The sequence below is a fragment of the Pseudophryne corroboree genome, chromosome 1, assembly GCF_028390025.1.
Source record: "Pseudophryne corroboree isolate aPseCor3 chromosome 1, aPseCor3.hap2, whole genome shotgun sequence".
In the NCBI taxonomy this organism is placed as follows: domain Eukaryota; kingdom Metazoa; phylum Chordata; class Amphibia; order Anura; family Myobatrachidae; genus Pseudophryne; species Pseudophryne corroboree.
The window spans coordinates 641,383,127-641,455,215 of record NC_086444.1 but is presented as its reverse complement, the minus strand read 5'-3'; the positions used below and the strand labels follow the sequence as shown (position 1 = coordinate 641,455,215).

The 72,089-nt window shown below is 48.3% G+C and overlaps 1 protein-coding gene across 2 annotated transcripts; it reads right to left on the bottom strand.

Annotated features, from left to right (window-relative positions):
* Window positions 1-22,536: 22,536 nt before the first annotated feature.
* On the bottom strand, window positions 22,537-66,720 carry THAP1 (THAP domain containing 1). 2 transcript variants are annotated; one of them, XM_063914612.1, is made up of 3 exons: window positions 66,396-66,720; window positions 37,683-37,878; window positions 22,537-24,049 (listed from the first exon to the last, which is right to left on the bottom strand). In XM_063914612.1, exons 1-3 carry the CDS (start codon window positions 66,464-66,466, stop codon window positions 23,669-23,671), a joined length of 648 nt encoding a protein of 215 aa, XP_063770682.1. In that variant the 5' UTR covers window positions 66,467-66,720; the 3' UTR covers window positions 22,537-23,668. The 2 variants fall into 2 exon arrangements, with proteins under 2 accessions (XP_063770682.1, XP_063770683.1); XM_063914613.1 differs by lacking the exon at window positions 66,396-66,720 and adding an exon at window positions 66,102-66,186.
* Between the last annotated feature and the right edge of the window lie 5,369 nt (window positions 66,721-72,089).

Genomic DNA, 72,089 nt, shown 5'->3' with positions numbered 1-72,089 from the left:
GGTGCGGAGGGTAAATGGGGACATGCAGGTACGCATCCTTGATGTCCAGGGATACCATGTAATCCCCCTCCTCCAGGCTCGCAATAACCGCCCTGAGCGATTCCATCTTGAACTTGAACCTTTTGATATAAGTGTTCAAGGTTTTTAAATTTAAGATGGGTCTCACCGAACCGTCCGGTTTCGGTACCACAAACATTGTGGAGTAGTAACCCTTTCCTTGCTGAAGGAGGGGTACCTTGACGATCACTTTCTGTGAATACAGTTTTTGAATATCCACCAACACTGCCTCCCTGGCAGAGGGAGTTGCCGGCAAGGCAGATTTTAGGAAACGGCGGGGGGGAGACGTCTCGAATTCCAGCCTGTACCCCTGAGATACTACTTGAAGGACCCAGGGATCCACTTGTGAGAGAGCCCACTGTGTGCTGAAAAACCTGAGACGTGCCCCCACCGTTCCCGATTCCGCCTGAGCAGCCCCAGCGTCATGCTGTGGACTTACCGGACGCAGGGGAGGACTTCTGCTCCTGGGAACTAGCTGTGTGCTGCAGCTTTTTCCCCCTTCCTCTGCCCCTCGGCAGAAAGGATGAGCCTCTAGCCCGCTTATTTTTCTGGGGCAGAAAGGACTGTACCTGATAATACGGTGCTTTCTTTTGCTGTGGGGTAGCCTGTGGCAAAAAAGTCGATTTCCCAGCAGTAGCTGTGGAAACGAGGTCTGAAAGACCTTCCCCAAAAAGTTCCGCCCCTTTATAGGGTAAAACTTCCATGTGCCGCTTGGAGTCGGCATCACCTGACCATTGCCTAGTCCATAACCCCCGTCTGGCAGCAATGGACATAGCGCTTATTTTTGATGCCAGCCGGCAAATATCCCTCTGTGCATCACGCATGTATAAGACCGCGTCTTTTATATGGTCAATCGTTAGCAAAATATTGTCCCTATCCATGGTATCAATGTTTTCCGACAGGGAGTCTGACCACGCAGCAGCAGCACTGCACATCCAAGCTGATGCAATAGCGGGTCTCAATATAATGCCAGTGTGTGTGTATATAGCTTTTAGGGTACTTTCCAGCTTTCTATCAGCCGGTTCTTTTAGGGCGGCCGTATCCGGAGACGGTAGTGCCACCTTCTTTGATAAGCGTGTCAATGCTTTATCTACCCTAGGGGGTGTTTCCCAGCGTGACCTATCCTCTGGCGGGAAAGGGTACGCAGCCATTAACCGTTTAGAAATGATCAATTTCTTATCTGGGGAAGTCCACGCTTCCTCACACACCTCATTTAATTCGTCAGATGCAGGAAGAACTACTGGTAGTTTTTTCTCACCAAACATAATACCCTTTTTTGTGGTACCTGGGGTATCATCAGAAATGTGTAAAACATTTTTCGTAGCCTCAATCATATAACGGGTGGATCTATTGGAGGGTACACTCGTCTTATCATCGTCGACACTGGAGTCGGTATCCGTGTCGACATCTGTATCTGTCATCTGAGTTAGCGGGCGTTTTATAGCCCCTGATGACATTTGAGACGCTTGGACAGGCACAAGCTGAGTAGCCGGCTGTCCTATGTCGTCAAACCTTTTATGTAAGGAGCTGACACTGTCACGTAATTCCTTCCATAAGTCCATCCACACTGGTGTCGACCCCACAGGGGGTGACATCACATTCACAGGCATTTGCTCCGCCTCCACATCATTATCCTCATCATACATGTCGACACAGCAGTACCGACACACAGCAGACACACAGGGAATGCTCTTACAGAGGACAGGACCCCACAAAGCCCTTTGGAGAGACAGAGGGAGAGTATGCCAGCACACACCAGGGCGCTATATAACACAGGGATATCACTATACAGAGTGCTTTCCCCTATAGCTGCCTATAATATATATATATATACTGCGCCTAAATTGTGCCCCCCCTCTCTTTTTTACCCTTTCTGTAGTGCAGGACTGCAGGGGAGAGCCAGGGAGCTTCCTTCCAGCGAAGCTGTGAGGAAATAATGGCGCCAGTGTGCTGAGGGAGTTGGCTCCGCCCCTTTTTCGGCGGGCTTTCTCCCGCTATTTTATCGTTTCTGGCAGGGGTTAATATACACCTATATAGCCTCTGGGGCTATATATGGTGTTAGTTTTGCCAGCCAAGGTGTTATTATTGCTGCTCAGGGCGCCCCCCCCCAGCGCCCTGCACCCATCAGTGACCGCAGTGTGTGGTGTGCATGAGGAGCAATGGCGCACAGCTGCAGTGCTGTGCGCTACCTTGGAGAAGACAGAAGTCTTCAGCCGCCGATTTTCTGGACCACCTTCTTGTTTCTGGCTCTGTAAGGGGGACGGCGGCGCGGCTCCGGGAACGGACGACGAGGTCGGGTCCTGTGTTCGATCCCTCTGGAGCTAATGGTGTCCAGTAGCCTAAGAAGCCCAAGCTACCACCACTTAGGTAGGTTCGCTTCTTCTCCCCTTAGTCCCTCGTTGCAGTGAGCCTGTTGCCAGCAGGTCTCACTGAAAATAAAAAACCTAAACTATACTTTCTTCTAGGAGCTCAGGAGAGCCCCTAGTGTGCATCCAGCTCAGCCGGGCACAGAAATCTAACTGAGGCTTGGAGGAGGGTCATAGGGGGAGGAGCGAGTGCACACCAGATAGTCCTAAATCTTTCTTAGATGTGCCCAGTCTCCTGCGGAGCCGTCTATTCCCCATGGTCCTTACGGAGTCCCCAGCATCCACTAGGACGTCAGAGAAAACAACTTAAAGTCAAATGATAAACGGAATAAATGTGGGAAATGTCCAGACCCACTGAGGGGTTTTATGAACAGGATTAGAGATGCTGGTAACTGAGGAAACTGTGGGTGATGTTTAAAAGTCACTGAAAACTTATAAAGGCACAAATGGATATAGAACTTGTGAGCGGTGACAGAGACGCTGATGATGTGAAGAACTGGAGTGCAGGGGTTTTAGACGCTGTTATTTTGGTAGAACTTGAGAACGGTGACTGAGACGCTGATGATATGAGGAACTGAAGGGCAGGGGTTTTAGACGCTGTTATTTTGTAGAACTTGAGAACAGTGACTGAGACGCTGATGATATGAGGAATTGAAGTGCAGGGGTTTTAGACACTGTTGATTTGTAGAACTTGAGAACGGTGATTGAGACGCTGATGATGTGAGGAACTGAAGTGCAGGGGTTTTTGACGCTGTTATTCTGTGGAACTTGTGAATGGTGGTTAAGGCCCGCAGCCACGCTGATTCCTAGGAGCACTGGTGACTGGACCGCGGAGAGATATACCGGCCGCTGAGTACACTGGAACCGGTGCAACGAACTGGCAGACTGAAAATGCCAGAGACACTGGAGTACAATTGCAGAGATCCTTGCCGGGAACGAGAGCACTGGCATCTACGTCTGGGAAAGACGACACTCAGGCTCCGTCTGGCGTCAGACTTTGAATTCCCCACCACCACTGGATTGGCAGAGCAGTCAGATGACGTCACCCGCCCCCCCATCCACGTGAAGCCGGGTGTCATGGCAGCGCCCATGCCCCGGAGAACCGCCGGGAGCCGCGCCAGCCAGACGCCAGAGCCCGTGGCCCACCGAAGGCAGAGGCCGCAACACTGACCAGTAGACACGCAGGGGTAAGCGCGGCGAACGCTGCCTCTGGTGTGTGACACTGTGTGCTTTCTACAATTACCAGAGTACTGTTTGCTTCAGTTATATTTATCAATACCGTTTGCATCCAGTTATCAAGTTTACCTTCATTCCTCATGATCATCATCAATTGCATTCCACTTCACCTGTTATTGAATTGCTTTGTGACTCCTGTGACATAATAAATATCAGCGCCTATGCGCAGGACTTTTCTTCGGTCTCCTCATGTACTACATCATCACCTACACTGACCCACTAGTGCCCCCCCTCTGGGGACAGACAAAACCAGAGACCTGTCAGTGGATATCCATCTTTCTTTATCACAAAAAAAAATCCTGCTCCTGCAGGGGAGGAAGATGGTCTGATAAAGCCCTTAGCTTATTTTCTTGGACATAACTTGTGTCTCTGGCAGTGACAGAGGGTAGTTTCGTCCTCTAGGAAGTGATTTACCTGGAATCAAGTCAATAGGACAGCCCCATTTACGATGAGGTGGCTAGATGTCAGCTCCATGCTTACTGAAAACATCCAAAAAGGATCGGTAAGCCAGAGGCAAATCAGATGCTAAACAAGTGTCAAAGCAAGATTTCCCCAGGACAGTATTTCCATGGTCTGCCAATCAACTTGAGGGTTGCGTTTCTGCAACCAAGGGAGTACCAGGATAACTTTATGGGAGGCTTTAGGAATCACTAGGAAGGAAATATCTTCATAATGCAATACTCCTACATTTTTGAGAGGAATAGTATGTAAAGTAATTATTCCATCGGTAATACAACTTCCATCTACAGCGGTGACAGATATCGGCTGAAACCAACAGAGCAGTCTGAATTCAGACATGTAGAACTAGAGCTGAAGAAATAATAGGATTTTAATTACCTACCGGTAAATCCTTTTCTCATAGTCCGTAGAGGATGCTGGGGTCCACATTAGTACCATGGGGTATAGACGGGTCCACCAGGAGCCATGGGCACGTAAAGAGTTTAATAGTATGGGCTGGCTCCTCCCTCTATGCCCCTCCTACCAGACCCAGTCTAGAAACTGTGCCCGAGGAGACGGACAACTTCGAGAGAAGGAATTTACACAGATAGTGGTGAGATTCACACCAGCTCACACATACAAGGCAAACCAAGCTAACCAGCTTGAAAACTAAGCAACAGCTGAACATCAGTACTTAACCAAGTAACAACAGTACTAACCCAAGAAAAAAGCAGTACTGAATTAACCATGGCAGGATAACGAAGCGCTGGGCGGGCGCCCAGCATCTTCTATGGACTACGAGAAAAGGATTTAACGGTAGGTAATTAAAATTCTATTTTATCTTACTTTTAGAGGATGCTGGGGTCCACATTAGTACCATGGGGATGTACCAAAGCTCGCAGTACAGGATTGAGAGCGCAGAGGCTCCTGCATAACTGACTGACCAAACTTTAGGTCCTCAGAGGCCAAAGTATCGAACTTGTAGAACTTAGCGAACGTGTTCGACCCTGACCAAGTAGCCGCTCGGCAAAGCGGTGATGCCGAAACACCCCGGGCAGCCGCCCAGGAAGAACCTACTTTACGAGTAGAGTGGGCCTTAACAGATTTTGGATATGGCAAGCCTGCCGTAGAATCGGCATGATGGATAGTGAACCTGATCCAGTGAGAAATCGTCTGGTTAGAAGCAGGACACCCAATCTTGTTGGGATCATAAAGGACAAACAGAGTCCGACTTTCTGTAACGTGAAGTCCTCTTCACATAAATCCTCAAAGCCCTCACAACATCCAAGGACTTTGAGGTAATTGAGGAGTCAGTAGCCACTGGCACCACAATAGGTTGGCTGATATGAAATGCCGACCCAAACTTTGGAAGAAACTGCTGACGCAGCCTAAGCTCAGCTCTATCTTCATGGAAAATCAAGTAGGGGCTCTTGCAGAACAATGCCCCCAATTCAGACACACGCCTAGCAGAAGCTAATGCCAACAGTGTGACCGCCTTCCAAGTGTGAAACTTGACCTCAACCTCCTGTAAAGGCTCGAACCAATCTGATTGCAGGAACTGCAACACCACGTTAAGATCCCAAGGTGCTGTAGGGGGCACAAAGGGAGGCTGGATGTGCAGCACCCCTTTCAAGAAAGTCTGAACCTCAGGGAGGGAAGCCAACTGTTTCTGGAAGAAAATGGACAAGGCCGAAATCTGGACTTTTATGGAGCCCAAACGTAGGCCCACATCCACACCTGCTTGCAGGAAGAGGAGAAATCGCCCAAGTTGAAACTCCACCGTAGGAAACTTCTTGGATTCACACCAAGACACATACTTTTTTCAAATGCGATGGTAATGTTTAGACATTACTCCTTTACTAGCCTGGATCAGGGTAGGAATAACCTTTTTCGGAATGCCTTTCCTAGCTAAGATCTGGTGTTCAACCTCTATGTCGAAAAACGTACCCATGGTAAGTCTTGATAAGCGAACGGCCCCTGTTGCAGAAGGTCCTCTCGAAGAAGAGGCCTCTGATCTTCTTGCAGTAACTCCAGAAGATCCGCGTACCAAGCCCTTCTTGGCCAGTCCAGAGCAATGAGGATCGCCTGAACTCTTGTTCTTTTGATTATTTTGAGAATCCTGGGGAGGAGTGGAAGTGGAGGGAACACGTACACTGACTTGAACACCCACGGAGTTACCAGGGCATCCGCCGCCACTGCCTGTGGGTCCCTCGACCTGGAACAATACCTCAGAAGCATCTTGTTGAAGCGTGAGGCCATCATGTCTATTTGAGGTATGCCCCCAAAGACTTGCTACCTCTGCGAACACCTCTGGGTGGAAGCGCCACTCTCCCGGATGGAGATTGTGTCTGCTGAAGAAGTCCGCTTCCTAGTTGTCTACCCCCGGAATGAAGATTGCTGACAGAGCCAACACATGTTTTTCTACCCAGAGGATGATTCTTGTTATCTCTGACATGGCAGCTCTGCTCTTCGTTCCGCCTTGTCGGTTTATGTAGGCCACTGTCGTTACATTGTCCGACTGACTTGAATGGCCCGATCCTTTAGAAGATGAGCCGCCTGTAGAAGACCGTTGTACATGGCTTAGTTTTATTGGAAGGCTGGATTACAGAGTTGACCACCTTCCTTGGAAGTTTTCCCCCTGAGTGACTGCTCCCCAACCTCTGAGACTTGCATCCGTAGTTAGAAGGAACCAATTCCGAATCCCGAACCTGCGGCTCTCCAGTAGGTGAGAAGTTTGCAGCCACTAGAGGAGCGAGATTCTGGCTTTCGGTGACAGACGTATCCTCTGGTGCATGTGAAGATGAGACCCGACCATTTGTCCAGGAGATCCAGCTGAAAAGACCGTGCATGAAATCTTCCGTACTGTAGAGCCTCGTAGGAGGCAACCTTCTTCCCCAGAAGGCGAATGCACTGATGAACCGATACTCGGGCTGGCTTCAGGACATCCCACACCATTGATTGGATCACCAATGCTTTCTCCACCGGCAGAAACACCCTCTGCACTGCCGTGTCGAGAATCATTCCCAGGAAGGACAGTATTCTCGTCGAATCCAAATGTGACTTTGAGAGATTCCGTATCCAACCATGATCCCGGAGCAGTCGAGTTGATAGAGCAATGGCCTGCAACAACTTCTCCCTGGACGATGCTTTTATCAGCAGATCATCCTGATATGGGATTATTTTCACAACCTGTTTTCGGAGTAGAAGCATCATCTCCACCATTACCTTGGTGAACACCCTCGGAGCCGTGGATAGGCCGAATGACAGCACCTGGAACTGATAGTGACAGTCCAACAGTGCAAACCTGAGGTAAGGCTGGTGTGGCGGCCAAATAGGAATGTGAAGGTAAGCATCCTTGATGTCCAAGGACACCAGGAATTCCCACTCCTCCAGGCCTGAGATCACCGCTCTCAGAGATACCATCTTGAACTTGAATTCCCTCAAATATGGATTTAACGATTTGAGGTTCAGTATTGGTCTGACCGAAGTGTTCGGCTTCGGTACCACAAAAAGGTTTGAATAGTAACGCTTGTTTTCCAGGTGAGATGGAACTGGAACAAGGACATTTGCTCTTTCATATTTTTGAATGGCTTCTTGTAAGATAGATTTTTCAAGTCAGGCTTACCAGTTTTGCTGACAGAAAGGACTGTGAGGTGGGAGCTCTTAAAACTCCAGTCTGTTCCCCTGAGATACAATATCTAGTACCCAGGGGTCCAGGCCTGAGGACGCCCAGTCCTGACTGAAATTTCGTAGACCTGCTCCCACCTGCCCGACCTCCAGGCTGGGAGGTCCAGTCATGCTGAGGATTTTGAGGAAACAGCCTAGCTTCTGTTCCTGAAATCTGTCTGTGCAGGTTTTCTGGATTTTCCCCGACCATCTCTGAAAAAGGTGGTCGGGGATTTGGATTTCTTAACCTTTGCGGTCCGAAAGGACTGCATTGTAGATGCAGAAAAGGATTTCTTTGGCGTCGGAGTGGCTGAGGGAAGAAAGGTTGACTTACCCGCGGTTGCCATGGAGATCCACGCATCCAAAGCCTCCCCAAATAGAGCCTGACCTGTGTAGGGTAGGTTCTCCACACTCTTCTTGGATTCCGCATCTGCAGACCATTGGCGCAGCCAGAGTCCCCTGCGTGCCGAGACAGCCATGGAAGACGTCCGTGCAGTCAGATTACCAAGGTCCTTCATGGCCTACACCATGAAACCCGCAGAATCCTGTATGTGACGTACAAACAATTCAATGTCACTTCTATCCACAGTATCTAAATCCTCTAGTAATGTGCCTGACCACTTTACTATGGCTTTAGAAATCCATGCACAAGCAATAGTGGGCCTAAGCGCCACGCCTGAAGCAGTGTACATGGATTTGAGCGTAGTCTCAATCTTGCGGTCTGCCTGTTCTTTCAAAGAGGTAGACCCAGGGACAGGTAAAACCACCTTTAGACAATCTAGAAAAAGAAGCGTCTCCTATAGAAGGGTTTTCCCGCTTTTTCTTATCCTCTTCAGGGAAAGGAAAAGCAACCAGAATTCTCTTTGGGATCTGGAATTTTTTCTCTGGGTTTTCCGAGGATTTTTCAAATATAGCGTTTAATTCCCTAGACGCAGGAAAGGTAAGGAAGACTTTCTTATTGTCAGTAAAATAAGCCTAATGGCCTCAATCATTAGTTGTACCCCTTTAGCAAGGGATGCCTCCCCCCGCAGTATGTCCCCTTCACCGTCACCCGTATCAGAGTCGGTATCTGTGTCGACTTGCATTACTTGGGCAAGAGCACGCTTTTGGGGCATAAACCAGGGGACTTAGATGAGGTAGTGGGAGCTGAATATGACAAAATCTCCACAGATTGTTTTAAAACCTGTGTTTCAGTCTCATAATGAGCTATCCTAGATGAAATCTGGGATATCATACCCTTAATAGAAGCCACCCACTTACGTTCGGGTTCAGAGGGCTGAGACCGTGTATTGCATTCCTGAGTACATGTAACAGACTCTTCTGGAGAAGATACATACTCTGCAGCACAAGATACAGAGTCCCTGGACATGGTAATGTGGGATATATAGCATACACACACACACACACGCGCACACACAGGAAAATGTCACAGTTTCCCCAGTACCTTCAGAGAGAGACAGAGTTATGAAACCAGCCCACACAGCGCCCCAATAGACAGATTTATAATAAATATACCTTATGGTAAGAACTTACCATTGATAACGGTATTTCTCCTATGTCCACAGGTTTCCACAGGATAACAATGGGATATGATGGAGCGACAGCGGATTGGAACCAAACAATCACAAGCTTTCAGTCCTCCCAGGATGCAACGGGCCCGTCCATATATCCCCGCCCACTGGATCAGGCAAATCAGTTGTATTCCAAAGCATTTAGGCAGGAGCATTATGTAGAACCCTATTCAGGTGAGAAGAACACACATGCACACCCTGCCATGCAAGAGGGAAGAGTTTAGTGAGTATAAAGATCCTCAAATCAGGTGCGTCAGGGTGGGATCCCTGTGGACATAGGAGAAATACCATTATCAATGGTAAGTTCTTACCATAACATATTTCTCCGGCAGGGTCCACAGGTTATCCACAGGATAACAATGGGATTTCCCAAAGCAATTTTTAGTGGTGGGGATGCTCCTGATTGTACAGGAGAACCTTACACCCGAATTCAGCGTCATGAGAGGCAAAGGTATTCAAGGCATAATGTCTAATAAATGTGTTAATGGAAGACCATGTGGCTGCCTTACATATCTGTTCTGCTGAAGCACCATGTTGTGCTGCCCATGAAGGACCTACCTTACGTGTAGAGTGAGCAGAGACATTAGCCGGAACAGGGAGATCAGCTGGAGAATATGCTTCTGAAATCGTAATTCGAAGCCATCTTGCTAGCATCTGTTTAGTAGCATGCCATCCCCTGGAACGAACACTGTGGACAATGCTGGGAGATGGAGTTCTGCCCACTTTAGTATGTGACTTACCTCCTTCATTGCTTTTTGGCTACGAGTTCCTCCCTGATGGTTGAGGTACGCTACTGTCGTTGCATTGTCCGAGCGGATCTGGACTGGTTTTTCTTGCAGAATGTCCTTTGCCTGAATCAGTGCCATGTATATGGCCCGAAGTTCCAACAGGTTTATTGGCAGGCAACTTTCTTCTGTGGCCCACTGTCCTTGGAACCATAATTTTCAGGACACTGCTCCCCAGCCCTGAAGACTGGCATCTGTTGTCAGGACCTCCCAATCTGATATCCAAAAGAGTCTCCCTTTGTCTAGATGGGATGTCTGCAGCCACCAGGATAATTACCTTTTTACCTTTATTGGACGTATCTTCATCTGTTTCTTTATTGTCTGTGATGTACTCCATTCCATCTGATCAGATGCTGCAGAGGTCTTGAGTGGAATTGTGCATATTCCACCATGTTGAATGTTGACACCATCAAACCCATCACTCGCATTGCTGCATGAATTGATATTGTTTGACTGCGTAACAACTCCTGAATCATTAACTGCACCTTGGATATCTTGTTTCGAGGTAAAAATATTTTCTGCAGACAGATCCAATACAGCCCCCAAGTGGATCATCCGTTGTGATGGAATCAGAGATGACTTTGCCCAATTTATGAGCCATATGTGCTTCTGTAGACAAGTTATTGTCTGTTGGAGATGGCTCAAGAGCAATTCCTGGGATTGTGCCAGGATTAAAAGATCCGTCGAGGTATAAAAAAATTCTTATCCCCTGCTTGCGAAGATAAGCTGCCATAACCACCATAATCTTGGTAAATACTCTGGGGGCTGTGGCTAACCCAAAGGGTAAGGCCTGGAACTGAAAATGTTGCTGGAGGATGGCGAACCTGAGGTAACACTGATGAGACAATGCTATAGGAACATGCAGGTAAGCATCCTGTATATCCAGAGATACCATGTAATCCCCTGGTTCCATGGCCAAAACTATGGAGCGTCCATGTGGAACCGTGGTACCCAAATGTATTTGTTTAACATTTTGAGATTGAGAATTGGCCGGAATGACCCATTTGGCTTCTGAACCAAAAACAGGTTGGAGTAAAAACCCTGTCCCCGTTGTGCAGGGGGTACTAGAATAATTACTCCTGACTGAAGCAATTTCTGAACTGCTTCTTGTAGGGCTCTGGCCTTCACCTCTATACGAGACGGACTGGCGCAGAAGAACCTTCGAGGAGGCTGCTTCTTGAAAGGGAAAACATAACCCAGAGATACCACTTCTTGCACCCAAGCATCTGTTGTCGGCTGCTGCCATATGTGTGCAAACTGAAGAAGTCGGCCCCCTACCCTGGGGTCCTACAGGCGGAGGCCCGCACCATCAGGCTGATGGCTTATGTTCTGATTTGGAAGCTGGCCCTCTGGTGGCCCATTGCTTCTTTGCCTTACCAAACTTATTGTATTGGGGCCGCTTAGAATCACTTTTTCCTTTTGATTTTCCTTGCCACCGAAATGGCCGAAAACCCGAACCCTAGGCCTGGAGTTACAATTGGCAGGAATCCTGACCTTCTTGGATTCTGCTTCTGACTCCAGAATATCTGTCAATTCCTTACCAAACAGAATATTCCCAACAAAAGGCAAATATTCCCGAACCTTCTTAGATTCTGAATCAGCTTTCCATGTACGTAGCCAAATTGCTCTGCGAGCAGCTACCGTTAAGGCTGACGCCTTGGAAGCAATAGTACCCATATCTATTGCCGCTTCTTCTAAGAATACCGCAGCCTGCTTCATGTGAGCTATATGGGATTCCTGCTCCCTAGTAGGTTCTGCAAGCCCATTTTCCAGTACTTCAGTCCATTCAGCTACCGCCTTTGCCATCCAAGCTGAAACCATAGCTGGCCTTATGACTGCCCGACAGAGAAAATATGGTTTTCAAAAACCCATCCACTCTTCTGTCTGTGACATCATTTAATGATATTGACGGTAAAGGCAATATAGATTTTCGCACTAATCGAATGACGTGTGTATCCACCTTAGGAGGCACTTCTCTTTTTAAACAGTCCCCAGTTGGAAAAGGGTAATAGGAATCCCATTTTTTTGGAATTCTATTTTTTATTGGGTGTAACCCAAGCTTCTTCCATGATTTTCGCCAGCTGATCGGACTCTGGAGACTCTACCCTAACTGTTTTAGGACGTTTAAACACAGGTGCTTTAGTTTTTAACACCGGCTCTGCTGAATCCTCTAAGGACCGAATAGCCTTCATTGCTCCAATTAATTCAGCTATATCATCTGAGCTGATACCTTCTACCTGTTCTTCATATGCTGAAGCAGAGTATATAGAGCTATCATCATCTGATGTATCATCCTCTGTATTTGATGATATATTTACCCTCGGTTTATCAGCTTGTTTACTTGGAGAAGCTGTAGGGGCTATACTGTAAGAAGGGAGCTGCATGTATGGGTTAATAGTGTACCCTACTCCTGAGATTGAAGCTGTAGAGACTACCCGTTCAGCTATACTGGACAAGGTCTGTGCAAACGTAGCCCAAGGTGGCTCTACCTGCCGTTGAACATGGATCTGCCTTGCAATCTGCTGAAACGCAAAACAATTTGTACATAACCCATCATGTGCCAGATCCTGAGAGGGTAATCCCACTTTGCAGGACAAATGTGTTTTGAGTGTTGGTGGTACTGTAAATGTAACCTTGTCACCTTTGCCGCTCTTAGACATAATCAGCTTTACATAGTGTACTACGCAATTTGTGACTGATCACTTTACTATATTTAAAGTGATATCAATCTGACCCCAACCCATGCACCAGCATTGAGGCTCAGAAGAAACCACTGACAAACATATATAAAGTCAGCAATCACACTAGCAGTCAGTCACATGTTATAGATTAGTCATATGAGCATATTATCAACTACAAACATATTTCAAAGTATGTAGGAGTACATATTACTGAATTCTGTTCTATACAGTTCTTTAACGTATTCAGACGCATTGCGAAGAAAACCACAGTAATGTACACAGACTCATATGCAATAGGCACTAAAGTTAACTATTCATACTGACAAAAGTAGATAGAAATTTAGTGCTGTATAACCCGTACTCAGTAGAGTGGGATACAGGGAGACTCACCCCACTTCCAAGATCGATCAATACGTTAGCGAACGCTGAGTGGATCCGGACGCTACTAGTGTACATTGCCGCTACGGGAACTATTTATTTAGTGAACACAGATGCACCGGTCATCCGGACGCCTGTACTGCGACCCGGCCTCCTCGCGGTAGCGCTTAGTGTACACAGACGCAGCGGCCCGCTGCGAACGAGACCCCTCGTGGTAGCGTCTGAGACGGAAGTGATGCAATCCGTTCATGGCGGGAGACCGGCGGAAACTGGTCATGAACTGGGGGGAGGGGCGACTAGGAGAGCGTCTGACTCCCCACCGCTGACATCAACCTTGGGTATCGCAGCCTCATACTAATCCTGGTGCCTTATGATCCCTAAGGCCCAGTGCTGGAGCACCAGTGGTGGCAGCACGCCAGCTATGGTTTGGTAGCTCCCAATAGTGTGGCTGTGTCAGTTATTCCCCTTCTAAGTGAAACCGATGCCTTACCTTCTTCCCCATGCTCCGGCCACAGCCTCGTAATGTCTGCTAGTTACATCCGAAACAGACGCCCATCGAGACAGCACTTGTACCGTGGGTAAGCATTGTTGCAACCTGGCGGAGAGTTGTTGGAGTGACTCTTTCCAATATGCGTATAAGGCGCTGTTAGGAAAGATCACTCAGAAACGTAGTAAGACTATAAAAATAAAATAAGAAAATAAGAATTTACTCACCGGTAATTCTATTTCTCATAGTCCGTAGTGGATGCTGGGGACTCCGTAAGGACCATGGGATTAGCGGCTCCGCAGGAGACTGGGCACAACTACAAAGAAAGCTTTTAGACTACTGGTGTGCACTGGCTCCTCCCACTAAGACCCTCCTCCAGACCTCAGTTAGGATACTGTGCCCGGAAGAGCTGACACAATTAGGAAGGATTTTGAATCCCGGGTAAGACTCATACCAGCCACACCAATCACACCGTATAACTCGTGATACAATACCCAGTTAACAGCATGATAACAACTGAGCCTCTCAACAGATAGCTCAACAATAACCCTTTAGTTAAGCAATAACTATATACAAGTATTGCAGACAATCCGCACTTGGGATGGGCGCCCAGCATCCACTACGGACTATGAGAAATAGAATTACCGGTGAGTAAATTCTTATTTTCTCTAACGTCTTAAGTGGATGCTGGGGACTCCGTAAGGACCATGGGGATTATACCAAAGCTCCCAAACGGGCGGGAGAGTGCGGATGACTCTGCAGCACCGAATGAGAGAACTCAAGGTCCTCCTCAGCCAGGGTATCAAATTTGTAGAATTTAGCAAACGTGTTTGCCCCTGACCAAGTAGCAGCTCGGCAAAGTTGAAGAGCCGAGACCCCTCGGGCAGCCGCCCAAGAAGAGCCCACTTTCCTTGTGGAATGGGCTTTTACTGATTTAGGATGCGGCAGTCCAGCCGCAGAATGTGCAAGCTGAATCGTACTACAGATCCAGCGAGCAATAGTCTGCTTAGAAGCAGGTGCACCCAACTTGTTGGGCCCATACAGGATAAATAGCGAGTCAGTTTTCCTGACTCCAGCTGTCCTGGAAACATAAATTTTTAGGGCCCTGACTACATCCAACAACTTGGAAGCCTCCAAGTCATTCGTAGCCGCAGGCACCACAATAGGTTGGTTCAGATGAAAAGCTGATACCACTTTGGGAAGAAACTGGGGACGAGTCCTCAATTCTGCCCTATCCATATGGAAAATCAGATAAGGGCTTTTACATGACAAAGCCGCCAATTCTGAAACCCGTCTGGCCGAAGCCAAGGCCAACAACATGACCACTTTCCACGTGAGATATTTTAAATCCACGGTTTTCAGTGGCTCAAACCAATGTGACTTTAGGAAATCCAACACCACGTTGAGATCCCAAGGTGCCACTGGAGGCACAAAAGGGGGCTGAATATGCAGCACTCCCTTAACAAAAGTCTGAACTTCACGTAGTGAAGCCAATTCTCTCTGGAAGAAAATCGACAGAGCCGAAATCTGGACCTTAATGGAACCCAATTTAAGGCCCATAGTCACCCCTGACTGTAGGAAGTGCAGGAACCGGCCCAGCTGAAATTCTTCCGTTGGGGCCTTCCTGGCCTCACACCACGCAACATATTTTCGCCATATGCGGTGATAATAGTTCGCGGTTACTTCTTTCCTAGCTTTTATCAGCGTAGGAATGACTTCCTCCGGAATGCCCTTTTCCTTCAGGATCCGGTGTTCAACCGCCATGCCGTCAAAGCAGCCGCGGTAAGTCTTGGAACAGACAGGGCCCCTGCTGCAGCAGGTCCTGTCTGAGCGGTAGAGGCCATGGGTCCTCTGACATCATTTCTTGAAGTTCCGGATACCACGCTCTTCTTGGCCAATCCGGAACAATGAGTATAGTTCTTACTCCTCTTCTCCTTATTATCCTCAGTACCTTTGGTATGAGAGGAAGAGGAGGGAACACATAAACTGATTGGAAACACCGTGGGTGTACCGGAGCGTCCACAGCTATCGCCTGCGGGTCTCTTGACCTGGCGCAATATTTTTCTAGCTTTTTGTTGAGGCGGGACGCCATCATGTCCACCTGTGGTTTTTCCCACTGGTTTACAATCATTTGAAAGACTTCTGGATGAAGTCCCCACTCTCCCGGGTGGAGGTCGTGCCTGCTGAGGAAGTCTGCTTCCCAGTTGTCCACTCCCGGAATGAACACTGCTGACAGTGCTAACACGTGATTTTCCACCCATCGGAGAATCCTTGTGGCTTCTGCCATTGCCGTCCTGCTTCTCGTGCCGCCCTGTCGATTTACATGGGCGACAGCCGTGATGTTGTCTGACTGGATCAGTACCGGCTGGTTTTGAAGCAGGGGTTTTGCCTGACTTAGGGCATTGTAAATGGCCCTTAGTTCCAGAATATTTATGTGCAGGGAAGTCTCCTGACTTGACCATAGTCCTTGGAAGTTTCTTCCCTGTGTGACTGCTCCCCAGCCTCGAAGGCTGGCATCCGTGGTCACCAGGACCCAGTCCTGTATGCCGAATCTGCGGCCCTCTTGAAGATGAGCACTCTGCAGCCACCACAGCAGAGACACCCTTGTCCTCGGAGACAGGGTTATCAGACGATGCATCTGAAGATGCGATCCGGACCACATGTCCAACAGGTCCCACAGGTCCCACTGAAAGGTTCTTGCATGAAACCTGCCGAATGGAATCGCTTCGTAGGAAGCTACCATTTTTCCCAGGATCCGCGTGCAGTGATGCACCGACACCTGTTTTGGTTTTAGGAGGCCTCTGACTAGAGATGACAGCTCCTTGGCCTTCTCCTCCGGGAGAAACACTTTTCTCTGTTCTGTGTCCAGAACCATCCCTAGGAACAGCAGGCGTGTCGTAGGGACCAGCTGTGACTTTGGAATGTTTAGAATCCAGCCGTGCTGTTGTAGCACTTCCCGAGATAGTGCTACCCCTACCAACAACTGCTCTCTGGACCTCGCCTTTATCAGGAGATCGACCAAGTACGGGATAATTAAAACTCCCTTCCTTCGCAGGAGTATCATCATTTCCGCCATTACCTTGGTAAAGACCCTCAGAGCCGTGGAGAGACCGAACGGCAACGTCTGGAATTGGTAATGACAATCTTGTACCACAAACCTGAGGTACTCCTGGTGAGGATGGTAAATGGGGACATGTAGGTAAGCATCCTTGATGTCCAGCGATACCATGTAATCTCCCTCGTCCAGGCTCGCAATAACCGCCCTGAGCGATTCCATCTTGAACTTGAATTTTTTGATATATGTGTTCAAGGATTTCAAATTTAAAATGGGTCTCACCGAACCATCCGGTTTCGGTACCACAAACATTGTGGAATAGTAACCCCTTCCTTGTTGAAGTAGGGGCACCTTTACTATCACTTGTTGTGAATACAGCTTTTGAATTGCCTGTAACACTGCCTCCCTGCCTGAGGGAGTGGTTGGCAAGGCAGATTTGAGGAAACGGCGGGGGGGAGACGTCTCGAATTCCAGTTTGTACCCCTGAGATACTATTTGAAGGATCCAGGGATCCACCCGTGAGCGAGCCCACTGCTTGCTGAAATGCTTGAGACGGGCCCCCACCGTACCTGGCTCTGCCTGTGGAGCCCCAGCGTCATGCTGTGGACTTAGAGGAATTGGGGGAGGACTTTTGCTCCTGGGAACTGGCTGTATGCTGCAGCTTTTTCCCTCTACCTCTGCCTCTGGGCAGAAAGGACGCGCCTTTAACCCGCTTGCCCCTATTGGGCCGAAAGGACTGTACCTGATAATATTGTGCTTTCTTAGGTTGTGAGGGAACATGGGGCAAAAATGTAGACTTCCCAGCTGTTGCTGTGGAAACGAGGTCCGAGAGACCATCCCCGAACAATTCCTCACCCTTATAAGGCAGAACTTCCATGTGTCGTTTGGAATCTGCATCACCTGTCCACTGCCGAGTCCATAACCCTCTCCTGGCAGAAATGGACATTGCACTAATTTTGGATGCCAGTCGGCAAATATCCCTCTGTGCATCCCTCATGTATAAAAGTGCGTCTTTTATATGCTCTACGTTCAGCAAAATAGTGTCCCTGTCTAGGGTATCTATATTTTCTGACAGGGAATCTGACCACGCAGCAGCAGAGCTGCACATCCAGGCTGAAGCTATAGCCGGTCTCAGTATCACACCTGTGTGTGTATATATAGATTTCAGGATAGCCTCCTGCTTTCTATCAGCAGATTCCTTCAGGGCGGCCGTATCCGGAGACGGTAGTGCCACCTTCTTTGACAAGCGTGTGAGCGCTTTATCCACCCTAGGGGATGTTTCCCAGCGTGACCTATCCTCTGGCGGGAAAGGGTACGCCATTAGTAACCTCTTAGAAATTACCATCTTTTTATCAGGGAAAGCCCACGCTTCTTCACACACTTCATTTAACTCTTCAGATGGAGGAAAAGCTACTGGTAGTTTTTTCTCTCCAAACATTATACCCTTTTTTGTGGTCCCGGGGGTAACATCAGAAATGTGCAACACATTTTTCATTGCCTCAATCATGTAACGTGTGGCCCTACTGGAAGTTACATTAGTCTCTTCTCTTCGTCGTCGACACTGGAGTCAGTATCCGTGTCAACCCTCTGAGGTAGCGGGCGTTTTAGAGCCCCTGATGGTTTTTGAGACGCCTGGGCAGGCACAGGCTGAGAAGCCGGCTGTCCCACATTAGGTATGTCGTCAAACCTTTTATGTAAGGAGTCGACACGATCACGTAATTCCTTCCACAGCACCATCCACTCAGGTGTCGACCCCGCAGGGGGTGACATCACATTTACAGGCATCTGCTCCGCCTCCACATAAGCCTCCTCATCAAACAAGTCGACACAGCCGTACCGACACACCGCAAACACACAGGGAATGCTCTGACAGAGGACAGGACCCCACAAAGCCCTTTGGGGAGAGAGAGAGTATGCCAGCACACACCAGAGCGCTATATAACACTGGGATCCCACTATCAATGTTTTCCCTATAGCTGCTTTTTTATATATATTACATATATATATATATATATATATATCTATACTGCGCCTAAATTTAGTGCCCCCCCTCTCTTTTTTACCCTTCTGTAGTTTCTCAGACTGCAGGGGAGAGCCAGGGAGCTTCCTTCCAGCGGAACTGTGAGGGAAAAATGGCGCCAGTGTGCTGAGGGAGAAGCCCCGCCCCCTTTTCGGAGGACTTTCTCCCGCTTTTTCTGTGATACTGGCAGGGGTAATTTTACATCTATATAGCCTCTGGGACTATATATGATGTATATTTTGCCAGCCAAGGTGTTATCTATTGCCCTCAGGGCGCCCCCCCCAGCGCCCTGCACCCATCAGTGACCGAAGTATGAGGTGTACATGAGGAGCAATGGCGCACAGCTGCAGTGCTGTGCGCTACCTTGGTGAAGACTGAAGTCTTCTGCCGCCGATTTTCCGGACCTTCTTTGTGCTTCTGGCTCTGTAAGGGGGACGGCGGCGCGGCTCCGGGAACAAACACCAAGGTCGGGTCCTGCGGTCGATCCCTCTGGAGCTAATGGTGTCCAGTAGCCTAAGAAGCCCAAACTACCACCTGTTAGGTAGGTTCGCTTCTTCTCCCCTTAGTCCCTCGCTGCAGTGAGTCTGTTGCCAGCAGATCTCACTGAAAATAAAAAAACTAAATATACTTTCTTTCTAGGTGCTCAGGAGAGCCCCTAGTGTGCATCCAGCTCGGCCGGGCACAAGAATCTAACGGAGGTCTGGAGGAGGGTCTTAGTGGGAGGAGCCAATGCACACCAGTAGTCTAAAAGCTTTTTTTGTAGTTGTGCCCAGTCTCCTGCGGAGCCGCTAATCCCATGGTCCTTACGGAGTCCCCAGCATCCACTTAGGACGTTAGAGAAAGCTGAAGGCTGCCAAACACCGCAGCCCTGTGACCATGGTTCGGCTCCTGCCGCACCAAACAAAAAAACGATTTGCCTGAGCCAGTGGGCGGGGATATATGGACGGGCTCGGTGCATCCTGGGAGGACTGAAAGCTTGTGATCGTTTAGTGCCAATCCGCTGTCGCTCCATCATATCTCATTGTTATCCTGTGGACCCTGCCGGAGAAATGTGTGGCGCTGACTGTGCAACCTTAATAGACTGCACAGTAATGTTGATAACACTATCCCCTCCCCCTTCTATAACCCCCTGGTACCGCACAGGATAGCTGGAGTTAAGTGGAGGGTCAGCGCTCCCTGTCAGCATCTCAGTAGTGTGATCTGCAAGGAGAAAATGGCACTGGCGAGTGCTGGATCCGCTCTGAGAAGCTCTGCCCCCTGTAATAGCGCATCTTCCAGAGATTATACTGGCCTGAGGTAAATGTTGCTAGCAGTAGCCCAGTGTCCCCGATAGCTGCTGTGACCAGTTTTTAGGGTGTCTGCGCTGGCCCAGGGTGCCCCACTCTACTTCTGAGCCCCCTGGAGTGCATCCGCAGTCCTCCCCTCCCACCCTGATGCCACCATTCTCACCGGATCCCCGCTTGTCGGGTCACCGGCGTTCAACTCATCACCAACATCTTCTGGCTCTTTTAGGGGATAGCGGCAGTGCCTCGGGGGCTTGCAATCGACACCCTCAGGAGCTCAGTGTCCTGTCAGCAGAGATAGTGGCCATTAACCTCGGAGGGTTGGACACTACTTCCCCCCCCATGTCCTATGAAGCAGGGAGGCTGTTGCCAGCAGCCTCCCTGTGCCTAACTTTAAGAAAACAATAAAACTAGAAAACTCCTATGGAGCTCCTCGGGCAAATTTTCTAAACTGGGTCTGGTGGGAGGGGCATAGAGGGAGGAGCCAGCACACACTATTAAAAGCTCTTAAAGTGCCCATGGCTCCTAGTGCACCAGTCTATACGCCATGGTACTAATGTGGACCCCTGCATCCTCTAGGACGTAAGATTAAAAAAAAGTTTTCTGCTGCACTAGAGTCGAGCAAAGCAGAGATTTTGATGGAAGTAGATGGGACTTCCCAACAAATAAGTAGAATGGGTTCCTTCACAGATGATTCAATGGATACTCCTAGCTTAAGCTCTCCTGTGTAGCTAGGAGCGGGAGTTTACCGGACGATGACTACAAGACTTAACAAGGTGACTTGGAGGAAGAGCCTGCTGTGGTCTTGATCGGGGTCGACTACTGAAAAGCTTACACCTGGACTTTTATACAGATATTAAATCGTCCAGTTTAGCAGGAATATCTCGGGTGGTTAGGTCGTCCTTGATTTTATCCGATAAACCGCTCCAGAAAGCAGCGGCCAATGCCTCATCATTCCAGTTCAATTTGTAAGACAGGGTACTGAACTGAAGGACATACTGACTGACTGACTGAGTCCCCGACGGTGACAAAGAATTTCCAGAGAGGCTGAAGTAGTTCTGTCCGGCTCGTCGAAGATCTTGCAACAAACTCAGTATAATAATTCAAAAGAATAGGATCGTCCCTTTCCCATAAAGGGGACATTTACTCTACTGCTTGTCCGGTTAAGAGAGAAATAATGTAGGCTATTCTCGTTCGTGGAGATGGAAAACTGGTGGCTTGTACCTCAAACTGAATCTCGCACTGGTTTAAGAATTCACTGCAGAGCTTCGGATCTCCACCAAATTTACCAGGCGAGGATAACTGTAAACAAGATACGGGAACTGGAACAGACGGTGATGCTATTGGAGAAGCTGCAGGAGCTGGAATCTGTGGCGTCATGATAGTAACATGCAGTGCATCCAGTCATACAGACAGAGTGCATGGCTTGTACCAACTGCACCTGAGTAGATGTTGTTAGTTTAGGTAGTCAGAATATTAGCCGTGGCATTACCTTCAGATGCTTGCTTACCTGTAGGATTCATGAAGCCAGTGCTTACTGTCACAAATTGCGGCATTTGCGAGTCCGTTAAGTGAGTGCTAGTGGAAGAAGTAGATGCTTCCGCAAAGAGGAACTGAGGAGGACAAATTTAATTTCTTCTCAAACTTTTTTATAGTAGAGACGTGAGAGCAAAAATAACTGAAGAATAAGATGCAAAATCCGGAAACCTTAAATGAGGAATGTCCAAGAACAAACGTTACAGAAAGAGTTTGTTAGCTGGATGATTACGGACATGGCTGAAGAGCACTGAAATAGATTGTGTGCTGGATAATTACTGACGTGACTCAAGAACAATGAAGAAGTTTGTATAATGGATCATTGCTTGTCGTGGCTGAAGAACACTGACGGACTGCAATTTTCCTCTATGGATAGGACTCCAGGAGGCGCTGTCCTAAGCGGCAAGCTGTGACCCGCGGGGCTGAGGAAACCACTGGCGGTTGGGCGGCAGTAAGGAACTAAGGTAACGATTCCATGGAGCTGAAGATCCTTACCCTGGAAAGGCTCATAGGTAAACCTGCAGGGAGCACAGAGCCAAGACACCTGTACTGAGATAAACAAAGCACTGGCAAGGACTGAAACCAGACTGCCCTCTTTCACCAGAGAGCTCAGCCTGTGATCAGCTGGAAGAGACCAGAGACCAAATCCTATTGGCATACTATAAAATTGGTCCCCAACGTGGCGGCCCCCAGTACTGCATACACGCCAGAGAAGGGGATCTTACTCAGGCAGCCTCCCTGCACAGTGCTCCAGTGACTGCAAGTCAAACAGTCACCTGCTCCCCCTCAGCTGCAGCACACCAGAGGCCCTCGCAGACCTCCGATACCGCACCACTAGCCCTCAGATATGGAGCTCCCGGAGACCGGCACCAGAGGAGAGTCCCCGGTCCATGACACAAAGGAAACTACATGGTAACTAATTGGCTTAGAAAATAAGTTTTGATGCAACATGAATAAACACACAGACTACAATTAGCTTTATATTAAAGAAACCACTATAATAGTAACTTTAATGTCAATGTTACAAAAACAGAACATTTAACACATCATATCAAAAGAAATTTTTTTTGTCCTCACAGAATTTCCAATATTTGGAGGACATAAATCTTAACTGAAAATCATGCATTTTAAACTTGTTTTTCTCATCATAACAATTATTGTGAAACATTTAAACTTGTACATTGTTCTAATTATATGGTTGTGGTGTTTCTCTGTTAGTGCAATGACTAATAACCTTTACAAATCACCTTCAGCTGCTGTGGTAATAGATGCTTGCAGAAAGGTCATACTCTATTGCTAACGCTGCTTTTTACATAACATACTAAAGAGAAGGTATAACAGACCACAAATTACCAAGCTTACGTTCAATTATAAAACTGTTTTTATATTCTGTAAAAAAACAAAACAAAAAAACCTCAGTTTGGATGCTTAGAAGGTGGGTACACACTTAGTGATATAGTAAACTATATCGCTCATTTTCCCCCTCCTGAGTGATATAGTTTACTATATTGCCCAGTGTGTATGCCGCCGCCAAGTGTCGTTAACGACACTCTGTCTTGACCGTGCATGCAGCTCAATTTGGACTCATCGTCCAAAGTTGCATGCTCCGGCCGGCCACAGCATGACATCACTGTGTGATATTATTAGTGATATCGCACAGTGTGTATGCCCGTCGTAGGGCGGCCCGGGAGGGGAAACACTAGGCGATGCCATTCACCAAGCACATCGCCTAGTGTGTACCCACCTTAAGAATAGGACTTCTCCTAAAGTTAAACTATTAGGTAAGATTACGGTTAGAAATTAATTAGGGAGATAATAGTTTCATAGAAGCAATATTTTAATGAACAGCTAAGTAGAGAGGTATATGAGCCATTTGTTTTTATATGATCCTTTCAGATCTTAGAAAATGTTCACTTGATCATGTATTATCTCAGTAACATAAGCAGACATATCATATAGGAGTTAATACAAAACAGGAGTTGTTAGAAGCCTGTCTATAAGAAGCAATAGAACTTTTGTGGCAAAGAGCTCATCATAAGTAATGAAATAGTGGAACGGTGTTTGTATGTTATCTCACCAATGCTCAAATCACCTGAACAAGCTACAGATCTAGATATTTATAATTGAGTGGGTCTCAGTTCTTTCACTTTCATTGTACACTTCAAAATAATTGCTTGGAACAATCACAAAGCCAGATCCATTTTTATAATCTGAAACCTCTTTTTCCAGCTTTTCCAGACTGCGCTCTTGTCTCCTGCACCTCTGATTTGCAATTCTAAGCTTTTTCCTGAGTTTATCAACCTGCTCTTCCAGCTGCTGTATTCTCCTCCTCTGAAGTACTGTATCTTCCACAGTGTAATTATGGTCACAAATCACGGCTATATGACTGGGAGTGTATGGAGGAGGCAGCAGTAAACCAATAGCAGGGTCCATTTCAGAAATTGTTGGTGCAGGGGCGCTTAGCTCCTCCTTTTTAATACTCTTGGTGCTCTAGATTTAAAAAAAATAAAATAATTTTAATATATGTTAAAATAAGATTTTACTTACCGGTAAATCTATTTCTCGTAGTCCGTAGTGGATGCTGGGGACTCCGTAAGGACCATGGGGAATAGATGGGCTCCGCAGGAGACAGGGCACTTTAAGAAAGAATTAGGACTACTGGTGTGCACTGGCTCCTCCCTCTATGCCCCTCCTCCAGACCTCAGTTAAGGAAACTGTGCCCGGAAGAGCTGACAGTACAAGGAAAGGATTTTGGAATCCAGGGCAAGACTCATACCAGCCACACCAATCACACCGTATAACTCGTGATAAACTTACCCAGTTAACAGTATGAACAACAGAGCATCAGACAAACCTGATGCAACCATAACATGACCCTTATTTAAGCAATAACTATATACAAGTATTGCAGAAGTCGTCCGCACTTGGGACGGGCGCCCAGCATCCACTACGGACTACGAGAAATAGATTTACCGGTAAGTAAAATCTTATTTTCTCTAACGTCCTAGTGGATGCTGGGGACTCCGTAAGGACCATGGGGATTATACCAAAGCTCCCAAACGGGCGGGAGAGTGCGGATGACTCTGCAGCACCGAATGAGCAAACTCAAGGTCCTCCTCAGCCAGGGTATCAAACTTGTAGAACTTTGCAAAAGGTGTTTGAACCCGACCAAGTAGCTGCTCGGCAAAGCTGTAATGCCGAGACCCCTCGGGCAGCCGCCCAAGAAGCGCCTACCTTCCTTGTGGAATGGGCTATTACTGATTTTGGATGCGGCAATCCAGCCGCAGAATGAGCCTGCTGAATCGTGTTACAGATCCAGCGAGCAATAGTTTGCTTTGAAGCAGGAGCACCCAGCTTGTTGGATGCATACAGGGTAAACAGCGAGTCAGTTTTCCTGACTCCAGCCGTTCTGGCTACATAAATCTTCAAAGCCCTGACTACATCTAGTAACTTGGAATCCTCCAAGTCACGAGTAGCCGCAGGCACCACAATAGGTTGGTTCAAATGAAAGGATGACACCACCTTTGGCAGAAATTGCGGACGAGTCCGTAACTCTGCCCTGTCCATATGGAAAACCAGATAGGGGCTTTTACATGACAAAGCCGCCAATTCAGACACACGCCTAGCCGAGGCTAAGGCCAATAGCATGACCACTTTCCACGTGAGATATTTTAACTCCACGGTCTTAAGTGGCTCAAACCAGTGAGATTTCAGGAAACTCAACACCACGTTAAGATCCCAAGGTGCCACTGGTGGCACAAAAGGCGGCTGAATATGCAGCACTCCTTTTACAAAAGTTTGAACTTCAGGAAGAGAAGCCAGTTCCTTTTGAAAGAAAATGGATAGGGCCGAAATCTGGACCTTAATGGACCCTAATTTTAAGCCCATAGTCACTCCCGCCTGTAGGAAGTGAAGGAAACGGCCCAGTTGGAATTCCTCTGTAGGGGCCTTCCTGGCCTCACACCAAGCAACATATTTTTGCCATATACGGTGATAATGTTTTGCTGTCACGTCCTTGCTAGCCTTTATCAGCGTAGGAATAACCTCATCCGGAATGCCTTTATCCGCTAGGATCCGGCGTTCAACTGCCATGCCGTCAAACGCAGCCGCGGTAAGTCTTGGAACAGACAGGGCCCCTGTTGCAACAGATCCTGTCTGAGAGGCAGAGGCCATGGGTCCTCTGAGCATTTCTAGCAGTTCCGGATACCAAGCCCTTCTTGGCCAATCCGGAACAATGAGTATTGTTCTCACTCTTCTTTTTCTTACGATTCTCAGCACCTTGTGTATGAGAGGAAGAGGAGGAAACACATAAACCGACTGGAACACCCACGGTGTCACTAGTGCGTCCACAGCTATCGCCTGAGTGTCTCTTGACCTGGCGCAATACCGTTGTAGCTTTTTGTTGAGGCGGGATGCCATCATGTCCACCTGTGGAAGTTCCCATCGATTTGTAATCTGTGTGAAGACTTCTTGATGAAGTCCCCACTCTCCCGGGTGGAGGTCGTGCCTGCTGAGGAAGTCTGCTTCCCAGTTGTCCACTCCCGGAATGAACACTGCTGACAGTGCTTGCACGTGATTCTCCGCCCAGCGAAGAATTCTGGTGGCTTCTGCCATTGCCACCCTGCTTCTTGTGCCGCCCTGGCGGTTTACATGAGCCACTGCGGTGATGTTGTCTGACTGAATCAGCAGCGGTTGGTTGCGAAGCAGAGGCTCCGCTTGACTCAGGGCGTTGTATATGGCCCTTCGTTCCAGGATATTTATGTGCAGACAAGTCTCTTGACTTGACCACAGCCCCTGGAAGTTTCTTCCCTGAGTGACTGCCCCCCACCCACGGAGGCTTGCATCCATGGTCACCAGGACCCAGTCCTGTATGCCGAACCTGCGGCCCTCGAGAAGGTGAGCACTCTGCAGCCACCACAGAAGAGACACCCTGGCCCTGGGGGATAGGGTGATCAGCCGATGCATCTGAAGATGCGATCCGGACCACTTGTCCAACAGATCCCACTGAAAGGTCCTCGCATGGAACCTGCCGAAGGGAATGGCTTCGTATGATGCCACCATCTTTCCCAGGACTCGCGTGCATAGATGCACCGACACCTGTTTTGGTTTTAAGAGGTCTCTGACCAGAGTCACGAGCTCCTGGGCCTTCTCCTCCGGGAGAAACACCTTCTTCTGGTCTGTGTCCAGAATCATGCCCAGGAAGGGCAGACTCGTCGTAGGAATCAGCTGCGACTTTGGAATATTCAGAATCCAGCCGTGCTGTTGTAACACCTCCCGAGAGTGTGCTACGCTGATCAGCAACTGCTCTCTGGACCTCGCCTTTATGAGGAGATCGTCCAAGTATGGGATAATTGTAACTCCTTGCTTTCGCAGAAGCACCATCATTTCTGCCATTACCTTGGTAAATATTCTCGGTGCCGTGGACAGACCAAACGGCAACGTCTGGAATTGGTAATGACAGTCCTGTACCACAAATCTGAGGTACTCCTGATGAGGTGGATAAATGGGGACATGCAGGTAAGCATCCTTTATGTCCAGAGACACCATAAAATCCCCCTCTTCCAGGCTTGCAATGACCGCCCTGAGCGATTCCATCTTGAACCTTTTCAGGTAAATGTTCAGGGATTTTAAATTCAATATGGGTCTGACCGAACCGTCCGGTTTCGGAACCACAAACATTGTGGAATAGTAACCCCTTCCCTGTTGAGGGAGGGGAACCTTTACCACCACCTGCTGGAGATATAATTTGTGAATTGCCGCTAACACTACTTCCCTTTCTATGGGGGAAGCTGGCAGGGCCGATTTGAGGTAACGGTGAGGGGGCATCACTTCGAATTCCAGCTTGTATCCCTGAGACACAATCTGTATAGCCCAGGGATCCACCTGTGAGCGAACCCACTGGTGGCTGAAATTTCGGAGACGCGCCCACACCGCTCCTGGATTCATGCGGTGGATTTAGTGGAAGCCGGGGAGGACTTCTGTTCCTGGGAACTAGCTGTATTGTGCAGCTTCTTTCCTCTACCCCTGCCTCTGGAAAGAAAGGACGCACCTCTGACTTTCTTGCCTCTTTGTGATCGAAAGGACTGCATTTGGTAATACGGTGCTTTCTTAGGTTGTGAGGGAATATATGGCAAAAAATTTGACTTCCCAGCCGTAGCTGTGGAAACTAGGTCCGAGAGACCGTCCCCAAACAATTCCTCACCCTTATAAGGTAAAACCTCCATGTGCTTTTTTGAGTCGGCATCACCTGTCCATTGCAGAGTCCACAGGACCCTTCTGGCAGAAATTGACATTGCATTTATTCTAGAGCCCAGTAGGCAAATGTCTCTCTGGGCATCCCTCATGTATAGGACAGCGTCTTTTATATGCCCCAGGGTCAGCAATATAGTATCCTTGGCCAAGGTATCAAGCTCCTCAGACAGAGTATCTGTCCATGCTGCTACAGCACTACACATCCAGGCCGACGCAATTGCCGGCCTTAGTAGGGTACCTGAATGTGTGTAAACGGACTTCAGAATACCTTCCTGCTTTCTATCCGCAGGATCTTTTAGGGCGGCCGTATTCTGTGACGGCAGGGCTACCTTCTTAGATAAGCGTGTCAAAGCTTTGTCTACCCTAGGGGAGGATTCCCAGCGTAACCTGTCCGTTGGCTGGAAAGGATACGCCATAAGTAACCGTTTGGAAATATGCATTTTCCTATCAGGAGAATCCCAAGCTTTTTCACATAACTCATTTAACTCATGTGAAGGGGGAAAAGTCACTTCTTGCCTTTTCTCCGCAAACATATAAACCCTCTTGGCAGGGACAGGGTTTTCCTCTGAGATGTGCAATACATCCTTCATTGCTATAATCATGTAGCGGATGGCTTTAGCCATTTTAGGCTGCAACTTTGCATCATCGCCATCGACACTGGAGTCAGAATCCGTGTCGATATCCGTGTCAACAATTTGGGATAGTGGGCGCTTCTGAGACCCTGACGGCCTCTGCGCTGTAGGATCAGGCATGGGTTGGGACCCTGACTGTCCCAAGGCATCAGCTTTATCCAACCTTTTATGCAAGGAGTTTACATTATCATTTAACACCTTCCACATATCCATCCAATCAGGTGTCGGCACCGTCGGCGGAGACACCACATTCATCTGCACCTGCTCTGCTTCCACATAGCCTTCCTCGTCAAACATGTTGACACAAGCGTACCGACACCACACACACAGGAGATGCTCTATTTGAGGACAGAACCCCCACAAGGCCTTTTGGAGAGACAGAGAGAGAGAGTATGTCAGCACACACCCCAGCGCTATATGACCCAGGAATTACACAGTAACTTAGTGTTTACCCAGTAGCTGCTGTATATACTGATATTGCGCTAAATTTATGTGCCCCCCCTCTCTTTTTACCCTCTTTCTACCGTGAATCTGCAGGGGAGAGCCTGGGGAGCTTCCTCTCAGCGGAGCTGTGGAGAGAAAATGGCGCTGGTGAGTGCTGAGGAAGAAGCCCCGCCCCCTCAGCGGCGGGCTTCTGTCCCGCGATTTTGTGTAAAATAATGGCAGGGGGTCATGCATATATACAGTGCCCAACTGTATATATGCCCTTTTATGCCAAGAGGTACTTAATTGCTGCCCATGGCGCCCCCCCCCCCCCCCCCCATGCGCCCTGCATCCTACAGTGACCGGTGTGTGTGGGTTTGTTGTGGGAGCAATGGCGCACAGCTGCAGTGCTGTGCGCTACCTCATGTGAAGACTGGAGTCTTCTGCCGCCGCTTTTGACGTCTTCTTGCTTCACACGCCGGCTTCTGGCTCTGCGAGGGGGACGGCGGCGCGGCTCCGGGATCGGACGACCAAGGGTGCGTTCCTGTGTTCGATCCCTCTGGAGCTAATGGTGTCCAGTAGCCTAAGAAGCATGACCTATCCGCAGTTAGTAGGTCTGCTTCTCTCCCCTCAGTCCCACGTAGCAGAGAGCCTGTTGCCAGCAGATCTCTCTGAAAATAAAAAATCCTAACAAAATACTTTCTTATTAGCAAGCTCAGGAGAGCTCACTAAAGTGCACCCAGCTCGGCCGGGCACAGATTCTAACTGAGGTCTGGAGGAGGGGCATAGAGGGAGGAGCCAGTGCACACCAGTAGTCCTAATTCTTTTTTAAAGTGCCCTGTCTCCTGCGGAGCAGTCTATTCCCCATGGTCCTTACGGAGTCCCCAGCATCCACTAGGACGTTAGAGAAAGATGGTTTAAAAAAAAAAAAAAAAAAAAGGAGGCAAACAATACATACATACATACATACATACATACATACAACTTGAAAAATGTTTTACAGAATCTTGGCATAAAACAAAAAAAACTCCACATCATCACTTTTTTTTCCACCTATTTGTCATTGAGAAGCACCAGCATGATTCAGCTGTTATCCATCCAATAATTACAGATGTGTCATCGTACATCATTGCTGCAGTCATGCCAAACAATGCCTCGAGATGTGCCAAGTCCCATGAGACTATGCTAGCATCGTGTGTATTTCTCCCCCCCCCCCCACAAATATGCATCTTAGTTGCAATGTGACTAGGATGCACCAGGGCGATACGGTCATTAGGTTAACATAGTCACTAGGTCAACGTGGAAAAAGGTCGACATGCGTTTCACTTTTTTTTTTTCATTTTCATACTTTACGATCTACGTGGACTACGACTGGGAATAGTAACCTGCCCGAAGCTCGCCATGCGAGGGGACATGGTGCACGGTTCCCAGTCACTTTACGATGTTGACCTTTTTCCATGTCGACTTTGTTCCTGTCGACATAATGACTGTATTGACCTATTTCAGTTGTCGACCGTATGACCCATACTCGCACCAGGAAACTACGCTGATTATTGTAATATGTGACACTTGTATATCTGTTTGCAACAGAGTCTCTGAAACGGTGTACTAAGTGCTAGGATGCAGCGACAGCAGCTTTTTTCCAATACAAGTTCTGCTGTTCTTTGTATACAGACTACGTTAACCAGTCATACATGTATAATAGAAGTGTTGCATATCAAATTAATCAGCACAGTGTCCTGGTGCATCCCACACATTGAGTTGCATTTCTTGCATTAAAAAAAAAAAAAAAAAAGATTAAATTACCTTCCGGTAAATCCTTTTCTCATAGTCCATAAGGGATATTGGGGAATTAGTACGATGGGGTACAGACGGGGTCCAAAGAAGCTGGTGCACTTTAAATTTCTTCAACTGGGTGTGCTTGCTCCTCCCCTCTATGCCCCCTCCCACAGGCAGTTACAGGTAAAATAGTGCCCGAAGGAGAATGGACATACTTGAGAGAAGGAACAAAACAACAATGAGTGGCGAGATTCACACACCAATAACGTAAAACGACCAGCAATGGCTGTGAACAAAAAACAGCAACAGCTGAACAGGTAACCATATAAGAGAAAACCTGCAGAAAAGTCAACGCACTCAGGTGGGTTCCCAACATCCCTTATGGACTAAGAGAAAAGGATTTACCAGTAAGTAATTAAAATCCTATTTTCTCTAGCATCTATAAGGGATATTGGGGGAATTAGTACGATGGGTACGTCACAAAGCTTCCAGAATGGGTGGGAATGTGCGGAGACGTCTGCAGCACCGCCTGCCCAAACTGGGTATCCTCTTTGGCCAGGGCATCAAACCTGTAGAACTTAACAAAAACGTGTTCTTCCCCGACCAGGTAGCAGCGCGGCATAGTTGCAAGGCCGAGACTCCACGGGCAGCCGCGCAGGAAGACACCACCAATCTTGTAGAGTGGGCCTTCAGAGACTATGAAACAGGCAAGGCTGCCGACACATAGGCCTGTTGGATAGTAAGCCTAATCCAACGAGCAATGGACTGCTTCGAAGCAGTGCAACCCTTTTTCTGCGCATCATATTGCACAAACAAGGAATCCGTCTCTCTGATCCGAGCCGTCCTCTTGATGTAGATCTTCAAGGCTCGCACAGCATCCTATGCCTCCGGAGGAGCAGAAGTGCCAGAACTTGACGGAACCACAATAGGTTGATTCAAGTGGAACGCAGAGACGACCTTCAGCAGGAACTGCTGCCTAGTCATGAGCTCCGCTCTGTCCTAGTAAAAGACCAAGTAGGGAATTTTACACGATAGGGCCCCCAATTCTGAAACACGCCTAGTAGAAGCTAGGGCCAATAACATCACTGTCTTCCACGTGAGGTACTTGTCTTCTACAGTCATCAGAAGGTTCAAACCAGGAGGACTGTAAAAATTCCAACACTACATTCAAATCCCAGGGTGACGTGGGCGGCACAAAAGGAGGTTGTATGTGAAGTACCTCTTGCAAGAAGGTCTGAACTTCTGGCAACACTGCCAATTTCTTCTGGAAGAAAATTGAAAGAGCTGAAATCTGGACCTTAATGGAACCAAGACATAAGCCCTTATCCACACCAGCCTGCAGGAAACGTCCCAAGTGGAACTCTGCAGGCAGATACGTACATTCCTCCCACCAAGAGACATATCTTCGCCAGATATGATGATAGTGTTTTGACGTCACAGGTTTCCTGGCCTGAACCATGGTAGCAATAACCTTTTTGGAAAGGCCTTTGTGAGCTAGGGTGTTTTGCTCAACCTCCATGCCGTCAAACAAAGTCGCCATTAAGTCTGGGTAGACGAACGGTCCATGTTGAAGATCTCTTCTCATTGGCAGAGAACAAGGGTCTTCGACGGACATGTCCAGAAGATCTGCGTACCACGCCCTCCGAGGCATTCAGAATTGCCGGGACTCGGATTCCTAATTCGCTTTAGCACCCTTGGGAGCAAACAGGTAGACCAGTCAGAAAGGCAAAGGAGACGTCAGTGCATCTACTGCCCTCGCCTGAGGGTCGCTGGTTCGTGAGCAATACCAGCTAAGCTTCTTGTTGAGTCGAGAAACCATCATGTCTATTTGTGGGCAGTCCCACTGGTCAATGATCTGCTGAAACACCTGATGGTGGAGCCCCCATTCTCCCAGGTGGAGCTCGTGACGACTTGGGAAATCCGCTTCCCAGTTGTCCAGTCCCAGAATGAAGATTGCGGACATTGCTCTTGCATTTCTTTCTGCCCAGAGTATCTTTTACACTTCTCGCATGCACTTCACGCCCTGCTTTTTGTCCCTCCTTGTTGATTTATGTACGCCACCGCCGTGGCGTTGTCCGACTGAACTTGGAGCACGTGATCCAGAGTAGAGGAGAGGCCTGAAGCAGAGAATTGTAGATTGTCCGAAGTTACAGAATGTTGATTGAAAGTAGGGCTTCATGGGCTGACCACCTGCCCTGGAACTGAGCCCCCTGGGTGACAGCTCCCCATCCTCTCAGACTCACATCTGTCGTGAAGAGGATCCAATCTTGAACCCTGAAACTACGACCTTCCAGTAGGTTTGAGGACTGCAGCCACCACAGGAGGGAAATGCTGGCCTGAGGTGACAGCCGTATTTATCTGGTGCATCTGAAGATGTGATCCGGACCACTTGCTCAGGAGATCCAATTTAAATGTTCTGGCATGGAACCTTCCATACTGGATCGCCTCGTATGAGGCTACCATTTTCCCCAACAATCTTATGCAAAGATGGATGGATATATACGAGTAGGCCTTAGAACCATTTGGACCATCTCCTGGAGTGTTCTCGCTTTGTCCTTTGGGAGGAACACTTTCTGGGCCACAGTATCCAGCAACATTCCCAGGAACAGGAGCCGCTGAATTGGCTCCAGGTGGGACTTCTGTAAATTGAGGATCCACCCATGGTTTGACAGAAGTTGGATAGAGTGGTCTATATGGAGCAATAAAAGCTCCCCGGATCTTGCCTTTATCAAGAGATCGTCCAGCTAAGGGACAATATTGACCCCCTGAAGCCAGAGTTGGAACATCATCTCCGCCATCCCCTTCGTGACACCCTCGGAGCTGTGGACAGGCCGAAGGGTAGCGCCTGTAACTGGTAGTGATCGTTCAGCAGGGCAAACCCCAGGTAAGCCTGGTGAGGTGGCCAAATCGGAATATGGAGATAGGAGTCCTTTATATCCAGTGAGACCATGAACTCTCTTTCTTCCAGGCCCGCAGTCACTGCTCGCAAGGATTATATCTTGAACTTGAAAACCTTTAGGGAAGGGTTCAAGGATTTCAGATTCAAAATGGGCCTCACCGAACCGTCCGGTTTCGGTACCACGAACAGGTTTGAGTAGTAACCCTTTCCCTATTGTTGCAGTGGCACTGGAACAATGACTTGGGACTGGACCAATTTTAGGATGGCCTCTTGCAGCGTAACACGCGTATCCCCCAAGGCTGGTAAGCTTGATTTGAAAAATCGTCGGGGAGGAGCGTTGTCGAACTCCAGCTTGTAGCCATGAGAAATGAGGTCCTTTACCCAGGTATCCTGACAGGAGCTTTCCCAGATGCGGCTGAAGTGACGCAGCCGAGCTCCCACCTCGAGATCCCCTCGGAGTGGGTGGGCACAGTCATGCTGAGGCCTTAGTGGACGCTGAACTGGTGCTCTGTTCCTGGTTTTCATGTCTCTAGCCGCATTGGAGGCACCTCTGGCCCTAGACCTAAATCTGTTAAACCGAAAAGGACTGAGAAGACGGCCCCGGGTAGGAACGTCTAGCTGGCGGGGCCCCAGAGGGGAGAAACGTGGATTTCCCCGCAGTAACTTTAGAAATCCATATATCCAATTCAACTCTGAAGAGCCAATCCCCTGAAAAAGGAACTCTACACTGCGCTTGAACTCTGCATCCGTTATCCACTGATGCAACCACAAAGCACTGTGTGCCGACACGGCCATAGCAGTGGTCCTATTATTAATATTGCCTATCTCCTTGAGAGAATGACACAGGACGCGTGCAGTGTCTTGAATGTGTTTTAGGAGAGTCACCATAGTGACCAGGGACATATCTCCCGAGAGGTCCTCTTCAATTTGAATAGTCCACGTATGAATGGCATGAGTCATCCAGCAACCCGCTATGACCGGTTTTTGTGATATACCAGCCGCTGTATAGATCGAAAAAGAGAGACTACACTGAAGTCTATCCCTGGGGTCTTTTATGGTAAAGGAGCCCGGGGCTGGCAGTACTGCCTTTTTAGGTAGGCGAGAGACTGATACGTCTACAGCCAGGGGTTCTTCACAGAGTTTCCTGCCTTCAGGAGCAAATGGGAAGTGTGCAAAAACAGTCACTTGGTATTTCTTATCTGGATTTTTCCAGGCTAACTTAAACCGGTCATCCAGCTATGCAGAACAGGGAAAGTGACACTGAGTTTGTTCTGTGTTCAGAAAAAAACGACTGCTGAGCTGCAGCGTCCTCTAGAGGGAGTTTTAACACGTCCTGTATAGCAAGAATGAGGGGCTCAATACCCTGTGCAGAAGAGGAATCCCCAGTAACAAGACCCAAGTCCTCCCCCTCCTCCTGTATCTCCTCATCAGAGTCTGAGAGTAAAGCAGGTAACCCAGGTTTTTGTGGTCCTGATCTAGAGAGGGAAGGGGCTGTTGAACATCTGCCCTTGCAGCTAGGTCTGTTGTTTGAGTTTTTTTGAGTATTACTAGTGAGCTGAGATGACATATCTGATATCATGGATTTTATGGCACCTAGCCAGAAAGGCTCTTGACCCTCCCACTCACTGAGTTGTGAGGACTGGCTGCATAGTTCATAGAGAGAGAGAATCTGGTGTGACATACACTGCTTAATTGGTGTTTTACCATGTTTACAGTACACAACCCATACACACAGACAAGTATTATAATAGCAGGCCTGCCCTTACTGTATGTGAGAGGAGACAGAGTGAAGGGAACAGCACACTCAAGTTAAACAACCCCAGTGAGACTGCAAGCAGTTATATCACAGTGTAACACCGGAGCTTTTGTCCTTTTCAGGACACAGATTGTGTACAATAGCGGCTCTCCCCCTTTGCTACACCCCTGTACCAGTTTTCCTACGTATGCAGAGTGTCTGGAGGAAATGTGTGTGCCTGCTGCTGCAGCTGTAAGCAGAGGAAGGTGCCAAAATGACGCTGGTCCCACTCTGAGGAAGCTCCGCCCCCCCTGTAATGGTGCCGGAGCTTCATAGATATTTATACTGGCAAAGTCTCCATATAAGTGTAAAAACCATCAAATAAGTGTTTGTTTTCACTACCGCTGCCAGTGTACACAGGGAGGCTATAGCGGGTCTCCCCCGAGAGGGTCCCATATGCCGCCCCTGTGTTTGTACCGCACCAAGAACCGGGGGACCCCCTAGCGGGGCCCCCGGTTTGTACTCACCACTCTTGTCACCTTCAGGCAATGTTGGGGGTGTGCAGCATGCTGCGATTGTGACCGCTAAGGCGCAGCGCCCCGCTGTACAACAACCACCCAGGACGGTGGTCCTGCAGCGAGAAGCGTCTGACGCCTGAAGAGACCGCTAACCGCCCCGCCCCCTACCCTTAACTCCCACGGTGCAGGTATGCTGTTGCCCAAACAGAATACCGAAAATAATAAAGTTTTAAAAGAAACTGAAGAAAACTCTCTGGAGCTCCAGAGTGTGCATCCTCTCCTGATTACTAATACCTCGTACTAATTCCCCAATATCCCTTATGGATGCTAGAGAAAAAGACGCCAGATGCTAGTAGAGTTGTACGGGACCTGGCGGCTCACTCGCTCCATGCATCTCACACTGAGTGGCTTGTTGAGGCTAGAAGTATCAGGACACATCTGTACATTACAAATAACCATGCCACTGTCAGTCTTCTGACTGCCAGCATCCCAACTGCTGGTCACGTGTATGTATTATGTGTAAACATCTACGATCAACTTAGTTTTTTATTTTCAATAAATTTGCAAAAATCTCATAAAAACTTTTTTTCACGCCATTATGGGGTACTGTGTGTAGAATTTTGAGGGAAAAAACTAATTTTTTCCAATTTGGAATAAGGCTGTAATATAACAAAATGAAGAAAAAGTGAAGCGCTGTGAATACTTTCCTGATGCACTGTATGTACACTGTGTCACATACTAAATGCAAAATAAAAAGTAATTTTAATACTTAAGTTATATCAGTTTCTCTGAGTCCGTTAGCGAGCACTATGACCGATGGCACAGAAGGTAGTTCAGAAGTTAGACACTTGGTACACAAATTCAACTTCCCACCCCTGTATCCCCATCCATCAGAAAACCTCAATTTTAAGATCGGTACACATTATACAATTATCTGGCAGATTATCTGCCAGATCTAGCTGGTTGGAATGGAAATCTGGTAATGGATGAGAGCAAATGACAATCAACCATTTACTCCCAAACACTACAAAACGGACAAAAACAGTCGTTCATCCAAGTTGGTTAAATTTGTGTTTAACCAATTTGTCTGAACGTCAGGTTTTGTTTGTTTTCCACTGTTTAGGAACAAATGGTCGATTGTCATTACAACCAGATCTGGCAGATTATCTGACAGATAATTGTATAGTGTGTACTTACTGTAGCTTAAGTGCACTAGCAGTAGGTGTGCTTCTGCACAAACTGCCTGAGGCAACTTCACTCGTATTTTATTTGAATATATTGCCCTGCAGCAGCATATACTATTTACTGTCTGGAACACTCCTCTATACTCCATTGTTGCAGAAAGCTTTAGTTTTCTCTGACCCTGTCTGTCTCACTGTCAAGGCCTTGCCATTTTGTACAGAAGTAGGCAGATGTTTTGTAACTAGCTAGCCAAGTGGTTCCCAAACTTTTTTGAATCACAGCGCCCTAGAGAAGAGAAATAGAATTTTTGGCATGGCACCCCTAGGCCAAAAGTTTCTTATTGGGAAATTTAGAAAGAAGTATTAAATTAAGTAAATTGTGTTTATAGGTTATCATTAGGTTCAACTGTGTGGTGAGGGACACAATTTGCTTCTTTTTGTCCACATATTTTATGACTGGCAGCCACCCTCACTGGTTTTGCATATTACATGGACCATAAATAATTTGAATTGGTCCTGGACTACCAACCCAGGGCACCCCTGCAAGTATCCAAGACATCCCAGGGTGCCACGGCACACAATTTGAGAACCACTGAATTAGCTGATCGTGTTGTCAAAAAATTAAGAAGTATGTGAGACGCCTTAATATTGAGCTCTGTAATAAAAAAAAATATTTTTGGAACAATGAGGTTGGTTGATCTTACCAGGGGCTTAGAATCTGTATAAGAGAACACAGTTGGGACAGCGTTATCCTTCAGAAGTTTATTGTTACAGGCTCTCTTAAAGCAGTCAGGTGTAAAATGATCAGAGCAAATGCTACTGTACTTGGTCGGTTTAAAGTCCACCCTTCTGACTGCAGCTTCCCATTTCTTACAAAGAAGAGGTCGAGTAAGGGGAAATCTAAGAGACAAAAAAGACCAAAGAAAATAAAAACATAGAAATTTACATTGCACTATATAGTAGCAACTATTAAAATGTATCAGTTTGTATTTTTAGAGCTTCCTGCCTAAAATGTTTCTGAATAATGAACCCCATATCTGTAGTGACGGCATAGGAGTGGTTTGAAGTAAAGACATTGTGTCGCCGAACATCTGCAAAGTTCGGGTGAACATTGCAAATTTTCCTGGACACCTCAACAGGGTGGGATTAAAAAACAAGCAATGTTGACGGCTGCAATGCGATTTATCCAGACCACATTACGGCTGAGATGCTAGCTCAATTTCCCCTATAGAGAACAGTCTCAGATCCTCTGACATATGTCTCATTTCACCCACAAAAAAAATCATCTGCTTTCCAATTGATCAGTTATCTTGCTGCAGTAGCATGGGTTCAGCTAATTGAGACATATAGGCAAATTAAAAAAAATATCAACACAGTGTTTGTTAATACACAAGGTACAGAAGCAGGGCATTTGTGAACCTCTGTTGAAGCATTTTATAAATGGCTGAATGGGACACAACTGAAAATGATTAATTGCAGCACCATTTCGTGCATTCTTGCGTACACTCTCAAGTTTCAGACAGTTCTTCAAGAAATTATGCCACCCTGCCTAATCCTACCCCAAATTTTTATGTAGTTGAGAGATTATTGATAAACTGCGCTTGTGTCATGGTCACAATGCGCATGTGCCAAGTTACCTTAGAGATGGCGCTCACAGTGAAGATTTATTTGCAAAGTGATTGGCAGTCAAGGGCTGTTTAGGGGAAATAACAGTGAGTGGCAGAAAAAAATGCAGTATCAAGCTGCGACTTCCTGTGAGGCAGGAGCAGCAGCGGGGGGGAGGGGGGGGGGGGGGGGGGGGCGCGCTGTAGCGGCTCCACTATGGGGATTGGGAGGTCGCATGTGCAGCACGTATGATGCAACATCCTGATCCTGACCGTTGCAGAAGCATTATAAGCAGTTTATTGGCAAACACTCCTGCATCGGTACAGAGCACACACCTATACAAGCAACGGCCGTTCACCCGATATTGGGAAAATGGGTCGACAATTGTATAGCTGTGTATCCAGCTTAAGACTCAACAGCCAATTCAATAAGATGAAAAAAAAAATAGGATTTTAATTACCTGCCAGTAAATCCTTTTCTCGTAGTCTGTAGAGGATGCTGGGGTCCATTTTAGTACCATGGGATATAGACTGTTCCGCAGGAGCCTTCGGCACGTTAAGACATTTCAACAGTGTGAACTGGCTCCTCCCTCTATACCCCTCCTCCAGACCTCAGTATAGGAACTATGCCCGAGGAGACTGACATTTTCGAGAGAGGAATTACTATTAAACTTGTGGCGAGATTCACACCAGCTCACACCATCCATAAACAACATGTTGGCTAACATGGCCTTTAACATACGTTATGTATGCTGGTTGGCATGACTTAACAGCTGTTAACAACTGAACACATGAAAAAATGTGCAAAAAGAGAAATGTAATCAGCAGGAAAAAGGAGTACTGGGTGGGCGCCCAGCATCCTCTACGGACTACGAGAAAAGGATTTACCGGCAGGTAATTAAAATCCTATTTTCTCTTACGTCCTAGACGATGCTGGGGTCCATTTTAGTACCATGGGGATATACCATAGCTCCCAGTATGGGCGGGAAAGTCCTAATGATCCTGCAGAACTGACTGACCAAATCTTAGGTCGTCAGCAGCCAAGGTGTCAAACTTATAAAAAAACTTAGCAAACGTGTTTGCACCTGACAAAGTAGCAGCTCGGCAGATTTGTAAAGCCGAGACACCCCAAGCAGCCGCCCAGGACGAACCCACTTTCCTTGTAGAGCGGGCTTTTACCGAAGTCGGTAATGGCAATCCGGCAGTGGAATGAGCGTGCTGAATGGTACCCCTGATCCAGCGCGCAATAGTCTGCTTAGAAGCAGGACCCCCAATCTTGTTGGGGTCACAGGACAAACAAAGATTCTGTTGTCCTTATCCTAGACGTTCTTGCAACATAAGTCCTCAACGCTCTGACGACATCCAAAGATTTTGGAGACGGCTGAGGTGTCAGAAGCCACTGGCACCACCACTGGTTGGTTGATCTGAAAAGAAGACACAACCTTCGGAAGAAAATGCCGACGTGTTCTCAGTTCAGCCCTATCTTCATGAAATATTAAGGACTCTTGTGTGAAAGAGCTCCTAACTGAGACACCCGTCTGCCTGAAGCCAAGGATAATAGCATGACCACTTTCCAAGTGAGAAACTTCAACTCTACGTCTTTTAGAGGCTCAAACCAGTCCGATTTAAGGAACTGCAACACTACATTAAGATCCCATGGCGCCGCAGGAGGCACAAAGGGAGGTTGGATGCGCAGAACCCACTTTACAAACGTCTAGACCTCAGGAAGAGAAACCAATTGTTTCTGAAAGAAAACCGACAAGGCCGAAATCTGAACCTTGATAGATCCTAATCTCAATCCAGCATCCACAGCCGCCTGTAGGAATCGGAGAAGACGTCCTAATTGAAACTCCACCGCACGAGACTTCTTGGATTCACACCAAGATACTTATTTTCTCCAAATCCGATGGTAATGTTTGGACGTCACCCCTTTCCTGGCCAGAAGGAGTGTGGGAATGACTTAATTGGGAATACCCTTACGGGCTAGGATCTGGCGCTCAAAAGCCATGCCGTCAAACGCAGCCGTGGTAAGTCCTGAAAAACTAACGGCCCCTGCTGAAGCAGGTCCTCGCGAAGAGGAAGAGGCCAAGGAACTTCCAATAATAACTCCCGAAGATCTGGATACCAGGTCCTCCTTGGCCAGTCTGGAGCAATGAGAATTACTCGAACTCTTGTTCTTCGGATGATCTTGAGAACCTTTGGAAAAAGTGGAAGTGGAGGGAACAAATACACAGACTGAAAAACCCACTGGGTCACCAGTGCATCCACTGCTATTGCTTGAGGGTCTCTCGACCTGGAACAATATGTCGGAAGCTTCTTGTTGAGACGAGATGCCATCATGTCCACTTGAGGAACGCCCCAACGACTTGTTACCTATGCAAAGACTTCTGGGTGGAGGCACCATTCTCCCGAATGGAGATCGTGTCTGCTGAGGAAGTCTGCTTCCCAGTTGTCCACTCCCAGAATGAAAATTGCAGACAGAGCTTTTGCATGTCCTTCTACCCAGAGGAGTATCTTTGTCACCTCTGCCATTGCCGCCCTGCATTTTGTTCCACCTTGACGGCTTATGTAAGCTACTGCCGTTACATTGTCTGACTAGATCTGTATGGGACGACCTTGAAGAAGGTGTGACGCTTGATGAAGGCTGTTGTACACAGCTCTCAACTCCAGAATGTTTATGTGAAGGCGAGTTTCTTGACTTGACCATCTTCCTTGGAAGCTTTCTCCTTGCGTGACTGCTCCCCATCCTCGGAGACTTGCATCCGTGGTCACCAGGATCCAGGGCTGAATCCCGAACCTGCATCCCTCCAGGAGGTGAGAAATTTGTAGCCACCACAGGAGCAAAATTCTGGCTTTAGCTGAAAAGGTTATCCTTTGATGCATGTGGAGATGCGACCCTGACCACTTGTCCAGTAGGTCCCACTGGAAGACCCTGGCATGGAAACGGCCATATTGTAGCGCCTCGTAAGCCGCTACCATTTTCCCCAACAGGCGAATGCACTGATGAATTGATACTGTTCTTGGTCTCAAAAGTTGTTTGACCATGTTCTGGATCTCCTGAGCCTTTTCCACCGGTAGAAATAGTCTCTGTACCTTGGTGTCCAGTATCATTCCCAAAAATGATAATCTCATTATCGGTTCCAACTGCGATTTTGGAAAGTTGATGATCCAACCGTGCTGTTGAAGCACCTTCAGGGATAATGCTATGTTCTGGAGTAGCTTGTCCCTGGATCTCACTTTTATGAGGAGATCGTCCAAGTATGGAATTATGTTGACTCCTTGTTTGCGAAGGAGAACCATCATCTCCGCCATCATCTTGGTGAATATTCTTGGAGCCGTGGAGAGACCGAACAGTAATGTCTGGAATTGGTAGTGGCAATCCTGAACCGCAAACCTCAGGTATGCTTGATGTGGCGGGTAAATGGGGACATGCAAGTAAGCATCCTTGATGTCCACTGACACCAGAAATTCCTTTTCTTCCAAGCTGGAAATCACTGCTCTCAAGGATTCCATCTTGAATTTGAATCTTTCAAATAGAGATTGAGAGATTTTAGGTTTAAAATCGGTCTGACCGAGCCATCCGGCTTCGGTACCACAAACAGGCTTGAATAAAAGCCTTGGTTCCTTTGTTCGGCAGGAACCAAGGCAATTACTTTGTCTTGACACAATTTGTGTATTGCGTTCAGAACATTTGTGCTGTCTTGAAAGGAAACTGGCAAGGCTGATTTGAAAAATCGGCATGGGGGAAGGTCTTGAAATTCCAACTTGTAACCTTGGGATATTATCTGTAAAATCCAAGGATCCAGGTCTGAGCGAAGCCAGACCTGGCTGAAAAATAGTAGACATGCCCCCACCTGATCGCACTCCCGCAGAGGAGACCCAGCGTCATGCTGTGGCTTTTGCAGAAGTAGTTGCTCCTGGGAGCCTGGGGGTGTTGTAGGTTTTCTACCTTTTCCTCTCCCCTTGCCTGTAAAAAAAAAAAAGGGGTAGTTTTAGCCTTTTTGTACTTGTTGGGCCGAAAGGACTGCATAGTATGAGAATGATATACTTTTTTAGCCGGTGCAGCTGCTGACGGCAGAAATGTTGACTTGCCAGATGTAGTAGTTGATATCATGGCATCTAGTTTCTGTCCAAAGAGGACCTCACCATTGTAAGGGAGCGCCTCAATATTTCTTTCGGATTCTGCGTCAGCATTCGATTGACTGATCCAGAGCGCCCTGAGGGCTGAAATCACCATAGCAGAGGCCCTTGAGCCCAGTAAACCTACGTCCTTCATAGCCTCAACCAAGTAACCTGCAGAGTCTATGATATGACCTAGAATTTGCAGCATGTCATCTTTATCGACCGTGTCAATATTAACAATCAAGTTATCTGCCCACTTTTCAACTGCTTTACCTACAGCACGCAGAAGCAATTGTGGGCCTGAGTAATGTACCCGTAGCAACATAGATGGACTTTAAAGTTGTCTCTAATTTGCGGTCAGCAGGTTCTTTTAATGAAGCTGACCCCGGGGCAGGTAAAATGATTTGACAACCTAGAGACTGAGGTGTCTATCATTGGGGGTGACTCCCACTTACGCCTATCCTCTTCAGGGAAAGGGTATGCTACCCGCAACCTTTTAGGGATAGCAAATTTATTTTCCGGGTTAGCTCAGGATTCCTCATCAAAGGTATTTAAGTCCTTAGACGGAGGAAAAGTCACCACCTGTTTTTTTATTTAATTTAAAAATAAGAACTTACTCACCGGTAATTCTATTTCTCCGTAGTGGATGCTGGGAACTCCGTAAGGACCAAGGGGAATAGACGGGCTCCGCAGGAGACTGGGCACTCTAAAGAAAAGATTAGGTACTATCTGGTGTGCACTGGCTCCTCCCTCTATGCCCCTCCTCCAGATCTCAGTTAGGGAAACTGTGCCCGGACGAGCTGACATTACAAGGAAAGGAAATTTGAATCCAGGGTAAGACTCATACCAGCCACACCAATCACACCGTACAACTTGTGATAACCTTACCCAGTTAACAGTATGAACAACAACTGAGCCTCACTCAACGAATGGCTCATAACAATAACCCTTATTTAAGCAATAACTATATACACGTATTGCAGAAAGTCCGCACTTGGGACGGGCGCCCAGCATCCACTACGGACTACGAGAAAATAAGAATTTACTTACCGATAATTCTATTTCTCATAGTCCGTAGTGGATGCTGGGGACTCCGAAAGGACCATGGGGAATAGCGGCTCCGCAGGAGACTGGGCACAAAAGTAAAAAGCTTTAGGACTACCTGGTGTGCACTGGCTCCTCCCCCTATGACCCTCCTCCAAGCCTCAGTTAGGATACTGTGCCCGGACGAGCGTACACAATAAGGAAGGATTTTGAATCCCGGGTAAGACTCATACCAGCCACACCAATCACACCGTACAACTTGTGATCTGAACCCAGTTAACAGCATGATAACAGAAGGAGCCTCTGAAAAGATGGCTCACAACAACAATAACCCGATTTTGTAACAATAACTATGTACAAGTAATGCAGACAAACCGCACTTGGGATGGGCGCCCAGCATCCACTACGGACTATGAGAAATAGAATTATCGGTAAGTAAATTCTTATTTTCTCTAACGTCCTAGTGGATGCTGGGGACTCTGAAAGGACCATGGGGATTATACCAAAGCTCCCAAACGGGCGGGAGAGTGCGGATGACTCTGCAGCACCGAATGAGAGAACTCCAGGTCCTCCTCAGCCAGGGTATCAAATTTGTAGAATTTAGCAAACGTGTTTGCCCCTGACCAAGTAGCTGCTCTGCAAAGTTGTAAAGCCGAGACCCCTCGGGCAGCCGCCCACGATGAGCCCACTTTCCGTGTGGAATGGGCTTTAACAGATTTTGGTTGTGGCAGGCCTACCACAGAATGTGCAAGCTGAATTGTACTACAAATCCAACGAGCAATCGTCTGCTTAGAAGCAGGAGCACCCAGCTTATTGGGTGCATACAGGATAAACAGCAAATCAGACTTTCTGACTCCAGCCGTCCTGGAAACATACATTTTCAGGGCCCTGACTACGTCCAGCAACTTGGAATCCTCCAAGTCCCTAGTAGCCGCAGGCACCACAATAGGCTGGTTCAAGTGAAAAGATGAAACCACCTTAGGGAGAAATTGAGGACGAGTCCTCAATTCTGCCCTGTCCGTATGAAAAATTAGGTAAGGGCTTTTATAGGATAAAGCCGCCAATTCTGAGACACGCCTGGCTGAAGCCAGGGCTAACAGCATTGCCACTTTCCATGTGAGATATTTTAAGTCCACAGTGGTGAGTGGTTCAAACCAATGTGATTTTAGGAATCCCAAAACTACATTGAGATCCCAAGGTGCCACTGGAGGCACAAAAGGAGGCTGTATATGCAGTACTCCCTTGACAAACGTCTGAACTTCAGGAACAGAAGCCAGTTCTTTTTGGAAGAATATTGACAGGGCCGAAATTTGAACCTTAATGGACCCTAATTTGAGGCCCATAGACAGTCCTGTTTGCAGGAAACGACCCAGTTGAAATTCCTCTGTAGGGGCCTTCCTGGCCTCGCACCACGCAACATATTTACGCCAAATACGGTGATAATGTTGTACGGTTACATCCTTCCTGGCTTTGATCAGGGTAGGGATGACTTCATCCGGAATGCCTTTTTCCTTCAGGATCCGGCGTTCAACCGCCATGCCGTCAAACGCAGCCGCGGTAAGTCTTGGAATAGACATGGTCCCTGCTGGAGCAGGTCCTTTCTTAGAGGTAGAGGCCACGGGTCTTCCGTGAGCATCTCTTGAATTTCCGGGTACCAAGTCCTTCTTGGCCAATCCGGAGCCACGAGTATAGTCTTTACTCCTCTCCTTCTTATGATTCTCAATACTTTTGGTATGAGAGGAAGAGGAGGGAACACATACACTGACTGGTACACCCACGGTGTTACCAGAGCGTCCACAGCTATTGCCTGAGGGTCCCTTGACCTGGCGCAATATCTGTCCAGTTTTTTGTTGAGGCGGGACGCCATCATGTCCACCTTTGATTTTCCCAACGGTTCACAATCATGTGGAAGACTTCTGGGTGAAGTCCCCACTCCCCCGGGTGAAGATCGTGTCTGCTGAGGAAGTCTGCTTCCCAGTTGTCCACTCCCGGAATGAACACTGCTGACAGTGCTATCACATGATTCTCCGCCCAGCGAAGAATCCTTGCCACTTCCATCATTGCCCTCCTGCTTCTTGTGCCGCCCTGTCTGTTTTCGTGGGCGACTGCCGTGATGTTGTCCGACTGGATCAACACCGGCTGACCCTGAAGCAGAGGTCTTGCCTGACTTAGGGCATTGTAAATGGCCCTTAGTTCCAGGATATTTATGTGAAGTGACGTTTCCATGCTTGACCACAAGCCTTGGAAATTTCTTCCCTGTGTGACTGCTCCCCAGCCTCTCAGGCTGGCATCCGTGGTCACCAGGACCCAATCCTGAATGCCGAATCTGCGGCCCTCTAGGAGATGAGCACTCTGTAACCACCACAGGAGAGACACCCTTGTCCTTGGAGACAGGGTTATCCGCTGATGCATTTGAAGATGCGATCCGGACCATTTGTCCAGCAGATCCCACTGAAAAGTTCTTGCGAGGAATCTGCCGAATGGAATCGCTTCGTAAGAAGCCAACATCTTTCCCAGGACCCTTGTGCATTGGTGTACTGACGCTTGGCCTGGTCTTAGGAGGTTCCTGACTAGGTCGGATAACTCCTTGGCTTTCTCCTCCGGGAGAAACACCTTTTTCTGTACTGTGTCCAGAATCATCCCTAGGAACAGCAGACGTGTCGTCGGAATCAGCTGCGATTTTGGAATATTTAGAATCCATCCGTGCTGTCGTAGTACTACTTGAGATAGTGCTACTCCGACCTCTAACTGTTCTCTGGACCTTGCCCTTATCAGGAGATCGTCCAAGTAAGGGATAATTAAGACGCCTTTTCTTCGAAGAAGAATCATCATTTCGGCCATTACCTTGGTAAAGACCCGGGGTGCCGTGGACAATCCAAACGGCAGCGTCTGAAACGGATAGTGACAGTTCTGTACCACAAACCTGAGGTACCCTTGGTGAGAAGGGCAAATTGGGACATGGAGGTAAGCATCCTTGATGTCCAGAGACACCATATAGTCCCCTTCTTCCAGGTTCGCTATCACTGCTCTGAGTGACTCCATCTTGAACTTGAACCTTTTTATGTAAGTGTTCAAGGATTTCAGATTTAAAATGGGTCTCACCGAGCCGTCCGGCTTCGGTACCACAAACAGCGTGGAATACCCCTTTCCCTGTTGTAGGAGGGGTACCTTGATTATCACCTGCTGGGAATACAGCTTGTGAATGGCTTCCAATACCGCCTCCCTGTCGGGGGGAGACGTTGCTAAAGCAGACTTCAGGAACCGGCGAGGGGGAGACGTCTCGAATTCCAATTTGTACCCCTGAGATACCACCTGCAGGATACAGGGGTCCACTTGCGAGTGAGCCCACTGCGCGCTGAAATTCTTGAGACGGGCCCCCACCGTGCCTGAGTCCGCTTGTAAGGCCCCAGCGTCATGCTGAGGACTTGGCAGAAGCGGGGGAGGGCTTCTGTTCGTGGGAAGAGGCTGTCTGCTGCAGTCTTTTTCCCCTTCCTCTGCCCCGGGGCAGATATGAGTGGCCTTTTGCCCGTTATGTGGACGAAAGGACTGAGCCTGAAAAGACGGTATCTTTTTCTGCTGCGAGTTGACTTGGGGTAAAAAGGTGGATTTTCCAGCCGTTGCCGTGGCCACCAGGTCCGATAGACCGACCCCAAATAACTCTTCCCCTTTATACGGCAATACTTCCATATGCCGTTTGGAATCCGCATCACCTGACCACTGTCGTGTCCATAATCATCTTCTGGCAGAAATGGACATCGCACTTACTCTTGATGCCAGAGTGCAAATATCCCTCTGTGCATCTCGCATATATAGAAATGCATCCTTTAAATGCTCTATAGTCAATAATATATTGTCCCTGTCTAGGGTATCAATATTTTCAGTCAGGGAATCCGACCAAGCCACCCCAGCACTGCACATCCAGGCTGAGGCGATTGCTGGTCGCAGTATAATACCAGTATGTGTGTATATACTTTTAAGGATATTTTCCAGCTTTCTATCAGCTGGTTCCTTGAGGGCGGCCGTATCTGGGGACGGTAACGCCACTTGTTTTGATAAGCGTGTGAGCGCCTTATCTACGCTAGGGGGTGTTTCCCAACGCGCCCTAACCTCTGGCGGGAAAGGGTATAATGCCAATAACTTTTTAGAAATTAGCAGTTTTTTTATCGGGGGAAACCCACGCTTCATCACACACCTCATTTAATTCATCTGATTCGGGAAAAACTACGGGTAGTTTTTTCACACCCCACATAATACCCTTTTTTGTGGTACTTGTAGTATCAGAAATGTTCAAAACCTCCTTCATTGCCGTGATCATGTAACGTGTGGCCCTACTGGAAAATACGTTTGTTTCCTCACCGTCGACACTGGAGTCAGTGTCCGTGTCTGGGTCTGTGTCGACCACCTGAGGTAACGGGCGCTTTACAGCCCCTGACTGTGTTTGAGACGCCTGTACAGGTATTAACTGATTTGCCGGCTGTCTCATGTCGTCAGTCTTTTGTAAAGTGCTGACACTATCACGTAATTCTTTCCATAAGACCATCCAGTCAGGTGTCGACTCCCTAGGGGGTGACATCACTAACACAGGCAATTGCTCCGCCTCCACATCATTTTCCTCCTCATACATGTCGACACAACGTACCGACACAGCACACACACAGGGAATGCTCTGATAGAGGACAGGACCCCACTAGCCCTTTGGGGAGACAGAGGGAGAGTTTGCCAGCACACACCAGAGCGCTATATATATATATATATATATATATATATATATATATATATATATATATATATATATATATATATATATACAGGGATAACCTTATATAAGTGTTTTTCCCTAATATAGCTGCTGTATATATTTATATGCCAATTTAGTGCCCCCCCTCTCTTGTTTTACCCTGTTTCTGTAGTGCAGGACTGCAGGGGAGAGTCAGGGAGCCTTCCTCCAACGGAGCTGTGAGGAAAAAATGGCGCCAGTGTGCTGAGGAGATAGGCTCTGCCCCTTTTTCGGCGGCCTTTCTCCCGCTTTTTTATGTAAAAATAGGCAGGGGTTAAATACATCCATATAGCCCAGGAGCTATATGTGATGTATTTTTTGCCAAAAAAGGTGTTTTTATTGCGTCTCAGGGCGCCCCCCCCCAGCGCCCTGCACCCTCAGTGACCGGAGTGTGAAGTGTGCTGAGAGCAATGGCGCACAGCTGCGGTGCTGTGCGCTACCTTAGTGAAGACAGGACGTCTTCTGCCGCCGATTTTCCGGACCTCTTCAGTCTTCTGGCTCTGTAAGGGGGACGGAGGCGCGGCTCCGGGACCCATCCATGGCTGGGCCTGTGATCGTCCCTCTGGAGCTAATGTCCAGTAGCCTAAGAAGCCCAATCCACTCTGCACGCAGGTGAGTTCGCTTCTTCTCCCCTTAGTCCCTCGATGCAGTGAGCCTGTTGCCAGCAGGTCTCACTGAAAATAAAAAAACCTATTTAAACTTTTACTCTAAGCAGCTCAGGAGAGCCACCTAGATTGCACCCTTCTCGTTCGGGCACAAAATCTTAACTGAGGCTTGGAGGAGGGTCATAGGGGGAGGAGCCAGTGCACACCAGGTAGTCCTAAAGCTTTTTACTTTTGTGCCCAGTCTCCTGCGGAGCCGCTATTCCCCATGGTCCTTTCGGAGTCCCCAGCATCCACTAGGACGTTAGAGAAATAGAATTACCGGTGAGTAAATTCTTATTTTCTCTGACGTCCTAGTGGATGCTGGGAACTCCGTAAGGACCATGGGGATTATACCAAAGCTCCCAAATGGGCGGGAGAGTGCGGATGACTCTGCAGCACCGAATGAGCAAACACAAGGTCCTCCTCAGCCAGGGTATCAAACTTGTAGAACTTTGCAAATGTGTTTGAAGCCGACCAAGTAGCCGCTCGGCAAAGCTGTAAAGCAGAGACCCCTCGGGCAGCCGCCCAAGAAGAGCCCACCTTCCTTGTGGAATGGGCTTTTACAGATTTTGGATGCGGCAATCCAGCCGCAGAATGAGCTAGCTGAATCGTGCTACAGATCCAGCGCGCAATAGTTTGCTTTGAAGCAGGAGCACCCAGCTTGTTGGGTGCATGCAGGATAAACAGCGAGTCAGTCTTCCTGACTCCAGCCATTCTGGAAACATATTTTCAAAGCCCTGACTACGTCCAGTAACTTGGAGTCCTCCAAGACCCGAGTAGCCGCAGGCACCACAATAGGTTGGTTCAAATGAAACGATGATACCACCTTTGGGAGAAATTGGGGACGAGTCCTCAATTCTGCCCTGTCCATATGGAAGATCAGATATGGGCTTTAACATGACAAAGCCGCCAATTCCGACACACGCCTAGCCGATGCTAAGGCCAACAGCATGACCACTTTCCACGTGAGATACTTTAGTTCCACGGTCCTAAGTGGCTCAAACCAGTGGGATTTCAGGAAATCCAACACAACGTTAAGATCCCAGGGTGCCACTGGTGGCACAAAAGGGGGCTGAATATGCAGCACTCCCTTAACAAACGTCTGAACCTCAGGCAGTGAAGCCAGTTCTTTTTGAAAGAAAATGGATAGGGCCGAAATCTGGACCTTTATGGACCCCAATTTTAGGCCCATAGTCACCCCTGACTGTAGGAAGTGCAGGGATCGACCCAGCTGGAATTCCTCTGCAGGGGCCTTCCTGGCCTCACACCAAGCAACATATTTTCGCCATATACGGTGATAATGCTTTGCTGTCACGTCTTTCCTAGCCTTTATCAGCGTAGGAATAACTTCATCCGGAATGCCTTTTTCAGCTAGGATCCGGCGTTCAACCGCCATGCCGTCAAACGCAGCCGCGGTAAGTCTTGGAACAGACAGGGCCCTTGTTGCAGCAGGTCCTGTCTGAGAGGCAGAGGCCATGGGTCCTCTGTGCGCATTTCTTGCAGTTCTGGGTACCAAGTCCTTCTTGGCCAATCCGGAACAATGAGTATTGTTCTTATTCCTCTTTCTTACTATTCTCAGTACCTTGGGTATGAGAGGAAGAGACACATATACCGACTGGTACACCCACGGTGTCACTAGGGCGTCCACAGCTATCGCCTGAGGGTCCCTTTGTCACGATCCGGGTATCTGGACGCCATTACTTACCCATCAGATGCCTCCTAAGGCTGGCTCAGCGCTCCAGGACCGGATCCCATCTGTTGTCCTAATGTTCACATTCCTGCATCCTCTCCTGTCTCTCTGAGACGCTGTCACAGTAACGCCTTATTACATCTGGCATGGCGTCTCCCGCGGCCTCCGTCGCCGTCCCTGAGCTTCTGCATGCAGAGTGTCAGAGTGGCGATTACGTCAGCCGCGGCCTCCGCTGTGTCCGCGTGGTTGGATGTGCACTTGTCAGCCTGGCGTCTCCTGTCTCCAGTGGCCGGCGCCGCCATTACTGTTTTCATTACCACATGGATTACAAACCAAACTTCCCTCCAAGTGTCTGCATGGGCGCAGCCATCTTGGATTCTGTCAGCTGATCATTTCCTCCAATCTGTTGTCAGTATTGTTAATCTGCATAATTGCCTAGCCAATCCCTTCCTTGCTGCAGGTATAAATACACTGTGCCTGAGCAAGGAAGGCGTCAGTGCTTTGGTTGTCAAACCTAGTTCCTGTTTGTCTCTCTCCTGTGATTGTCTTCCAGGTTCCAGCTCCTGTCTCAAGACTTCCACCATAGAGACCCGCACCAGCATTCCACCTGCGGTGTAGCCTGACTCTCCAATCCATTGTGGATTCATCTGTTTCCAGCTACAACATTACCTGCTTCCAGCAGAGTACAGCTTCTCTTAAAGGGCCGGTGTCCTTTCTACACTTTACCACTCTCCACCGGTATTATTATTTCTCCGCTCTCAAGTTCTACATTTCAGCTCATATTTCATCGCTCCCAAGTTCATTTATTATTTAACTGGTTCCAGCCAGTATCCACTCCGTGCTAACAACAGTCTGGTTCCAGCCAGTATCCACAGCAGCCGTTTTATCTTCAGCAACCCAGCTTTTCTTGGAACACCAGCTGGTACAATCCTGGGTTATCTCCATTGCTACAGTCGGGCCTGGTAAGGACTTTCCATCTAGAAGATTATAAGAACTATCTCACACTACCAGTGCCCTGTGGCTCCTGCCATCCTGTAGTACCCAGGAACTGTATTTATTCTTTGCTGACTTTTACGTTTTCTTTTACTGCTGCTGTGTTGCGGAGTTGTCATAATAAACATCATTGACTTTTATCCAAGTTGTCGTGGTCACGCCTTCGGGCAGTTATTATTCATGTTACTTACATGTCCAGGGGTCTGATACAACCTCCCAGGTTCCGGTACATCTCAGCCCCTACAACTGAGGCTGCCTCCCGTCAGCTCAGGCCCTCAGTTGTGACACCCTTGACCTGGCGCAATACCTTTTTAGCTTTTTGTTGAGGCGGGACGCCATCATGTCCACCTGTGGCAGTTCCCATCGCTTTGCGATCTGTGTGAAGACTTCTTGATGAAGTCCCCACTCTCCCGGGTGGAGGTCGTGTCTGCTGAGGAAGTCTGCTTCCCAGTTGTCCACTCCCGGAATGAACACTGCTGACAGTGCTTGCACGTGATTCTCTGCCCACCGAAGAATCTTTGTGGCTTCTGCCATTGCCATCCTGCTTCTTGTGCCGTCCTGGCGGTTTACATGGGTGGCCGGTTTCGAAGCTGGGGCTCTGCTTGACTCAGGGCGTTGTAAACGGCCCTTAGTTCCAGTATATTTATGTGTAGAGAAGTCTCCAGACTCGACCACAGCCCTTGGAAGTTTCTTCCCTGAGTGACTGCCCCCCACCGTCGGAGGCTTGCATTCGTGGTCACCAGGACCCAGTCCTGTATGCCGAACCTGCGGCCCTCGAGAAGGTGAGCACTCTGCAGCCACCACAGAAGAGACACCCTGGCCCTTGGGGACAGGGTGATCAGCCGATGCATCTGAAGATGCGATCCGGACCACTTGTCCAACAGATCCCACTGAAAGATCCTCGCATGGAACCTGCCGAAGGGAATGGCTTCGTATGAAGCCACCATCTTTCCCAGGACTCGCTTGCAGTGATGCACCGATACCTGTTTTGGTTTCAGGAGGTCCCTGACCAGAGATGCTAATTCCTGGGCCTTCTCCACCGGGAGAAATACCTTCTTCTGTTCTGTGTCCAGAATCATGCCCAGGAAAAGCAGACGCGTCGTAGGAATCAGCTGCGACTTTGGAACATTCAGAATCCAGCCGTGCTGTTGCAACACTTCCTGAGAGAGAGTGCTACGCTGATCAACAACTGCTCCCTGGACCTCGCCTTTATGAGGAGATCGTCCAAGTACGGGATAATTATAACTCCCTTCTGCCGAAGGAGTATCATCATTTCGGCCATTACCTTGGTAAATATTCTCGGTGCCGTGGCCAGGCCAAACGGCAACGTCTGGAACTGGTAATGACAGTCCTGTACCACAAACCTGAGGTACTCCTGGTGAGGTGGGTAAATGGGGACATGCAAGTAAGCATCTTTGATGTCCAGCGACACCATAAAATCCCCCTCTTCCAGGCTTGCAATAACCGCTCTGAGCGATTCCATTTTGAACTTGAATTTCTTTATATAAGTGTTCAAGGATTTTAAATGCAGAATGGGTCTCACCGAACCGTCCGGTTTCGGTACCACAAACATTGTGGAATAGTAACCCCTTCCCTGTTGAAGGAGGGGGACCCTGACAATCACTTGCTGGAGGTACAGCTTGTGAATTGCCGCCAGTACTACCTCCCTTTCCATGGGGGAAGCTGGCAAGGCTGATTTGAGGTAACGGCAGGGGGGAGTCGCTTCGAATTCCAGCTTGTATCCCTAAGATACAATTTGTATAGCCCAGAGATCCACCTGTGAGCGAACCCACTGGTTGCTGAAGTTTCGGAGACGCGCCCCCACCGCACCTGGCTCCGCCTGTGGAGCCCCAACGTCATGCGGTGGACTTAGTGGAAGCAGGGGAGGACTTTTGTTCCTGGGAACTGGCTGCATGGTGCAGCTTCTTACCTATAACCCTGCCTCTGGCAAGAAAGGATGCGCCCCTGACCCTCTTGCCTTTTTGGGAACGAAAGGACTGCATTTGATAATACGGTGCTTTCTAAGGCTGTGAGGAAACCGGAGGCAAGAAAGTCGACTTTCCAGCTGTCGCTGTAGACACGAGGTCCGACAGACCGTCCCCAAACAATTCCTCACCCTTATAAGGCAAAACCTCCATGTGTTTTTTAGAATCAGCATCTCCTGTCCATTGCCGAGTCCATAAGACCCTCCTGGCAGAAATGGACATAGCATTAATTCTAGAGCCCAGCAGGCAAATGTCCCTCTGAGCATCCCGCATATATAAGACGACGTCTTTGATATGGCCCAAGGTTAGCAAAACAGTATCTCTGTCGAGGGAATCTATGTCGTCTAACAGAGTATCTGTCCACGCTGCTACAGCACTACACATCCAGGCTGAAGCAATAGCAGGTCTCAGTAGAGTACCAGAGTGTGTATACACTGACTTCAGGATAGCTTCCTGCTTTCTATCCACAGGCTCCTTTAGGGCGGCTGTATCCTGAGACGGCAGGGCCACCTTTTTAGATAAGCGTGTCAGTGCCTTGTCCACCCTAGGGGATGTTTCCCCATGTAACCTGTCCGTTGGCGGGAAAGGGTACGCCATCAGTAACCTCTTAGAAATCACTAATTTCTTATCAGGGGAACTCCACGCTTCTTCACACAATTCATTTAATTCATCAGATGGGGGAAAAGTCACTGGCTGCTTTTTCTCCCCAAACATATAAACCCTCTTGGTATTAACAGGGTTAATCTCAGAAAATAAGAATTTACTTACCGATAATTCTATTTCTCGTAGTCCGTAGTGGATGCTGGGACTTCCGTAAGGACCATGGGGAATAGCGGCTCCGCAGGAGACTGGGCACAAAGTAAAAGCTTTAGGACTAGCTGGTGTGCACTGGCTCCTCCCCCTATGACCCTCCTCCAAGCCTCAGTTAGGATACTGTGCCCGGACGAGCGTACACAATAAGGAAGGATTTTGAATCCCGGGTAAGACTCATACCAGCCACACCAATCACACCGTACAACCTGTGATCTGAACCCAGTTAACAGTATGATAAAACTTAGGAGCCTCTAAAAAGATGGCTCACAACAATAAACAATCCGATTTTTTGTAACAATAACTATATACAAGTATTGCAGACAATCCGCACTTGGGATGGGCGCCCAGCATCCACTACGGACTACGAGAAATAGAATTATCGGTAAGTAAATTCTTATTTTCTCTGACGTCCTAGTGGATGCTGGGACTTCCGTAAGGACCATGGGGATTATACCAAAGCTCCCAAACGGGCGGGAGAGTGCGGATGACTCTGCAGCACCGAATGAGAGAACTCCAGGTCCTCCTCAGCCAGGGTATCGAATTTGTAAAATTTTGCAAACGTGTTTGCCCCTGACCAAGTAGCTGCTCGGCAAAGTTGTAAAGCCGAGACCCCTCGGGCAGCCGCCCAAGATGAGCCCACTTTCCTTGTGGAATGGGCATTAACAGATTTTGGCTGTGGCAGTCCTGCCACAGAATGTGCAAGCTGAATTGTACTACAAATCCAACGAGCAATCGTCTGCTTAGAAGCAGGAGCACCCAGCTTGTTGGGTGCATACAGGATAAACAGCGAGTCAGATTTTCTGACTCCAGCCGTCCTGGAAACATATTTTCAGGGCCCTGACTACGTCCAGTAACTTGGAGTCCTCCAAGTCCCTAGTAGCCGCAGGTACCACAATAGGTTGGTTCATGTGAAACGCTGAAACCACCTTAGGGAGAAATTGAGGACGAGTCCTCAATTCTGCCCTGTCTGAATGAAAAATTAGGTAAGGGCTTTTATATGATAAAGCCGCCAATTCTGAGACACGCCTGGCTGAAGCCAGGGCTAACAGCATTACCACTTTCCATGTGAGATATTTCAAGTCCACAGTGGTGAGTGGTTCAAACCAATGTGATTTTAGGAACCCTAAAACTACATTGAGATCCCAAGGTGCCACTGGTGGCACAAAAGGAGGCTGTATATGCAGTACCCCCTTGACAAACGTCTGAACTTCAGGCACTGAAGCCAGTTCTTTCTGGAAGAAGATCGACAGGGCCGAAAATTGAACCTTAATGGATCCTAATTTTAGGCCCATAGACAGTCCTGCTTGCAGGAAATGTAAGAAACGACCCAGTTGAAATTCCTCTGTGGGGGCCTTCTTGGCCTCACACCACGCAACATATTTTCGCCAAATGCGGTGATAATGTTTCGCGGTTACATCCTTCCTGGCTTTTACCAGGGTAGGGATGACTTCATCTGGAATGCCTTTTTCCATCAGGATCCGGCGTTCAACCGCCATGCCGTCAAACGCAGCCGCGGTAAGTCTTGGAACAGACAAGGTCCCTGCTGGAGCAGGTCCTTTCTTAGAGGTAGAGGCCACGGATCCTCCGTGAGCATCTCTTGCAGTTCCGGGTACCAAGTTCTTCTTGGCCAATCCGGAGCCACGAGTATAGTTCTTACTCCTCTCTTTCTTATGATTCTCAGTACCTTTGGTATGAGAGGCAGAGGAGGGAACACATACACCGACTGGTACACCCACGGTGTTACCAGTCTGCTGAGGAAGTCTGCTTCCCAGTTGTCCACTCCCGGAATGAACACTGCTGACAGTGCTACCACATGATTTTCCGCCCAGCGGAGAATCCTTGCAGCTTCTGCCATTGCCCTCCTGCTTCTTGTGCCGCCCTGTCTGTTGACGTGGGCGACTGCCGTGATGTTGTCCGATTTGATCAATACCGACTGACCCTGAAGCAGAGGCCTTGCTTGACTTAGGGCATTGTAAATGGCCCTTAGTTCCAGGATATTTATGTGAAGAGACGTTTCCATGCTTGACCACAAGCCCTGGAAATTTCTTCCCTGTGTGACTGCTCCCCAGCCTCTCAGGCTGGCATCCGTGGTCACCAACATCCAATCCTGAATGTCGAATCTGCGGCCCTCTAGAAGATGAGCCCTCTGTAACCACCACAGGAGAGACACCCTTGTCCTTGGAGATAGGGTAATCCGCTGATGCATCTGAAGATGCGATCCGGACCATTTGTCCAGCAGATCCCACTGAAACGTTCTTGCATGGAATCTTCCGAATGGAATCGCTTCGTAAGAAGTCACCATTTTTCCCAGGGCTCTCGTGCATTGATGCACTGACACCTGGCCTGGTTTTAGGAGGTTCCTGACTAGCTCGGATAACTCCCTGGCCTTCAGACTGTGTCCAGAATCATCCCCAGGAACAGTAGACGTGTTGTTGGAATCAGCTGTGATTTTGGGATATTTAGAATCCACCCGTGCTGACGTAACACTACCTGAGACAGTGCTACTCCGAACTCTAACTGTTCCCTGGACCTTGCCCTTATCAGGAGATCGTCCAAGTAAGGGATAATTAAGACGCCTTTTCTTCGAAGAAGAATCATCATTTCGGCCATTACCTTGGTAAAGACCCGGGGTGCCGTGGACAATCCAAACGGCAGCGTCTGAAACTGATAATGACAGTCTTGTACCACAAACCTGAGGTACCCTTGGTGAGAAGGGAAGATTGGGACATGGAGATAAGCATCTTTGATGTCCAGAGATACCATATAGTCCCCTTCTTCCAGATTCGCTATCACTGCTCTGAGTGATTCCATCTTGAACTTGAACCTTTTTATGTAAGTGTTCAAGGATTTTAGATTTAAAATTGGTCTCACCGAGCCGTCCGGCTTCGGTACCACAAACAGCGTGGAATAATACCCCTTTCCCTGTTGTAGGAGGGGTACCTTGATTATCACCTGCTGGGAATACAGCTTGTGAATAGCTTCCAATACTGCCTCCCTGTCGGAGGGAGACGTTGGTAGAGCAGACTTCAGGAATCTTCGAGGGGGAGACGTCTCGAATTCCAATTTGTACCCCTGTGATACTACCTGCAGGATCCAGGGGTCCACTTGCGAGTGAGCCCACTGCGCGTTGAAATTTTTGAGACGGGCCCCCACCGTGCCTGAGTCCGCTTGTAAAGCCCCAGCGTCATGCTGAAGACTTGGCAGAAGCGGGGGAGGGCTTCTGCTCCTAGGAAGAGGCTGTCTGGTGCAGTCTTTTTCCTCTTCCTCTGCCCCGGGGCAGAAATGAGTGGCCTTTTGCCCGCTTGTTCTTATGGGAACGAAAGGACCGAGTTTGAAAAGACGGTGTCTTTTTCTGCTGAGAGGTGACCTGGGGAAAAAAGGTGGACTTTCCAGCCGTTGCCGTGGCCACCAGGTCTGATAGACCGACCCCAAATAACTCCTCCCCTTTATACGGCAATACTTCCATATGTCGTTTGGAATCTGCATCACCTGACCACTGTCGCGTCCATAACGCCCTTCTGGCAGAAATGGACATCGCACTCACTCTTGATGCCAGGGTGCAAATATCCCTCTGTGCATCACGCATATATAGTAATGCATCCTTTAAATGCTCTATAGTTAATAATATACTGTCCCTATCCAGGGTATCAATATTTTCAGTCAGGGAATCCGACCAAGCCACTCCAGCGCTGCACATCCAGGCTGAGGCGATTGCTGGTCGCAGTATAACACCAGTATGTGTGTATATACCTTTTAGGATATTTTCCAGCCTTCTATCAGCTGGTTCCTTGAGGGCGGCCGTATCAGGAGACGGTAACGCCACTTGTTTTGATAAGCGTGTGAGCGCCTTATCTACCCTAGGGGGTGTTTCCCAACGTGCCCTAACCTCTGGCGGGAAAGGGTATAGTGCCAATAATTTGTTAGAAATCAGCAGTTTTTTATCGGGGGAAACCCACGCCTTATCACACACCTCATTTAATTCATCTGATTCAGGAAAAACTACTGGTAGTTTTTTCACACCCCACATAATACCCTTTTTTGTGGTACTTGTAGTGTCAGAAATGTTCAATGCCTCCTTCATCGCCGTGATCATGTAACGTGTGGCCCTACTGGACATTACGTTCGTCTCCTCACCGTCGACACTGGATTCAGTATCCGTGTCTGGGTCTGTGTCGACCATCTGAGGTAACGGGCGTTTTAGCGCCCCTGACGGTGTCTGAGACGCCTGAATAGGCACTAACTGATTTGCCGGCTGTCTCATGTCGTCAACAGTTTTTTGCAAAGTGCTGACATTGTCACGTAATTCTTTAAATACAACCATCCAGTCAGGTGTCGACTCCCTAGGGGGTGACATCACTAACACAGGCAATTGCTCTGCTTCCACATCATTTTCCTCCTCATACATGTCGACACAATCGTACCGACACCCAGCACACACACAGGGAATGCTCTGACAGAGGATAGGACCCCACTAGCCCTTTGGGGAGACAGAGGGAGAGTTTGCCAGCACACACCAGAGCGCTATATATATTCAGGGATAACCTTATATAAGTGTTACTCCCTTTATAGCTGCTGTATTATATATTAGCTGCCAATAGTGCCCCCCTCTCTTGTTTTACCCTGTTTCTGTAGTGTAGTCTGCAGGGGAGAGTCAGGGAGCCTTCCTTCCAGCGGAGCTGTGAAAGAAAATGGCGCTTGTGTGCTGAGGAGATAGGCTCCGCCCCCTTCACGGCAGCCTTTTCTCCCGCTTTTTTCTGGAAAACTGGCAGGGGTTAAATGCATCCATATAGCCCAGGAGCTATATGTGATGCATTTCATTAGCCACATAAGGTTTTTATCAAGTTTTATTGCGTCTCAGGGCGCTCCCCCCCAGCGCCCTGCACCCTCAGTGACCGGAGTGTGAAGTGTGCGGAGAGCAATGGCGCACAGCTGCAGTGCTGTGCGCTACCTTATCTGAAGACAGGAACGTCTTCTGCCGCCGCTTTCTCCGGACCTCTTCGCTCTTCTGGCTCTGTAAGGGGGCCGGCGGCGCGGCTCCGGGACCCATCCAGGCTGAACCTGTGATCGTCCCTCTGGAGCTAATGTCCAGTAGCCAAGAAGCCCAATCCACTCTGCACGCAGGTGAGTTCGCTTCTTCTCCCCTTAGTCCCACGCTGCAGTGAGCCTGTTGCCAGCAGGACTCACTGAAAATAAAAAACCTAAGTATACTTTTACTTCTAAGCAGCTCAGGAGAGCCACCTAGATTGCACCCTTCTCGGCCGGGCACAAAATCTTAACTGAGGCTTGGAGGAGGGTCATAGGGGGAGGAGCCAGTGCACACCAGCTAGTCCTAAAGCTTTTACTTTGTGCCCAGTCTCCTGCGGAGCCGCTATTCCCCATGGTCCTTACGGAAGTCCCAGCATCCACTAGGACGTCAGAGAAATGTGTAATACATCTTTCATTGCAATAATCATGTATCGGATGGCCTTGGTCATTTTAGACTGTAAATGTGCCTCATCATCGTCGACACTGGAGTCGGACTCCGTGTCGACATCTGTGTCAACCATCTGAGATAGAGGGCGTTTATGAGCCCCTGACGATTTCTGAGTCGCCTGGGCAGGCGCGGGCTGAGATCCCGGCTGTCCCAAGGCTGCAGCGTCATCAAACCTTTTATGTAAGGAGTTTACATTGTCATTTAAGACCTTCCACATATCCATCCAATCAGGTGTCGGCCCCGACGGGGGCGACACCACACTTATCTGCCCTTGCTCCGCCTCCACGTAACCTTCCTCATCAAACATGTCGACACAGCCGTACCGACACACCGCACACACACAGGGAATGCTCAGACTGAGGACAGGACCCCACAAAGTCCTTTGGGGAGACAGAGAGTATGCCAGCACACACCACAGCACTATATAACACAGGGATTCTCACTGATAATAAGTGATTTACCCAATAGCTGCTTTATATGTCTTATTTGCGCCTAAATTTATGTGCCCCCCCCTCTCTTTTTAACCCGTCTTGTACCTGGATACTGCAGGGGAGAGCCTGGGGAGCTGCTTCCAGCGGAGCTGTGAAGAGAAAATGGCGCTGGTGTGCTGAGGAAGAAGGCCCCGCCCCCTCAGGGGCGGGCTTCTGTCCCGCTTTGTGTGAAAAAATGGCGTGTTTTTTTTTACATATATACAGTGCCAGACTGTATATATGTATTTTTATGCCAAAAGGTACTTCAATTGCAGCCCAGGGCACCCCCCCCCAGCGCCCTGCACCCTACAGTGACCGGAGTGTGTAAGTGCTGGGAGCAATGGCGCACAGCTGCGGTGCTGTGCGCTACCTTAATGAAGACAGGAGTCGTCAGCCGCCGATTTCGTCGTCTTCAAGCTTCTGTTCTTCTGGCTCTGCGAGGAGGACGGCGGGGCCGGGAACGAACGATCGAGGACAGGTGCCTGTGTTCGAACCCTCTGGAGCTAATGGTGTCCAGTAGCCTAAGAAGCACAAGCTAGCTGCAAGCAGGTAGGTTTGCTTCTCTCCCCTTAGTCCCACGTAGCAGTGAGTCTGTTGCCAGCAGAAGCTCACTGAAAATAAAAAACCTAATAAATACTTTCTTTACTAGTAAGCTCAGGAGAGCCCACTAGGAGCACCCAGCTCTGGCCGGGCACAGATTCTAACTGAGGTCTGGAGGAGGGGCATAGAGGGAGGAGCCAGTGCACACCAGATAGTACCTAATCTTTTCTTTCGAGTGCCCAGTCTCCTGCGGAGCCCGTCTATTCCCCATGGTCCTTACGGAGTTCCCAGCATCCACTAGGACGTCAAAGAAATAATCTTTTTCCTCAGGTGGAGGTGTTGTGTCAGGAAATTCCAACACCTCTTTTATAGCGACTATCATACATTGAATGCTCTTAGCCAGTTTGGGATCTACCCCCCTCAAATCCCCAGCGTCGACGTCAGTGTCAGAATCTGTGTCAGTGTCCCTTTGCATAATTTGGGCCAGGGACCTTTTCTGGGAACTGGAGGGGTCCAGAGTGGACGTTGTAGGTGAATCAGCAAATAAAGCATCTTCCACAGACTGCCTCCAATGCTTTGTCTGTTCTACTCTGCAGCTTTCTCACCCACACAGGCTCAGTACACTCTTGTGCCTCCAAAAGGGGTTCCTCTGGGGAACTACTTTCTCTAGACTACACGCGTGTACAGTCACACCACTCACACACACGGGAGCTAATGGGGACAGACCTACACTAATGTCTGTCAGAGGGACCCAGAGGGAATTGCCAGTCCACACCACGTGCCCTATATGCATTACATACAATGAACAAACATATATACCAAAACAGCGCTTTTATATCCAATGTGAAGCCTGCAGACTTCAATAATTTATATGCTCCCCTCCCCTTCTATAACACCCTGGTACTTGATATCAGCGATGTGCGAGGAGAAGCAGCCTGTAGGATCAGCGCTCCGGCGTCTCTGTGAGGAGAAAATGGCGCCAAGTGAGTGTTACAAGCTATTCTGAGGTGAAGCCCCACCCCCTGTAATGGCGCGGTTCAGCCACAGTAATATTTATACTGGCGGAGGTAGTGTACATCAGCGGCTCACATGTATGTACATTTTGCCAGTGAGTAAGGATTTATCATGTCCCTCAGAGCGCACCCTGCACCCTGTGCTGAGAGACATGTTGCTGTGCACCGTCCCGCGCTGCGCTGGCACCTTTATGCTGCCATGATGACCGGAGGGCCCCTCTGCAGGTCTCCGGTTAATACTCGCCAGCCTTCTGGCTCTGTTAGGGGGTGGCGGCAGTGCTGTGGGAGTAGCAGGCTGTGTTCAGTACCCTTCAGGAGCTAATGGTGTCCTGTCAGTGGAACCAGAGCCATTAAACTAACTGAGAAGTTGGTTCCTACTTCCCCCCCTAAGTTCCACGAAGCAGGGAAACTGTTGCCAGCAGCTTCCCTGTAAAATAAAAAAACCTAACAAAGTCTTTTTCAGCAAACCTCAGCAGAGCTTCACTGAGGAGCAGCCAGTCTCCCGGACACATTTTCTAAACTGAGGTCTGGAGGAGGGGCATAGAGGGAGGAGCCAGTTCACACTGTTGAAAAGTCTTAAAGTGCCGAAGGCTCCTGCGGAACAGTCTATACCCCATGGTACTAAAATGGACCCCAACATCCTCTAGGACGTAAGAGAAACGCTATAATGTCTTCAAGTAACATGCCTCAAAGTACCGATTTCTGCTTGTAGCCCATGGAAGTGCAAGTAGAATTCAGATACTGCAATAGCCTGATGCCGGTGGCAGCTTGGAGCCTCATTGTACATGGCAGCAGGGAACACTTTAATGAACTCCTAGCTCTGACCTTTGTTATGGGAACTTAAGCCCCAAGGTGCACTGACCTTGATAAATATAATGATATAAGTGGAGTTTGAAGACACTAAGGGGGTGCTCCAATTATTATTATTATCCTTTATTTATATGGCGCCACAAGGGTTCCGCAGCGCCCAATTACAGAGTACATGAATAATCAAACAGGAAAACAGCAACTTACAGTTGATGACAGTATAGTACAAGTACAGGGTAAATAGACATGGTTACATCAGCAGATGACACTGGAATAAGTATCAGGTGGCAGAAGACTGCTGGAGTTGATGCAGTTGAAGATTATTAAAGTAAGAAAGGATAAGCACATGAGGGAAGAGGGCCCTGCTCGTGAGAGACATGAGGGAAGAGGGCCCTGTTCGTGAATTAAGAGCAATGCCCATGATGTGCCATCGCAAAGACACTGGAACACCAGTAACGGCACACCAAATCACCCTGAAATTGCCTATTTTTGTTTACAGGTCAATAGCTAGGCTTACCATTCTATCCCTTTGAAACTGGGACACTAATGAATTACACAGGTTCTGTGGCTGGCTGACTTCAAGCCTGCATTTCATCTGGTTTTAATCAGCCACAGTACCTGTGTAATCAATGAGCATCCCAGATTAAAGGAATGACATGGTAAACTCACCCATAGGGGTGCATAGATTAATATGCAATCCCTGGACTACTCTAGGGGCGGCATATGAGCGCACTAGATTGCAGACAACTGAATCGACCCCGAAGGCTATGTACACACTAGTAGGATGTTAGGATGTACGCCCCATGCGATATTGTATACAAATTCCCAACATATTGTACGATATAAGGCATACACACTATATCAGGGCTGGCCAAACCGGTACTCGAGATCTACCAACAGTTCATGTTTTCCAGGCCTCCTGGAGATCTGTAGAATTGTCAGTTAGGAATGAATGCAGCACATCTTAATTAGTAATTACTACACCTGTGCATCAGCTAGGAGGTCTGGAAAATGTGAACTGTTGGTAGATCTCGAGGACTGGTTTGGCCAGCTCTGCACTATATGATAAAACAATAAGATAAAATGAAATTATATCTTATGGGGCTGGAGTTGTTTTTAAGGGAGCAGAAGGAGAAGGAGGTTCCAGGCAGACGTCAATGCCCTAAAATCATATGGTTGTATGTACACACTACAAAAAAGCTCACGATTAGGGTAGCCAATCCCGGGCCTTTTTTTTTTTTTTTTACAATCCTGGGTATCGGGATTGAAAAATGGTCAATCCTGGGATTCCCAGGATTGGCTTTTTTAATGCGTGTCCACCCGTCCCCCACCTCTGTCAACCTGCCCAGCACACATAACTCACCAAACTGGCAGGGCGGGGGATGGGAATCTTCCTCCAGGCTTGGCGGCGGGTGACAGCCGGCTTCCCATCAGGCTCGGCGGCTGATGACTGCGCAGCGTGACCTCAGAGTCAGAGGTCACGCTGTGCAGGGGGAGCCGGGCAGCACTGAGCGTCCTGAGGACGTGACGAGGGGAGCGGAGGGCATGCTGCAGCATGACCCTCATTAATGAGGTTCTCCCTCGTCTGAACTGTTGGGACAAGGGAGGGGGGTCGTTAACTATGCGTGGGAGCGTGCATCATTAATGATGTTGAGTGTACACACTAGACGAGATAGTAAATATATCGCTCAGAATGGCCCTTCTAAGTGATAGCTTTCACTTTCTCGTCTAGTGTGTATGGGGTTTAAGGCTGCGTACACACTATGCAATATCCCATAGAATCTGGCTGATATCGTCTGGTTCCTAAAGATATTGTAGTGTGTACACTAGATATAGGGTACGATGCGTGCTCCCGCGGGTCGTATGCTACATCGCGGTCCGACGTGTGATGTTGCTTACGAAGGCCATGCTGCCGAATGTAACATGGCCTGCTACTCTCCACGCCGCAGCAGACATCGGCAAGTGTGTATGCATTTGCCGATTTTGGAGTACAGTCACAGGCAATGTCGCATCCGAGTACACATCAGATAGTAAGTCAACCAATTGCGCGGATCAGAGAGACATATCGTACACGTCGTCTGATGTGTACTCATGATTGTGCATGACCACCGACATCAGGGTCATCCCATCTGCTGTTCTGCACATCAGATCGGATGACCCAGCATCAGACAACATGCAGCTGAATGCGCAATATATATCACTCTTTGGGGGTAATACAGATCTGATCGTAGATGTGCTAAATTCAGCACATCTACGATCATTTACTCAGACATGCAGGGGGAAGCCCAGCACAGGGCTAGTCCGCCCCGCATGTCAGGCCCTACCCCCCCGGCATGGGTGCAAAAGCATTGCACGCTGGCAATGCTTTTGCACCCGGCAAGTAGCTCCCTGCCTGCGCGCTGGCAGGGGGCTACCCGCCGCGGGCCGCACATGCCTGCATTGTCTTGACTGCGCCCAGCCTAACGATGTTGGCATGCTCACTCCCGACCCTGCCTGTCAATCAGGCAGAGGCGATCGCAGCCAGGAGATGCTGTCAGCATCTCACTGGGCTCCTGGGGTGCGTGTGCGCACTCCACAAAGGGATTCAGACTGCAATCGCTGCCACGATCCACGACCCTTGTGTATTGGCCACAATACACCCAGTTGTGATATGTACCCTGGCCAGGAGATGATCTAGGCACGGGTAAGCTGGGCAGGCGCTGTGGCAGTCACCCCGCAGGCAGTGTGGGAGCCCCCTGCAGCCGGTACATTGACAGACAGACACTAGAGGTACTAATTGATCTCTGGTGCCTGTGCGGCGCGGCTACTGGAGAGACGTCATGATGTCTCTCCCATAGAGAGAACCCTGCGGCAGCCAGAGATGGAGCAGCAGCGGCAGGTAAGCAGGAGCGAAGCTGGTATTGTTTTTGTTTTTTTTGTAAGCTGTGCTACAAGGGGGCATAACAACAGGGGCAAATCTACTGGGGGCATCTCTACAGGGGCCACGCCCTTTCCCTATCAAGCTCCCTTCACCTGCTTTTGTGAATCAACTAAAAGGTATGCCACTCTGACCGAACCCACAATTTACACTACCAGCTTTAGCAAATGTCATTCCAAACACAAGCAGTAATTAGCGAAGTGTTCAAATTTCAGAAGCACGTATACATACAGCATATAACAAGGTGCTTATAAACGCTACAAAAGCAGTCAAGAACCTGGCTTTCAAAAAACTACGTCTTCTTGCAACTATTACAAGTTAAAGCGCCAACGAAAAAAGAACGACATTAAAAAAAAAACATAACAGCCAAAAAGGCGCGCACACAGAAGCACGAGTGCGAGCGAGTGAAGGGGGAAGGCGCGCATGCGCACCTCAGCTTTCAGGGGGAACGCGGCAGCGGCGGTGCGAGAATATTTCCACGTTAGGTTAAACCCGCGGGCCCCATATCGATGTTTTTCTACTTACTTATGAAAAGAGATAGGTTTATCCTTATCATATCTGTTCTTGCACCCGTAGGCAGAACAAGATTGCACCATCGCTGCCGCGCACTCCGCCTTGTTTTGTTTGTCACGGATGTTGGCAGCCCCGCTGCACTGTCAGGCCTCAAACAAATCAGTGGACACTCTCCGATCTCCCCGGTTGAATAGCGCGGTGGATGTTTTTTTTTAAAAGACGCCCGCAGCCGGTTATGATCGCTTATAAGAGAGCAATTTAGAGAGTTACGCTCCTCCCGGCTCCAAGATGGCTGCCGACGCTTCAACAGTCGTCACGTTTGTTAGACGAGAGCACACACCCATTGGCTATCTTGAGTCTTGTGATAAAATTAGAATATGCCACGCCTAATTCTGGTATAGTCTTTTGTTGCAGCCCTTTGCTAGCCCTCTACGTCAGTCGCTGATAATCGCGCCCTGCGGGATGTGACGTCACGTGGCACTAGGATCAATTTAACAACTTCAGCTTGTGAATGTGAAACTTTAATGCTCCAGTTTACATGCTGGTATTTGCATTACTACACACAAAACGACTGTAGAGTGTCAGACTGAGTGTCTAGCAAAATAATAATATAGGATTCAGAACATATGCTGTGATGCTGATAATGTAAAGTTTACTGTAATCGTAATGTGTTAGTATTTTGTGGGGTCTATTCATAAAGCAGAGCAAAGCCCAGTTTTGCTGAAAACAAGGCTTTTATCTGCTTAGGGCTATTCACAGAGTGGGTTACCCTGTTCTGCTTACTCTCCAACATTTTACACATACCGATGTAGTACAAAGTGATAAACCAGTGAGGAATGCAAGGTGTATACGCACCAGCCAATCTCAGATCATCTGCAGTGCAAAACGGTGATGGAAGCTCAATGGGAACGGGGAGGAGCAGGGCCAGAACATGGTACCTGAAATGTACCCTTGTGGGCTCCACTCCGCCACACTCACCACCAGGTTACTAAAGGGAGTAGTTGGCGTGGATAGTGAAAGCACTATCCCACTGCCATTGCTTCTCTCCCTGATGTTAGAGGTCCTTTAGCCCACTTGATTCTAGCATCTACCAAGCTTGATGCTTCCATGCTCTCTGCTCGCCATTGGCTCCGAGCCTCCGCCTCCTGAACTACCAGCAGCCCCTGCATCCTCCTAGAAGCTCAGCCAGATGCGCATGTGCAGCAGTGACGAGCGGTGGGGTGAAGCATAGCCTTTCCTGTCATACTAACATATAAGTCAGAGTTTTGACTATATAAAATATATGAAAAATGCAAAGAATATATTAGAAATATCTTTGTATTCAAATAATTTTTCTAGTCAAAACTCTAGAGTAAAAAGTCTATGACAGGGGAGGCACCCATCTTTTCCGCACATCTCTAATGAACACTCACTAATACCCCTTTCTCTCACGTCCTAGAGGATGCTGGGGTCCATTTTAGTACCATGGGGTATAGACGGTTCCGCAGGAGCCTTCGGCACTTTAAGACTTTTTAACAGTGTGAACTGGCTCCTCCCTCTATGCCCCTCCTCCAGACCTCAGTTTAGAAAATGTGCCCGGGAGACTGAATGAACACCAGTGAAGCTCTACAGAGTTCTGTTGAAAAAGACTTTGTTAGGTTTTTTATTTTACAGGGAAGCTGCTGGCAACAGCTTCCCTGCTTCGTGGGACTTGGGGGGGGAAGTAGGAACCAACTTCTCAGTTTAATTCACTGCTTCTGCTGACAGGACACCATTAGCTCCTGAAGGGTATTGAACATAGCCCTTGCCTGGCTGCTGCTCACTCCCACAGCACTGCCGCCACCACCTAACAGAGCCAGAAGGCTGGTGAGTATTTACCTTAGACCTGCAGAGAGGGCCCTCCGGTCATCATGGCGGCATAAAGGTACCAACGCAGCGCTGGATGCTGCATAGCAACATGTCTCTCAGCACAGGGAGCAGAGCGCGGCGGGGGGGGGGGGGGGGGGGCGCTCTGAGGGGCATGATAAATCCTTACTCTCACTGTCAAAATGTACATACATGTGAGCTGATGATGTACACTACCCCCGCCAGTATAAATATTACTGTGGCTGAACCGCGCCATTACAGGGGGCGGGGCTTCACCTCAAAATTGCTTGTAACACTCAATTGGCGCCATTTTCTCCTCACAGAGACGCCGGAGCGCTGATCCTGCAGGCTGCTTCTCACACATTGCTGATACAAGTACCAGGGTGTTATAGAAGGGGAGGGGAGCACATAATTTATCAAAGTCTGCGGCCTTCACATTGGATAAAAAGCGCTGTTTTGGTATAAATGTATATTCATTGTATGTAATACATATAGGGCGCGTGGTGTGGACTGGCAATCCCCTCTGGGTCTCTCTGACAGACTTTAGGTAGATCTGTCCCCAATAGCTCCCCTGTGTGTGTGAGTGGTGTGACTATACATGTGTGTAACATGTCTAGAGAAAGTTCTTCCCCAGAGGAAGCCATTTTGGAAGCACAAGAGTGTTCTGAGCCTGTGTGGGTGAGAAAGCTGCAGAGTAATATGTAAATTCTCTGAGTCTGAACAACAGACAAAGCAAGACAGTCTGTGGAGGATGCTCTGTTTGCTGATTCCTCCACGTCACCCACTCGGGACCCATCCTGTTCCCAGAAAAGGTCTCTAACCCAAATTATGCAAAGGGACACTGACAGATTCCGACACTGAAGTCGACACTGGAGATTTGAGGGGGGTAGACCCCAAACTGGCTAAGAGCATTCAATGTACGATAGTCACTATAAAAGAGGTGTTGGCATTTCCTGACACAACACCTCCACCTGAGGGAAAAGATTATTTTAAATTAAATTAAAAAACAGGTGGTGACTTTTCCTCCGTCTAAGGATAGCGTACCCTTTCCCTGAAGAGGATAGGCATAAGTGGGAGTCACCCCCAATTATAGACACCTCAGTCTCTAGGTTGTCAAAGAAAATCATTTTACCTGCCCCGGGGTCAGCTTCATTAAAAGAACCTGCTGACCGCAAATTAGAGACGACTTTAAAGTCCATCTATGTTGCTACGGGTACATTACTCAGGTCCGCGATTGCTTCTGAGTGGGTAGGTAACACAGTGGAAAAGTGGGCAGACAATTTAATTGTTAATATTGACACGGTCAATAAAGATGATATGCTGCAAATTCTAGGTCATATCAAAGATTCTGCAGGTTACTTGGTTGAGGCTATGAAGGACATAGGCTTACTGGGCTCAAGGGCCTCTACTATGGCGATTTCAGCCGCAGGGCGCTCTGAATCCGCCAATGGAATGCTGACGCTGAATCCAAAATAAATATTGGGCGCTCCCCTACAATGGTGAGGCCCTCTTTGGAAACTAGATGCCATGATATCAACTACTACATCTGGCAAGTCAGCATTTCTGCCGTAAGCAGCTACACCGGCTAAAAAAAAAAAAGTATATCATTCTCATACTATGCAGTCCTTTCAGCCCAACAAGTACAAAAAGGCTAAGAGTACCCCTTTTGTCACAGGAAAAGGGAGAGGAAAAGGTAGAAAATCTACAACACCGTCAAATTCCCAGGAGCAGAAGTCAGCAACTACTTCTGCAAAAGCCATAGCATGACGCTGGGGCTCCTCTGCAAGGGAGTGCGATCGGTTGAGGGCACGTCTATTATATTTCAGCCAGATCTGGCTTCACTTAGACCTGGATCCTTGGATATTACAGATAGTTTCCCAAGGTTACAGGTTGGAATTTCAAGACCTTCTCCATGACGATTTTTCAAATCAGCCTTGCCAGTTTCTGTTCAGGACGGCACAAATGTCCTGAATGCAATACACAAATTATGTCAAGACTAAATAATTGCCTTGGTTCCTGCCGAACAAAGGAACCGAGGTTTTCATTCAAGCCTGTTTGTGGTTCCGAAGCCGGATGGCTCGGTCAGACCGAGTTTAAACCTAAAATCTCTGAATCTTTATTTGAAAAGGTTCAAATTCAAGATGGAATCCTTGAGAGCGGTTTTATTTCCAGCTTGGAAGAAAAAGAATTTCTGGTGTCAGTGGACATCAAGGATGCTTACTTACATGTTCCCATTTACCCGCCACATCAAGCATACCTGAGGTTTGCGGTTCAGGATTGCCACTACCAATTCCAGACATTACCGTACGGTCTCTCCACGGCTCCAAGAATATTCACCAAGATGATGGTGGAGATGATGGTTCTCTTTCGCAAACGAGTCAACATAATTCCATACTTGGATGATCTCATAAAAGCGAGATCCAGGGACAAGCTACTCCAGAACATAGCATTGTCCCCGAAGGTGCTTCAACAGCATGGTTGGATCATCAACTTTCCAAAATCGCAGTTGGAACTGACAATGAGATTATCATTTTTGGGAATGATACTGGACACCGAGATACAGAGAGTATTTCTACCGGTGGAAAAGGCTCAGGAGATCCAGAGCAGGGTCAAACAATGTTTGAGACCAAGAACAGTATCAATTCATCAGTGCATTCGCCTGTTGGGGAAAATGGTAGCGGATTATGAGGCACTACAATATGGCCGATTCCATGCCAGGGTCTTCCAGTGGGACCTACTGGACAAGTGATCCGGGTCGCATCTCCACATGCATCAAAGGATAACCTTTTCAGCTAAAGCCAGAATTTCGCTCCTGTGGTGGCTACAAATTTCTCACCTCCTGGAGGGACGCAGATTCGGGATTCAGCCCTGGATGCTGGTGACCACGGATGCAAGTCTCCGAGGATGGGGAGCAGTCACGCAAGGCGAAAGCTTCCAAGGAAGATGGTAAAGTTAAGAAACTCGCCTTCACATAAACATTCTGGAGTTGAGAGCTGTGTACAACAGTCTTCCATCAAGCGCCACACCTTCTTCAAGGTCGTCTCATACAGATCCAGTCAGACAATGTAACGGCACTAGCTTACATAAACTGTCGAGGCGGAACTAAAAGTAGTGCAACAATGGCAGAGGTGACAACGATACTCCTCTGGGCAGAAAGATATGCAAAAGCTCTGTCGGCAATTTTCATTCTGGGAGTGGACAACTGGGAAGCAGACTTCCTCAGCAGACACGATCTCCATCAGGAGAATGGGGCCTCCACCCAGAAGTCTTTGCGGAGGTGGCAAGTTTTTGGGGTGTTCCTCAAGTAGATATGAGGGCATCACGCTTCAACAAGAAGCTTCAGAAATATTGTTCCAGGTCAAGAGACCCACAAGCAATAGTGATAGATGCACTGGTGACCCAGTGGGTGTTTCGGTCGGTGTATCTGTTTCCTCCACTTCCACTTATTCCAAAAGTTCTCAAGATCATCAGAAGAACAGGAGTTCGAGCAATACTCATTGCTCCGGACTGGCCAAGGAGTGCTTGGTATCCTGATCTTCAAGAGTTATTAACGGAAGATCCTCGGCTACTTCGCGAGGACCTGTTTCAGCAGGGGTCGTTAGTTTATCAGGACTTACCGCAGTTGCGTTTGACGGCATGGCTGTTGAGCGCCAGATCCTAGCCCGTAAGGGTATTCCCAATGAAGTCATTCCCACACTTATTCTGTCCAGGAAAGGGGTAACGTCCAAACATTACCATCGTATTTGGAGGAAATATGTATCTTGGTGTGAATCCAAGAAGTCTCCTGCGGTGGAGTTTCAGGTGGCACGGCTTCTCCTATTTCTACAGGCGGGTGTGGATGCTGTATTGAGATTAGGATCT

Excerpts from the sequence above, each read along its gene's own strand:
- THAP1 (XM_063914612.1), bottom strand. The coding sequence starts at position 66,466 with ATGGTGCAATCTTGTTCTGCCTACGGGTGCAAGAACAGATATGATAAG. Across the intron at positions 37,879-66,395 it reads AAACCTATCTCTTTTCATAA|ATTTCCCCTTACTCGACCTC; the intron begins GTAAGTAGAAAA and ends TTTGTCTCTTAG. Across the intron at positions 24,050-37,682 it reads ATACAGATTCTAAGCCCCTG|AGCACCAAGAGTATTAAAAA; the intron begins GTAAGATCAACC and ends TTTTAAATCTAG.